This window comes from Ruditapes philippinarum, unplaced genomic scaffold (assembly GCF_026571515.1).
Source record: "Ruditapes philippinarum isolate M1 unplaced genomic scaffold, ASM2657151v2 ctg1724_1_1_1_1, whole genome shotgun sequence".
Classification (NCBI taxonomy): Eukaryota; Metazoa; Mollusca; class Bivalvia; order Venerida; family Veneridae; genus Ruditapes; species Ruditapes philippinarum.
This window is the reverse complement of record NW_026855323.1, coordinates 1-51,147: the sequence shown is the minus strand read 5'-3', so window position 1 is coordinate 51,147 and position 51,147 is coordinate 1. Positions and strand designations below refer to the sequence as shown.

General features: G+C 32.1%; 3 protein-coding genes across 3 annotated transcripts; 2 read left to right on the top strand and 1 right to left on the bottom strand.

Annotated features, from left to right (window-relative positions):
• Nucleotides 1–3,832: 3,832 nt before the first annotated feature.
• On the top strand, nt 3,833–21,873 carry LOC132742944 (uncharacterized). The gene is made up of 7 exons (XM_060731438.1): nt 3,833–3,974; nt 4,302–4,649; nt 6,241–6,311; nt 10,686–10,943; nt 11,380–11,589; nt 20,889–20,916; nt 21,668–21,873. Exons 1-7 carry the CDS (start codon nt 3,833–3,835, stop codon nt 21,871–21,873), a joined length of 1,263 nt encoding a protein of 420 aa, XP_060587421.1.
• A 5,037-nt stretch (nt 21,874–26,910) lies between these two features.
• Nucleotides 26,911–30,106, top strand: LOC132742948 (uncharacterized). Its single transcript, XM_060731443.1, has 3 exons — nt 26,911–27,036; nt 27,735–27,826; nt 28,587–30,106. Exons 1-3 carry the CDS (start codon nt 26,961–26,963, stop codon nt 29,082–29,084), a joined length of 666 nt encoding a protein of 221 aa, XP_060587426.1. The 5' UTR covers nt 26,911–26,960; the 3' UTR covers nt 29,085–30,106.
• A 4,124-nt stretch (nt 30,107–34,230) lies between these two features.
• Nucleotides 34,231–39,287, bottom strand: LOC132742949 (uncharacterized). The gene is made up of 5 exons (XM_060731444.1): nt 39,059–39,287; nt 37,045–38,361; nt 36,288–36,699; nt 35,778–35,968; nt 34,231–35,528 (listed from the first exon to the last, which is right to left on the bottom strand). The coding sequence occupies exons 2-5, from the start codon at nt 38,068–38,070 to the stop codon at nt 34,539–34,541; spliced, it is 2,619 nt and encodes an 872-aa protein (XP_060587427.1). The 5' UTR covers nt 38,071–38,361; nt 39,059–39,287; the 3' UTR covers nt 34,231–34,538.
• Between the last annotated feature and the right edge of the window lie 11,860 nt (nt 39,288–51,147).

Below are 51,147 nucleotides of genomic sequence, written 5' to 3'. Positions count from 1 at the left end.
AGAGATTTATGTTTTCGAATTGACCTCCTTGCAGTAATTTTGCCCTTTAACGCCCAAAGAGATTACATTTGTAGCACTGCCCTTTTTCTTCGCCGTCCATATCTCAGATCGGAAATCTCTCATCTGGCTCAGCTGTTTAACGATTTCCTATTGTTTTTTTTTCATCCTTTGTTTGGCCATTTGTTTGGTCCTGAAAGTTATCGTGCCTCCCATATCCTAATTACACTGATTCGATTCATCATTGGAACCACATACCAACTATTTCCTTCAAATCCTGGCTTTCATAATTCATCCGTATGATTACTTTTGTTGTAACAATCATTAAAAAAGGGACATGTGTCAACAGGGACTTTCTGCAGTTGATATTGGTGTGCTTGGAAAATGATTCAATGATTCCGGGATAATGTAAATCCTTATTTTCCAGCAAGACCTTTTTGCATCCTCCTTAATTTGAAGAATAAAACATTATACCATTTTCAAAGACATTTTATGATTTATTTTGAATAATGATTATTGATCATATATCAAGTCTTTATTCTCAAATTCACATTGATCATTTGGTTTGCAGTTCCCAAGAATGAGTATCCTAATATTCTGTAAGCTTGAACTAGGTTTACATTCCGAAGCAGCCGACATCCATTTCGTATGGCATTGGACTCTGTTGTGGTGGCTTGTTAGTATATCATAAACATTTTGTCGGAGGCAAGTATATCCCTGATAGGTTATCATTATATAGATCTGGTTGTTCCTTGTTCATGTTTCGTGCAGACAATTGTTCATTTGTTCCCATGATAAGAAATACTAAGTATGTAACGGCCTTTTGTATTTTTTAATTCTGTCAAACTTGTGCTAAGCTGGCTGCATATTCTGATACATAATACTGCCTCAAGGTAACCCCCAATATCTTCGTGTGGAAAAGACCGATACACATAATAAAGGTCTTGTCTTTCAAGAAGTCGTGTAATACTCTAAATCCAAATGAGTATTATTTGCTTCGATCAGAGAATGATTTTTATCCAGATATGCATGTGTTGCATTTTCTTCAAAGAGTTTACTTAACAGTACTCTTTGAGCTATTCCAAACTACTCTTTGGTACAAGTGCAGATAGGACAGGTCTGTCATGCGTATTTATTTCAAGTTGACTCATACAGCTCATTCCTCATCTTTCTATTTGCCATTTAAAGCCAGGCTTTTCATATTCATTTCACCATCTTTTCAGTTGTTTCATTCTCTGGTAACGAGTTAGTGTAAGGCACTTACTCTCTTCATCACAGGTTAGTAATCTCAGAGAGGATTACGTTCATCTTTTGTTCCGTGACACCCTTGTATGATCTGGTAAACCAACTAAATCAACCGTTGACGAGGGGCCCAAAATATTCGTTATGATATTTTTGACAAGGTTTCTCCTACGTCTCACCAATTCGAACATGTGCACTGCCGCTTATTGTTAATAAGTTTTACCCATTTCAAGTTTTAGACCTATGAAGTAGTAATCTTATTAGATTCATGCTTTTACCTCATTTTCATCATGTCACTGAACATTCTCAAGTCATTCAATATTTATTTAATAATGTATAATTATCTTCATTTGATTTATCTGTCTAAACATATCGTATTACCTGAAGACTCTAGGGATGTTGATCATATCCTGAGACTATTGTTATAAAAGTTTTTCCTCACACCATGATGCAAACTGGGCTGCCGACCCATGCTGTACCATTCTGAGTGTTTCCTGGTGTACGGTTGAGAGCGTCAAAGATCAGTATTTTGTCGTTTAAGATCGTCGCTTTTACATGGACTATTGCTTCCATTGACATATTCACAGAATGTATATTTCTATGGATGCTGTTTGGAAAATCTTTTTTGAACCTGGAAAAGTTTATTTTGAGTTGGGAATGGTCAGTTTGTCTTGAAGTAAACTGTGATTGCTAATTGCTATGAAGTTGAAAATGTATATGTATATATAAGTGTCACCCCTAGGACAGAATAAGTGACACAAATTGTGCCTACTGTACATAAATTATTGTGCCTTACGATAGATTTAAAAATTATATTTTATTATCTTATATACCACCCGCGCATTTTATGTTGACAAGACTTTAGCTGCATCGTACCTTTTTGGAAAAGTTCATGGTAGAGATAAGATAAAATCTTATTATTAAAAAGAATGTATTCTGCATGCCAATTTAAATGTGTGAAGAAATATCCTAGATGGTTAAGCATCACCTCTGAGAACAAGACGGCTGTTTTAGATGGTCATTAGACTTAAATCTTGAGTTGCCGCACATCGCATTTAGGACAAGCGGTTCGCGTGAGAATAATCAATATGCAATGGTTAGAAGAATGATTTCCGGAAAGAGTAGATAGAAGAAAATTGTCGAGTTTGTTCATGAGAGATTATAGAAAGTGCATCATCTCTCATATCCCCTAGCTTCAACTTAAAAATATATCAAACTTTGAGATGAATCACTGGGATATCTATATTTCCACCTAACACTTGCTGCTGTAAACGTTAAAAGAAAAAGGTTGGTTATTCTATATGTCTTATAGAAGAACATGTTACAGATTAGGTTATGACATCCACACAAGAAGAACGGAAACAACCGACCAAACATCCCTTAAAAGACGAAACTTGAACTCCGCCTTTCCTTTCATATTTTACCTAACTTTATTTCTGATGGCAACCACATAATAACAGGAGACATTTCTTGTTCCTTATACTACAAAACTATATAGATGCATGTAAGCTCCTGTAGATATTGCTTAGTGTAACCATTAAAATTTCTTCACACATAAAGCATGTGATACCGTCAAAATGTCCACAAAAACTTAAGGAATGCATCGGACGGCTTTGGATGAGAATAATTTCATTACAAACAAACTTCTCAAACAGGCCTACTGCTATTATAAATTACGGAAATATGTTACCAAATTTTATAATCGTGATTTTGGTTTAATTTATTTGAAAAGTCTTCTCTTCTGGTATTACAAACCTGATTTCTATGGAGATTCGAGTTATCAACTTTTTAAGATATTCGGTAATGGAAATTTTTCAGGAGCCTTTTCTAAAATAATTAAACGTTTTACAAAAAAGACGTTATGACCCTACTATTTCAAGACATCGGGCGTGCTTAGCGTTCAACCCTTTAACAGTTGAGTACTACGCTTTGCTCTGATAATTACATCTGACGGACCCAGTGGAAGACTATATGATAAACAGTTTTTTTTTCAATTTGGACTGAATTGTCCTAATTTTCGTCTTCTATCTTGCTTCGTTGGACCCTCGTAGGCATTGTTTTTGCAGCACGTCTTTTTAAGACATTGAGTTCTTATGTTATAGTCATTTGGCTGACATTTTATATGTGAATACATGAGTATTTCTGTGTTTAACTTATTTAACCTTTTGTAACCATAACAACTGTTTGACTTTGTCGGGGATTTATTCTATTTATACGGTCTCGATTTAAAGGAATTATGATATTAGGTATTTTTTATTTGATGAGTTTTGTTTCAAATACTTACACATGCATTCGATAGAATACTTTTGTACACAGGTTGATATTCGATACGAAACTGACACATTATCAGAAATGGAAAGAACTACAATGAAATAAAGTGTATTGATCAATATTGTTTCTGGATACATTCAGACTTTATTTCCATGAATACACATACAATGTAATTTATTCATGTATTTGTAGAATTTAAAGTAACAACAGCAAATACTTTAAAAACAGTTGGTTATGTTTGATATTTTACTTGTATTACATGTAGTTTTTATTTTCAAATGCATTTTTTGAGGTCAATTAAAGAGCAACAAACAGTGTAACAATGGCAATAGCAGGACCTGATAAAAACTATCGGACATGGCCAGTTAACGACAAGTTCAAAGTGTCTGTAAACAAGTATAATCCAGATTATACAAAAGCTGAAGTAGAGTTTCAATGCTTTGTTACAACAAAAGATAATGTTGGTAATTATGATTTTATTACATATTCCCCGTTTTGACCAAGGTAACATGAATAAGGACAAAACAGGTCACATCATTGGCAAAAGGCTCTGAGACCTGTTATAAATCTGACATTCCATTACATAAGCGGAAGAAGTTGTCTAGCTAACATGGGGTTAATTTCTTAAATACAAACAAACTGGATTTTAATATATTTTTAACTGTCTTACATGGTGATTTAGTTGTTACACTAATTATACAATGACATTTAGTATGTTTACTTAACATGCAGGGGTTTCCTTGATTTGCTTGTAATGTAAACATTTGAATAGTTGATTTTATTTTTTACAGGAATCAAAACAGAGGTTCGGTCAGAAAAGACAATTGTGCATTTTCCTGTTCCGCAAGACAATGACTCACATTATAGAAGCAAATTAAAAGAAGCGTTCAGAAAATTTATGTTAGACTTTGTTACAAAAGATAAAAGTTATGTGTTGATATCACTTGATGATATAAAATGTTTAACAAAGAGAGAATTTTGTGAAGTTATCCTAGAAGAATTCACTAAGTTGGCTGAAAACCAAAAAGCAAAACTGAATCATCCTGTAAAGTTAGAATTTTGTACCATGATGGACCGCAACTTTGGAGAAGCTGTCAAAGCATGTGAAGCTAAAATTAAAGAATTCAAGAGTGAACCAGGTAATGAATGTAAAAGTATAATTTTTAATATCTAATCTTATTTACTAGATGCCATGGTTTATAAGTTACTAATTGGTAAAAGGCTTATAAGATGTATTTTTACACATTCTATGTACTTTAAGCGAAATAAAGAGCCTTGTAATTACTTCATTAACATCATATGCTTATATGACATTACATGTACATTTGTCTATGAATTATATATGCAGATTTCAATCTTACTTAGTACAGATCGTTTGATGTTTTATATGTAGATCTAAGCGTCGTCAACTCTGATTCGCCTCCTAACACGGTTCAGTTCTTATATTTGGATAGATATAATCATGTTAATTAAGTAATGTGGCCTTTGCCCATTCCATCACTTCTACTATACTAGTGATGTCTTTCAGGGATCCTTATAAGGCCCGTTTTATTTCTAATTTTTGACGTCATGCATTTAGACATAAACAGTAAGCTTCTGCTCAATGCTGATGTTTCTTGTATCTGGCGAAAATAAATTTGAAAATAGATTGGAACTATATATATATATAATCTTAATGTGGACATGAAATGAATTTTAAGGATAGTTCTAAAATAAAATATATAGAATAGTTCTTTAAATTTCTAGTTAAATCCTTGAGAAACTTAAGTTTTGTTTAAACATGCTTGCTTCTACAAAACATTTTATAACACGTTCATGATCCTGTAAGTTTACTCATGCACATCAAAATAACGAAACGCACAAGTACCCTCAGTTTATGATGTTTAATAAGTGTTCAATATATCATATGATCATTTATGTGTTCATTGGTATATATATTATTGCACAATAATCAAGTATTTATAGATAAAATTGTCTACCGAGTGCGTAGATGTTGGTGTTAGAAATGTTGAAATTTATTTCATTTAACGAAACACAACATATTCAATTAGGAACACACAAATCTTAATGTTACATTTTTCACGATAAATAACCCATTGTTTATTCTGTCAAATAAATATGTATAAAAATTTGAAATAAGGTGAACATATTTCTTGTAAGCAGGTTACTTTGCATGACTAATCACTTCACAATTCTATATATTGTAGTTTATCATATTTTCTGTGATAATTGTCATCAAAATAGCGGTATTGTCATCGCCTCTCTATGTCATGCCCCACCACTCAGGGACTATAAGTGTAAAAATGGTTTACCCTTTTTTGTTAGTATGCTGGCGATGGGAATTGTGCTATTGTTTTTTTCACTGCATGTTCATATATTACCATGGACGTACATTGTCCCAAAATCAGTCTCATTGTTACATGTATTTTTCAATTTGAACGTGAAATTAACTACATGATTTTACGTTTTCAAGCGGTTAAAACACAAGAACACGAAAGATGGCCATTTACTGACTGAGTAACGAGGAGAACTCGTACTAGGGTTTGTCAGATCGTAAAGCGCAGCGTTATTAGGATTCTGATTTTATATACAACACAACTTTCTAAATTGCCATGAAATTTACATACATCAATACATCAAAACTATTTTGGTTTAAGAAAGAATTTCAATGAAGCACTATTATAATTTAGTCCGATCTATTTTAATGTTAATCTAATTTGTTAATTACAGTTGTACAGAAAAACAGAATATTACTTGGTCCATCAATTTGTATTGTGAAGGACAGTATTGCAAATGTTAAGGTAGTGTATGATTTACATTTCCTTATTCTGCCGTTGAAATGTTATTTTGTCTGAAGTGATCCTTCCGTTTTCAAATATTTTGATACATTTACATGTAATGTAGTTATTCTGTACCTTTCAATACTTACATAATTATCACCATAATTATCATCATAAGTGTATATAAATACAATTATAACAACATAATTGTTTACTTGATTTTACGAATCAAAATAAATCTAATTCACACAACATGACATCAACTGTTAATAATAACAGCTCCTTCCATAGGCCAAAATAAACAGCATTCCATAAGAAACGACGCCGCTCACCGGCGTCGCCAATAAAAATATTTCATCGATTTTTTAAAAGTGCATAATAAACAAATATTTCACCGAATTTTTTAAAAGTATATATTATGACAAATATTTCACCGAATTTTTAAGTGTATGATAAAGACATATTTTACCAAATAAGTGCAAAACATATTTCGTGAGTACCGTACTGCAATATCTCTGTAAACAAGAATACGAGTATATATTCGTCTTGCACTAAAATATGTTTTGTATATTTCTTGTTGCGTGAACAAAATTATTCCAGGGCGTTTATTAGATTTACAAGCTATTAGTCTGAAAATATCTTTTATGGTTAATAGCGAAACACGTTCTTTCAACTTATATTATTCACTTTATTCCTGGAACTAACCAGTACTGGTGTCGAATAAGGAATAGTCGTGGCCCAAGTTGGGCTCGAACCCACAATCCTGGGATTGAAAGGCAAATATGTTAGACATTAGCCACCAGTACCCCTCATCATTGTATCATCCATATTTTTTTCATCAGGAAAAATCACATTTTGTTAGTGCTTTAATGACACATATGCTGCAAACATCGTAAAAAGCAAACGTATAATGCATGTTAAAATATGTCAAACAGTTTGTTTGAAACAACTTAAACGCGTAAAATCGTCATTTTGAAAATGACCATGGTGGTTTTCGGCATAACATAATGTTTAAGGAGCAAGTAAGAACGCCATTCATACTATCTCCTCTAGTGCGCACCACTGTAAAATTAAACATCTGGTTTGCGTCATGATAAAAAAAAGATTTATGAAAATGTTCAAAGGTCGTTTTCTAATGATTAAAAAAGTTTTGACTTTGCTTATATCTAAGTAACGGTGTAAAAATTATTTAGTGGTATAACGTCATTAAATTTTGTAAAGTGCATGTCAAATCACGCTTTGTATGCGTAAGATAAACTTACAAGTTTCATGACCATGCCCCTTGTTCAAATACTGTTGATGCTACACGGGACACAAGTTGGCAATTTTCGATTTTACTAAGTCAATGGCAATAACTCTGGCATGACTGCTCTAACCGACAAACGAAATACCAGGTGCAAAAACCATAATGCTGACCAACTTTCATGTAAAATTTCATGACCCTAACTACTAAACTATTTATGGAACAACACTAAAGATTCCGGTAGGAACAGACGTACGTACTCAGGCACAGGCGCACGGACAAGTAAAAAAGTTTAAATCCCGAAATGGTGCATAAAAAGTCGATATTTCAACTTCAAGCCAATAAATGTTAATGTCCAAAAAGTAATTAGCACATACTTTCGACTGTCACTGTTTTCACACAGTAGTAATCTTACTGGTAAAGGCGGCGTGGACATAAATATATTGCTGATTTATGACGATGTATCATTGATGATATGATATACATTGTATTATTAACGGTGATGAAGTAGGTTAAAACGATGATGATAATTTTAATAACCTGTGTAAAATGAGTGACATATGCGGTAAGGCATTTACTACCAAATTGTATATGGCACATAAAGCACGCGTGTGACATAAACGTTCCGTGACATATACGGTCAGACATACCGTACCGCGACTCTACCGACTAAGCGATGCTGCCGCTTACACACTATCTGCCCTAAGAAGTGAACAGTTTTGAACCTAATGTGGTCTTATAACTGACTTTTTATATTTATATTGTATCTCAGGTGAGCGATTCGGGTCCATCATGACCCTCTTGTTTATTTAAAAGTTTAGCAAATAATCTTTTCCAAATGAATAGTAAGAAGTACATACTATTACTATGATTACAGAGTTGTCTTTTGATATGGACTTTGCTTGCAAAGTTCAAGAATAGCTACAAAGTGCGCCTTGCTAAAATTAAACCAATTTTGATAAAGATGATATTATTGCGACGGACGCGCCCTTAGGCGCCTTCAGAGCTATGTCATCTTCACATGGGATTTCGTCGGCTACAATCGCGCAAGTGTCCTCAACCGAATAACAGCACAAGAAATAGTACATGAATTTAATCCTATGAAACTAACATACATGTACTTTGTCGGTATATCTTAAAAACTTCCATGTTTAGCCTTTTCAATTTCAAATCATGTTATCCAAGTTAAAATATGAACGTATTTGATTGATAAAACTGCTGTAGCCCCGTAGTATTATTGCGCAATTTGCAAATAACTGCTGAAACGATTTACCGCTGTCGAAAAAGTAAGACAGCAAATTATGCTATAATTAAGGAGTAAGCTCAATAATTCCTAGAAATCATAAGTAGGAAATAAATATTTTTCCATTATACAAAACATTTTTATTAACAGATCCAAGAGAAATAAAAATACAAATGACTTATATTTTATTGTCTATATGCCCACTATGATATAACACGAAGCAATTCTAATTAACATTCTCACATGTATTATGTATTATGCTTGAAGTTTATTTGCATGGTTTCATTTTAGAAATATTTCGTTGACATTTTTTTTCTATTTACATATCATTTCTTGGAATAAATCGATAAGGACACTGATCTACAAGTTTGATCAGAGTTTTTGGGCATAAATTTCATTCTGTATTTAAAAAATTGGACTTGTTCTGCTTGAATGTAGAAAATCTGAATTATATCAGATTGGGACACATAAAATATATTCTCTACAAATCTTAAACTTATATAAAACAAATTTTGTCTGTTATATCTTTTGTGTTTTTTTTCTAAAAAAGCCTTAATGTCTCTCCGGTTGCATGTCCGTCGCATTTAGTGCATTAAGCACCTTGATATTTTATTTGGATTTTTGAGTGAAAAGTGTGGATATATAAACTACCTACCAAGATTTTATTTCATCGGAACCGTTAGGCAAGGGTGATATTTTATCTTGGCAGGTAATATATCCAGATTTATCAAACCAAAATCAAAATAATAATTTTATTACCCTTCCACTGCCGAGTAAGATGATTTTAAGATAAATCATTGCTGTTTCAAATGAAACGTCGAAAAAAAAAAGATTCCATTTACCCCTTCACCGTAAAATGACGTCATCGGTACCTAACGAACGTAAAAAAGAGAAAAATAAGTAGTCTTTTGAAGACACTTTTGGTAGTTAATATCAAGCTTTAACGAGGTCATATTTGTTTTAAATACTGATGAGAAATAAATCATTACTCTATTATGGTAAATATTTTTATTTGACGGTTAAAATGTGCATGTATATCGGAATTTATACTGCGCAATATCGAACCGTACGCGCATCGTCACAACACAAAGAAGGGTACCCAAAGGGGAAATTTTATGTGTATTTTACCTGTCTGGTCCGGTTAAATGAATTTCTTTCGGCGAATCAAAATCGGCGGAAAAGCGCGCGCGTGTGTGTGTGTTTTGGTGTGTGTGCGTGTGCGTGTCATTCTGTCCGTCCGTCATTCAGTTTGTCTGATAATCTTGTTCGCGTTTCATCACCAAAACTGATTGGGGATTTCTGTGAAATTTCACAGGTTTGTTTGTCACAAAAGCTAGTTGTGCTTACGCTTTTGATATTCTGCTTCATTTTTTGCACAGTTATGACCCCTTAATGGTTTATTTCCGAACAAAATAAGCTTGTCCACACTACACCTCCAAAACCGCTGGGAGAATTTCAGTAAAACTTAACAGGATTTTATTTTTGTCACCAAGCCTAGTTGAGCCTAGTGTAAATTAACTTTGTCCATCTTTTATGTGCATAACCACTAGGAAAATTTCAGTGAACATTTATAAAATTGTTTGGATGGTGTCATGATTTCAAAGTCTAGTTGTGCATTGTGCCATGATTTTGTGCATGATTTTTTTTTTCACACAATTATGGGCCCTTGATGATGATTTTTTAAATGAAATTTGTTGAGACTATGTCGTCTACACTTCTAATAGAATTTCAATAAAATATAAGGAATGATATTTATCAAAGGCGGTCAGGCGTATATCCAGTATTTTCACTATTTTGGCATATATTGCGGATTTTATGTCAAAGCTTCCTGAAAACTCGTTAGGATCCTTCCGATTCGATAATCAATATTGATTTCAATTTAATTATCCAAAACGTTTTGTCTTCTTAGGTAGATGCAATAGCATGCACGACATCAATAGATTTTAATTTATCAATTGGTTTAGTCTCAAGTGCCCTGTTAAAACAAGGTGGCAATGAATTACAGAGAGAATTGAACAACAAATGTAGTGGAGCTCCTTATTATGGTGAAGTTATACCTGTTTCTGGACACAAGCTTGATTGTAGAGTGGTTTTCTTTGGTGCAATGTGCCCATATTACCCTGATTATGAAAAGGGAAATAAGACGGTAGAGGAATGTAATCGTTATGTGAGTACATAGATGTAGTGTTACTGAAGTAAGGTATATTTTCCATATACACTGTATATTCCCATTCCAACCCATTTTGCTAACAGGTTATTTGAGAATATTATCGAGTATTTTACAAAAACACATCCTTCCCAAATTATACGTTCGATCACAGTGTAATGAATGTAGAGTGTATTACTTTCTGCCAAAATAATGTGTAAAGAAGTTAACCAAGTCAGTCTGCTGAAAAAAATAACAAGTCTGCTTATATTTACAATATATAGTAGTCTACTCAAAAGATGATTAATACAAGTCATGTATACATTCGTTTCCTTCATTTTCCGAATTTTAAATTCTCAACATTTGCCAACTTATATGTTAAGACCTCATCTATAGGTGTGAAGTAGGTCCAAAGGAAGTCAATTAAATTGATATTTTGTATTGTATTCTTTGACAGAGTATTTATGACTTGGTGAAGAGATGTCTAAATGGGGCTGAGAAGAAGCAGTTAAAATCAATAGCTTTCCCTGCTATTGGAGCCGGAAACTTGAAATATCCATTACATATTGTAGCTGATGAAATGTTTAGGGCGGTTGGTGAATGGCATGGAACCTTCGTCAAAGAAGTCAAATTTGTAATACCTCCAAAAGACACATGTGTTTTACAGGCAAGTATACGTGTATATAATAATATGTGGCCAAAACATGAGAAGAAATGTTCTTAAAATGCATGCATGAAGTTTGAGAGTAATAAAGATGATATTTGTTTTCAGTGAATATGATTTAAGTATCACCCTGTGTGAAAAATCAGTTTAGTGTGTGTGTTATTTATTGCATATTTACAATAAGCAAACAAAATTTCCCTTTATGTTATGCTTTTAAAGTGTAGTGGCGAGAATTCTGAACTGTTAACATTAAAAATGAAAAAAGACACATTTTGTCGTCAGTCAGACATTCTACGTTCATGCAAATGTTGCAAACACAAAAGTAATTCGAGATTGTAGTCATTATCGAGGAGTGACTGTTCACAATTGTGAAATAACGACAGAAAAAATGCAATTGTGGATAAAACCCAGTATCTCACTTATAAAAAAAGAGAATTTATTCCAAATTCAATGGTCATGATAAATAAAGTGTATGATATTTTTCTTAACGCCCCAGAAATGCTTCTAATTATTTTAAAGAATCTTTTTATAATGTTGTACTTTTAAATTTTCCAAAAAAGTAACTTATTGACCAATTACCCGAGCCATCGCTTTTTTTCTGTTGCTTTATGGCAATAATTACAATTGTGGCGTCAAAAGAAAAGAAAGTCAAAATACTTCGTTATTTACATCGTGTAACTTTTTTGATACATATAGTTGACATTAAGTGATAAAGTGTGTGTGTGTGTGTGTGTGTGTGTGTGTGTGTGTGCGTGTGTGCGTGCGTGTGCATGCGCGTGCGTGTGTGTGTTGGGGGGGGGGTGGTAAATTGGCCCTTGTAACAGTGCTTGGGCTAGGATCAACAAACTTTACAAATGTGAAGTTATGCACGTAGATTCATTCAGTTTTATCAGAGTTATTTCCCTTGACTAAATAAAAATTAGCAATTTTCAATTTGTGATGCCCGTAGCTCAAAAGTATTTGGTCTGGCGTCATGTGCATGTGCAGTTTTAATGTGCACCTGTGGGTTAACTTTAAGTATTGCTCTTGACTTAGTAAAAAATGCAATTTAAACTTGAGTCGCACATAGCCCAAAAGAGTCACAAAACGTTACAGAAATGTGAGTCAGCATGTTGAGTTGTGCACATGGGAATGTGCTTTTGGATTTATTCAGTATTTGCAGAGTTATTGCCATTGACTTAATAAAAATTGGCAATTCTCATCTTGTGTTGCGCGGACCGCAAAAAGTATTTGATCTAGAGTCATGAAAGTTGACAGAAATGTTGGTCAGCATGTATAGAAGTGCCCCAGGGGTTTGCTTGTGCATTTATTCAGTATTTGTAGAGTTATTACCTTTGATTTAATAAAGATTTGCACTTTTCAACGTAGCCCAAAAGAACTGAAGATGGATTCATTTAACTTTACAGAAATGTTTGTTTTGTTTTCTTTTCTTTTCAGTTTCAGGTCCACAAAACCCCATTTATTGATAAATCTAGATCGTACAATTATGCATAACTTTACAAATACAAATCATACAATAAATCATTAAACATTAAAAAAGGAGACATAAGATTTTCACATTACATTTTATAGTATACATTTTGAAATTGCTGAGATAATAAAAAAACATCAGAGGAAAACAATGGTTTATAATTGCATTATAACATATTTATAAAAAGATGCTTTTTGAGATAATTTTACTTTCATTTATATACAATTTACTATTTTTTTCTTTTTTTAGCTCACCAGAGCCGAAGGCTCAGGGTGAGCTATTAGTATTAAGAGGGGATGCTCCGGCGTCCGTCGTCCGTCGTCATCCGTCAACAATCGTCTTCTTCTTTGAAACTACTAGGCAGATATACTTCAAATTTGGTCTGTAGCATCCTTGTGACAGTCACACTTGAATTTGCTCATGTCATTTCAATTGGCCCCTTTTAGTGGTCCGCAGAATTAAAATAGAAATACCTTTAAACATCTTCTTCTACTGAACTAATGGATGGATAATCACCAAACTTTGTCTGTAGCATTCTTTGGTAGTCTTTTATCAAGTTTGCTCATATTAATTTGATTGGCCCCTTTAAGGGGTCTCTAGGGCTAAAAATAGAAAAACCTTTAAAAATCTTCTTCTACAGAACTAGGGGATGGATGATCACCAAACCTTGTCTGTAGCATTCTTGAGTAGTCTTTTATCAAGTTTGCTCATATGAATTTGATTGGCCCCTTTTAGGGGCCGCTATAGCTAAAATAGAAATACCTTTAAACGTCTGTTTCTATAGAACTTATTGATGGATGATCACCAAACTTTTTCTGTAGCATTCTTAGGTAGTTTTTTATCAAGTTTGCTCATATTAATTTGATTGACCCCTTTTAGGGGTCTCTAGAGCTAAAAATAGAAAAACCTTTAAACATGTTCTTCTACAGAAGTAATAGATGGATGATCACTAAACTTTGTCTGTAGCATACTTGGATAGTCTTTTATCAAGTTTGCTCACATTAATTTGATTGGCCCCTTTTAGGGGCCGCTAATGCTAAAAATAAAAATACCTTTAAACGTCTGTTTCTATACAACTAATTGATTGATGATTACCAAACTTTGTCTGTGGCATTCTTAGGTAGTCTTTTATCAAGTTTGCTTATATTAAGTTGATTGGCCCCTTTAAGGGATCTCTAAAGCTAAAATTAGAAATACCTTTAAATGTCTTCTTCTACAGCACTAATTGGTGGATGATCACCAAACTTTGTCTGTAACATTCTTAGGTAGTCTTTTATCAAGTTTGCTCATATTAACTTGATTTGCCCCTTTTAGGGGCTGCTTAAGCTAAAAATAGAAAAACCTCTTAACATCTCCTACAGAACTTATCAATGGATGATCAGCAAACTTTGTCTGTAAAATTCTTTGGTAGTCTTTTATCATGTTTTGCACATATTAATTTGATTTTAGGGGCCTCCAAAGCTAAAAATAGAAAAACCTTTGAACATCATTTCCTACTGAAATCCCCATTAAATGTTTGCCTGTAGCACTCTGAGGTAGTCTTTTATCAAGTTTGTTCATATTTATTTGATTGGCCCCTTTTAGGGGCAGCTAAAGTTGAAAATAGAAATACCATTGAACGTCTCCTTCTACAGAAGTAATGGATGGATGATCACCAAATTTTGTTTGTATCATTCTTAGGTAGTCTTTTATCAAGTTTGTTCATATTAATTTGATAAGGCCCCTTTAAGGGGCCGCTAAAGCTAAATATAGAAAAACCTTTGAACATCATCTCCTACTGAAATATTTGATGGATGATCACCAAACTTTGTCTAGAGCATTATTAGGTAGTCTTATATCAAGTTTGCTCATTAGTCATATTAATTTGATTGACCCTGTTTAAGCTAAAGGTTTAATTCCCCAGGTCATGGCATTTCTTCAAATTATAGTTTAAAAATATTCTATGCTCAAATTTAATATTAAAAATATTGACAATGGATACACAGTCTTTTTATAAATATAAAATAAACGTGCTTTGATTTCACACAAAAAAGATATGTTATGTTTTAAACTCTTAACACTATAGAAGGTCACAATATAAATATAATGATTATAAGTGTCATTAAAAAAACTCTTCCAAAAGAGGTTCAATGGCTTGGAGAAAGTTTTAATGTCATGATCTGTTTATGATTCAGCACTAGAAATCGGAAATCATATTGCATCATTCGTAAGGTCATTTGTAGGTCATTAACCAGGAAAAACATAGGCCTAAAGAAACATTAAATTTGTTTCTCCTGTACCTGACTAACAAAGATGAGTTTGTATGCTCAATTTTGTTATTGAATTTTGTTAAAAATTGTATTTTTTTTTTTTTTCATTTTTTTTAAAATTGGATTTAAACTTGGAAAAAGCACATTTCAATAAATTTTGGGACAGACTGTTGAAGCTGAGTTTCATTTACATAATTGAATTTTGGTATCAGTGGAACTGTTTTTGATATTTTTGAAACCATTGCACATACTTTCTTGTTTTTGATGTACAGAGACTTGAAATTTGGAATGATGTACAGAGACTTGAAATTTGGACCAGGAATGTAATTTCTGATGCGGAATGAATTAAGATATCAACTGACTACTTTTGATATTATTATTTGATATTGTTTGACCTAGTTTGTCGTTTTTTTGATGTACCTGCTGGAAATTTGGACAAGGGGTTTAATTTCTGATCCTGAAATGAATTTTGATATGAACTGGCCTACTTTTGATATATTTGATATCGCTTTACCTACTTTTTTGTCTTTTATGTACAGACTTGAAATTTTAACCAGGGGTGTAATTTGTGTAATTTTTGATGTTGAATTCAATTTTGATACCAGCTGACCTACTTTAGGTATTATTGACACCATTTGACCTACTTTCTTGTATTTTGACATTCAGATTTTAAATTTGGACCAGGTTTGTATATTCTGATGCCGAAATGAATATTGATATCAACTGACCTACTTTTGATATTTTTTATATAATTTGACCTCAATTCTTGTGTTTCTTTAACATACAGACTTGTAATTTGAACTAGGGTTGTAATTTCTGATGCTGAATTGAATTTTGATATCAACTGGCCTACTTTTCATATTTTTTACAATGTTTGACCTATTGTCTTTTTTGAGGTACAGTTATGTTACCATACAGAATGTATTAAAAATTTGTTGTCCTCAAACATCTACACCTTACATGTTTTACATGTGACATTTTGTGTTTTCATTCAAAAAGGTTATAAAAAAATTGTTTAGTCAAAATTAATCCTGCTCCAGTGGTCATTTATTCTGCATTTATTCTACATAGTCTCATAGGAACACACTTGCAACATACATATTTTTAACAAAGCCTTTCCAAAATATTAGGGCAAAATATTTCAATTTATATTGTGAATAATGAAATGATGGGTTAGATGAGTGATCTAGGGCCATTTTAGTGGCCCTATGTTTTATTATGAAGAAAAAAAAAACAAAACAAAAAATGTTGTGAAAGTATATTACTAGAGGGGCAAGTTAAAGTTGAGCTGAATTTGCCGAAAGACCTGCACCTGCCTTTCAGCAAATTCTTTTAAAAAATAATCTCCAACTCTGTAAAGCCGTTGTTTCTGGTGAGCGACGCAGGGCCATCATGGCCCTCTTGTTTTTCATCCTGTCCTCCACAGTGTCCTAAGCAAGATAACCTACACGAAAAGGGTATACTAAAAACAAATATCTTCTCGTGGATTATTATTGAAAAAAGAATGAAAAAGTATTATATGAAAGTATTATCACATAATATTATATGGTAGGTAGCCTTATAAACACCATGGACAAGGATTATCTCAATTTAAATAAATCACATTTCATGTCTTATAACGAGATCGAAATACTACTCTCATCACAGGATTTTCATATGTATAATTGGAGTACCTTAAATTTGTGTATAAATGCAAAGAAAATCATGTAAAAAATGCAAAGAAAATCATGTAAAAGAAAAAAATGAAAATAATTCCACATACATTAGCATAACTATGCTTCTAAAAAGTCGTATCTCAATAAAGAAGGATAACAACCATAATTTTCCTAACATATGTTAACTCATTTACTTCCCTTTATTAGAACAGCTAATTTCTTCTTGAATAAAGATTTTTCAAAGTTCCAAATTACATAAAACATATTAAGAAGATTCAAATAATATTAAAATCAGCCGGAACTGATAGTCTCTGCCCACTGTATCGTGGACCTGAACTCAACCAGAGTTCGACCTGGGGCCAAGAAGCTCCAAAACGGTCTTCCTGCGACAACGCGCGCCTCAGGCCGTGCCAGTTGCACTTCGGACCCTCGACCTCCTAAGGTTGTCGGGAGTCAGGAGTACCCCTGACTTCACGATGAGCCAACATACAGTTGGCACAAGCCACGGTTCCAACAATCTTAATATCTATAAGATTCTGTATATTGATCATATCAGCATTAGAAGTGTAAAATATGTATGTATAATATACTAGTGGCCCGAAGCTTTTTTATGAAGTGTCACCAAAAATATATTAATTACTAAGAAAACACTCTATATTGATATGGCACATCTCTGACTTTGGATGGTTATATAGTTTATGATTGATCTTTTTACCAGGTAATTTCCTTGTGTTTTAATATAAGGTGAAATGTCGACAAGAACTTGATAGGGAGACCATCTACTATTAAATTTATCCCAGTTTCAAGAAGAATATTGGATATACTTTTCTACATTATATGAAAACGAACGTATTTTGAAAAGTTTGTATATTAAAATTTTGGTAAGAAAAATAAAATTTAATGTTTCATCCGTTTTCTTAGGATCCGTTATCCCAGAAAGTATTTCTTCTTTTGGGAGTTCATAATCAGTAATATTCGGCCATTTACTTTTAATGAAAATTAAAACTAAATTGACTAACATGCCGACATTCATAAAACAAGCGTAAAAGTGTTTCGTTACTTTTCTGGCAAAAAGTGCATGTATTGTCATCTTTTATTTCAATCTGTTAAAAATTTAAAAAGTATTTATTGCTAAGATTCTATTTATTAATTTGTATTGGAAGTATCTTAAATTTGTTTCTGATGTAATGTTGTTAACAATAGTATAGACTTTATTCCATTCGAAAGTTTCTGGTAATAATAGTTCATGTTTCCATTTATCTTGAGATTTCGGAACTTTTTTATTTTTTACAAGTCGTTCAAAAAAGGAATCGCATCCCTTTATATTTTGCGTGATAACTTGAATTTGCTTAGGAATTATTGGTTTAAAAGTGTAAGAAGGTTCAGAATTGATTTCAAGTTTAACTCTTAGATTTATTAGCGATCTTAAAAGTCCTTCATATCGTAGAAAATTTATGTTAATTTGTAAAATATTTTGTATAGATTAAAAACATAAGAATAGACCATATTGTCAATTATATTGTCAATTAAATCAGCGGCAAAACATTAACAATTTTGAAATAGGTTATTGTAAAAATTGCTGTGCCTCCGACCTTCATTGTTTGATTGAAACAAATTGGTTGCCTGAGATATTCATTCTAATTTATTATTTATACTTTCGAATAAAACGTTATCCATTATGCCTCACCGCTGTGGGTTCGAATCCCGACAGGGACTTTGGATTCTTTAATGTGAGGAAGCTATCCAGCTAGCTTACGGAACGTCGGTGGTTCTACTCAGGTGCCCGTTCGTGCCTGAAGTGATGCACGGAAGGGCACCTGAGGTCTTCCTCCAACGTCGCGATATGACCTATACTGTGTCGATGTGACGTAAAACCCAAAAACACAAAAAACACATTATCCATTATGCAAAGGCTTTCGTTCCAGAAGGGGTTGTCGATTCTTGATAATTGATTTTTTATAACATCTGGTCCGAATTTTGAAAAATTACATATATCAGGAAAAGAATTTCCAAAGCAAAGATATTTTCCATTTTTATTTACAGAAATGTTGATCAGCATGTGAAGTTGTGCATAGGGTGGTTTATTTGTGGAATAATTCAGTATTTGTATAGTTATTGCCCTTAACTTGGATAAAATGGTTGTCGTCTTTATGCACCAGCCACTTAGGGGAATGGAGAGTCATGTAGAATTTTCTCTGACTGTCCCTTTGTCATTCTGTTTTGCTTGATGTCAGTAGACGGACAAAACAGAGGAATATGGGGGCACCAGTGTCCTAAGGACACATTTCTAATTAATAACAAATATCTAACATGCTCTAATACTTTTATTCAAATGTTATTAAACTCATGTTTGCCTTTACTAATCTAAAACTATTCATGTATTAGGCATAATGTAAATGATATATTACATGTTTGATAAAAAACATGAAATAAAAACAATAATTGATTTATTCAGGAAGTCTTGTTTTAAAGTTATACACGTGAAAAATCTTTCTGTCCCACAGCAATTTCCCCTAATAATTAATAAATATGTATAATAACTTGATAAGGACTTAATTCATGTAAAGTAATCTTTCCCAAGATCATGAATAGATATGTATTTGATTCCAACTTTGTGTCATCTATTATAACGTTTGCTACAATTGTTTTCTATATGAAAGCGTATTGGAAGTTTTTGGTTGATCTTTTGATTATATCATAATTTATTTTTTCTGGCTCTGCCAGACATTATCAATAATAATAATAATAATAATAATAATAATAATAACAATGATAATAATAATAATAATAAACTCTTTATTTAACGAAGGTAACTTATTAGACAATACATCACATTAGATACAACACATATAATGCAAAATCTTATTTTCAACGAGGCCTTCAATAAAACATAAACATAACAATGGACATATTCAACCAATTGTAAAGATTACAACATTCAGTAAATCTTAATCAACAAAGAAAACAGACATAATATTATATTATAGTATAGGTAAATTTTCTTTAATTCATCTCTAGATAATAATAAATGTTTGAAATGTGATTTAAACAATTTAAGACTTGAAAGTTTTCTTATTTTTAAAGGAATAGTGTTCTATAACTCCATACTAGAATAATAAAAAGTACGTTTCAAATAATTTGTTTTAGGTCGTTTATGCATAATATCTTTTTTATGTGTTGATCTTAGTAAGTAAGTTTTATTTTGAGATAACGGAATTAGATTAGAAATATATGCTGGTGTTTATTTATTCATCGCTTTATATACCATAATTCCCTGAAAAGTATTTACTTCTAGATGGAAAAGATAACCATTTCATATTTTGAAACATATCAAGAGAATTTTTTTACGGGTTTATTTAAAATAATTCTGGCGGTTCTTTTTTGTAATTTTGTTATTCTATTTAGATCTGATTTGTTACATTGGGACCAAATAATACATCCATAATCAAAAGTAGGGGCAATGTAAGCGTTATAAAATGATTGTTTCATTTCAGGTGTAAGAAATATTTGAATTCTTTTCAGCAGAGATATTTTAGAAGCAAGCTTAGAACACGTTTTGTCAATATGTGTTTTCCAAGATAGACAGTTATTAATATGCAATCCAAGTATCAATCAAAGTTTTGTGTTTGTATTAAAGTACTTAACATTAGGAATTTGTTATTTTATAAGCTGTATGGTGTGATGAATAGATTAGAATGTTAATTTGTAACCGATTGTCAAATTTATGATATTGTTCCTATAAATATACTATGGATACTATGATTAAAGCAAACTAGCAACACAAAAGCTTATCTTTAATTCAATTGTCTTATTTAATTCAATTGTCTGGTCAATAGTGATAATATTATCATAAAACATATCATTTCAAAATAATTAAAGAACATGTTATAATATGTAACAAAAAATAGTGTATATTCACTGTTTCAGGAATTCGAGAGAGCAGAAAAGAAATATGGTACGTTCTTTTGTTTATTAAAGGGTATATTTTATCAAGCGCTTTAAATATAAAGTCTAATGAAAGACAATGAATGGGGATTGTTTTTATTATTTTGAAAAATAGCTTAATAACAGACGAGTGAAGGAATTATTCTTGCATACCTTTTGCCTTTTGGTTTTCCGTTATCTGTTCTCTTTTAAAATAATGTCCAATCGCAACTTTACGGCCCTTTAAGTCAGTCATCTGATAAGGACATCTACAATAATAGTATGAATACACAGAACGGATGTCATATAAAATTTATGCATTTGTTTTACATTATGGAAGATTACACTCTCTGCTTCTGATTATATTTGAAACCACTAGCGGGGGATATTCCGATTCAATTTAACAATGACGTCATTCTGACGCCTTTATATAAATGAGATGCATTCTTATGATGACGTCAATATGCTGCTTAAGAATTGCTGTAGTTTTTTCTAATATAAAATATATATCAACTGAAATTGATAAAAACTGTAGCGTCAGAGTATCTGAAATCCAAGAAAACGAAACAGAATACGAACGGAAAATATCATTTTTGCCTAAAAGGGATTTGTTTATTCCTGTTATCGGAGGGAGAACAATAATAAGCAAAGAACATCCACATACACAACCTAACCCAGTGTTTATTGACATTAAACAGCGATTTTTTTTATTTGTGTAAAGTGACAGAAATACGAGACATGTTATAATATCATAATATATAATAAATATTTGTTTCATTTAGATCAATCACCATTGTTTTACGGTTCGGCAAATGAAACAGGACAAACATGGAATTCACGGGTTTTGACTTGTAGCATCAACCCATCTGCGGGACAAACAGAGGTAGATTATGATATTTCTGTGATATTTACTGGTACACAGAAATCTCAGATATCTGGTGCTAAAATATCCTGCTGTTTATGTGAAACCTCATGGACAAACGTTTGATTAAAGAAAGCTTGAGAAATGGGTATTTAAATTAGTCTGAATATGCAAAGACGCTCTTGGGGGTCAGATCCTGCCCCCAACGTAATACGCCCCTGAAAACACCTTATCAAAAATACTGTAATATTTAAACACGAATTGGACATCTCTTACAACGATAAAACTGGTTTTCAAAACAATTTTTACATAAGTATACATATGAAAATATACCGTATACCATCAAGGCTGACTTCAAACGATATGACAGTAAACTAATTCTGATCCAGCTGAATGTTTTCAATTCAGTCTTTCAATATATAAAAATTCAGTAATGCTCACCTCCGCTGATCAAACCTTCATTTCTCCTGGTCTCGCGTTTACTAATAAAAGATCAGGATCAAATGATCCTGGTTTTATTTTCCTTATCTTTTTAAACATAAATTGATTTTATTTTGCTAGAATTAAATTGTACATATTAAAAGATACAAAGGATATAATAACACTTAAGTGTTATTTTATATCTGTATATAATTATTCTTCTAAAACATTTTCCAAACATCAAAATTATGTTAAATATGTACTGCAAATGTTATTCGCAATATAAGTAATCACTAAAATCTATGCATTCATTCCTTTTTAAAAATTTGGCGAGACTTTGTCGAAGATATATTTCTAACAACCTCTCTTTATCACTGTTGTACAGCGTCCACCGGATATAACCCCTCAAAACTCCGAAAACGAAAGTCAAAATGTTTACGTCGAGTTCACCCACGGTTATGTTTCAACTTATTTCTCCATCATATCTTCATCGATTTTTCCAAACTTTACAATTTTGTGAAGCTAAATATGTCAGAGTTTAGAGCAGTATTTGTTTTTTTTTTGTTTTTTTTTGCACATTGAATACTTTTTGTTAAATTAGCGATAAATTGTGCCGTATGTGTTGGCATTTGCGAACAATGTTGATATTAACTTGTAAATCAGGTCCAAAATGCATTTGTTGTATCAAAATCCGTATTGAATATAAAATATAGACTTCCTTCTACTTCTATTTGAATGAGTGGCCAAATAAACAATTTGCGAATTTCCAAAGATATTTTCTTATTGTTTATCAGCGTGTGAAGTTGTACAAAGGGTGTTTATTTGGTCATTGAGTGTTTATTTTTGTGTGGATATGTTTAGTATTTTTAGAGTTATTGCCCTTGAAATAGTTTCAACTTGTGTCGCATGTAACAAAATGTATTTGACCTAGAGTCATGAAACCTTACAGGAATGCTGATCAGCATGTGTAGTTGTGCACCTTGGTATTTTTGTGTGGATATATTTAGTATTTTTAGAATTATTGCCCTTGAATTAGTAAAAATTTCCAATTTTCAACTTGTGTCGCACGAAACCAAAAAAGTATTTGACCTAGAGTCATGAAAATTTACAAGAATATTGGTCAGCATGTGTCTTTGTGCACATGGGTATTTTTGTGTGGATATTTTCAGTATTTGTAGAGCAATTGCCCTTGACTTAGTAAAAATTTACAATATTCAACTTGTGTTGCACGTAACTCAAAAAGTATTTGACCTGTAGGCCTGAAAGTTTAAAAGAATATTGATCAGCATGTGCATTTATGCACCTTGGGGGTTTCGTGTGGATTTATTCAGTATTCCTTTACTTAATAAAAGATTTTTAGTTTCCAACTTGGGCACATGTAGCCAAAAATAATTTGACCTAGAGACATAAGATTGACAAATCGGTGGAGTGTGGGGGCACCTGTGTCCTATGGACACATTTCTTGTTCTTTTTACGTATATTGTTTTTGTGTGTGGAGGCTAGCAAATAACTTGAGATTAGACCCACAATAACATGCTTACACACTAAGCGCATGAATATAATGCATATAGTCTCATATGGTCTCATTGGCCTCCCGTTTATTATCTCAATTAAAATTTGAAAATGATTGCATATTCTTTGGTATCATTCATTGAATTACTGAACCCAAAAAAGTTACCATAATATTTAAGGGCGTGACTGGTGGCATGGTCGGCGTCCGTACTCTCAGAGCCCGAAATGGCGGATTGGCCCTCATTAAGCATAGAAAAAAGAATACAGGTCGATAATTGATCAAGCACTTGAAAGATAATGCACGGGCGTCATTTTCTACAAAACGGCATTAGCACGTGTCTTCCATAAAACCATTTTAGCCACATTGAATAATCAAGGTGTCGCCTTAGGATTGAAACACTTGAGAAAAAATGTGTTTCACGATTTAATTTGACAGACCATTCAGTGGCGTAGCTACTATTAGGCCATGTAGGTCTGGGCCAAGTTGTTCAAGAAATTGACATTTTCATAAGTCTTATAAATACAATAAAACAGGCGTGCGTGGGATTGGTAGTGTGTTCAAGCCGTATGGTCAGATCAAGTGTGTGTTTTAGGCTTATGGCATGATTTACTGTCCTCAGTTTGCATCTAATCAAATTCATAGTTTACATTTATTGTTTTGATAATTTTCCTTTAAAAAACTTTGGAACGCGCATTTGCTCTTTTTAATCTGAACTTGTTTTTGGTCCTAGACCACTTTTTATGAGCCAACAAGTTGAAAAAAAAGCTGGCTACACCCCTGTCAATAAAATTTATATTCACGTTTATGATAAAACATATGTATACTTCCTTGATGTTGCGTGACCTCACTGCATAGTAATGTGTGGTCAGATGTTATCTTACAGGGAAGGGCCCATGATAATATTGCAAACAACTCTTGGCCAAACCCTTTTGTATGTTGTGTAATTATGTTGATGTAAAAGAATTGATGAATTATATTAAATATGGAATAAAATATTATAAAACAAATTGTTCACAATACATAACTTGAACATGATTTGATATTGTTAAGACAAATTATAGTATTCTACTGTAAAGTTCTTCCAATCTCAATCTATGATGATTCAGTCTACTGAGTTTTACATTTTTCCTCAAAATCGCGCATAAAAAGTGGTCTAGCGCAGGACGGAAACGGTTTACTATCATTGATATTCATGGTACGTATAATGTTTCTCATTTATATCTTCGTTATTCCTTCATCAGCGTATGTGTATGCTCTGGTAATTTATTTAATTTATTTTTTGCAGAAAATAGAGCATTCGTTTTCTTACTGCACCCCGTGCACTTGCTAACAGTCCATCTACAGCCCGTACAAAACCGTGCTAGACTCTGTACACAATGCAATGTCGATTTTCGCGAATTTTGCTAAAAGCAGTTGCATTTGATGGATGACCACTCACATACAAGTAGAAGGAAGTCTATAATTTATGTTAAATACGGATTTTGAAACAACAAATGCATTTTGAACCCGAATTACAGGTAAATACCAATATCGTTCGCAAATGTCAACAAAAACGGTATAATCGATTTAACAAAAAGTATTCAATTCGCAGAAAAAAAAAACAAATACTGCTTTAAACCCTGACATATTTAGTTTCAAAAAATTGTTTAGTTTGGAAAAATCGACGAAGTTATGATGGAGAAATAAGTTGAAACATAACCGTGGGTGAACTCGACGTAAACACTTTTACTTTCGTTTTCGGAGTTTTGATGGGCTCTATCCGGTGGAGGCTGTACAACAGTGATTATCAACATGAAATGTACATCCTGTATAATCTTTGCAATGAATGCTTTTTTTAAACTTACAATATTGATGAATCTTCATTTGAGCATCAGATTTATGATGTAAAACCATATAATAATTTGAGTTACAGGATCTTTTAAAATGTTAACAAATGCTGATTTTAAAAGAAGCACTCGAATAACAAAACATATAAAAAAAAGTCAGATCAAAATAAGGATCAATTTTATGATCAAGATCAATGTTTGTTGTTTCAGCTGTAAAACATCCATATCTTGTAAAAGCAACAACAAATTTATTCTAAAACTTCACAAACATGTTATTCAAAGTCTAGTTTTATCAAGTAAATATTAAATCTATGAAGATGTACATTGGCGAATGTTTTAAAATTTGATCCTGATCTTGATATTGCTCCTTAAATCTCTGTGAACACGGGCCTGGAGTTTTGAACGTAAGTCTACTGGAGTTTTTGATAGAAGTGTTTTTTTTTTTTTTTTTTTTTTTTTTTTTTTTTTTTAAAGCCTAATCTTTAACACATTTCAAATACTGTTCATAATGATCCACTATGTCTTGTTGATTGTTGTAGTGACAATAGCTTGAAACTTTATCCATTTCATAAATATTTCTTGTCGAAGGAACTGCGAATTTATGGTATATTCTTAAAACGAATCAAGCAACATGTATACTTTCTCGAAGTTATACAAATAGTCCATAGTGTCCGCTTTATACATATTTTTTTACATTATCGTAGGTGTACAAATTTGTCGCCAGTTCAGTGTTAAAGTCATTTCAATTGCATGAAATGGTTGATTGAAACAAAAATATAACAAATCGCTACATAGGTTTGACAGACTTGTTACTATCCCTCCATTATTTCATTCTTTCCCGTCTTCCTAAAATCAGGTACATTTAGCAGAAATGTATGTCTATGTACTGGTCAAAAGAGTCATTCTTACAAATCCATACACATGTTGAATATCATTGTACAGTAGCTACCATTTACTGAATTTGATATGCCTCTTCTCAGTCTTTTTCATCGCATAAAATGATGTGCGTTTGTCCTTTTGTGTGTGCTTCTCCTTCGGGATCCTGTGCTGCAGGATATTAAGGGGGCTACAGTCTATGAACGTGACTCAAACTACTCTCTAAATCTTAATTAATGTTCCCTTTCTGTTCAGTAGTTGCTAGTGAATTCATACATGTGTACACTATGCTGAGAGGATTGAACAATTAAACAAGTGTTTTACGAGAAGTTGAAATATATCCTATGAAAACCGGTGACACAGGCATAATACAAGCTTTTTATTTTAGTCATTGACGATGGCAAATGACTTTACCCCTTGCCGAATAATATGCTTTGAATGAATATTTGTCTAAGAATGAATATGTTTATATCATTTGAATTAGTAAAATGTTATCCCTTTTTTGTCGTTATGAAAAATTTTAGGGGACCACGAAATATAAGGAACAATTTCAAACTTCCAGTGATGATAAAACCGGCATGAAACAGAAGAAACAATACTTGGAAAAGGAAAATGAAGAGAAAACTGCTCAAACTCTGGGTACTGTCCGAGAAGGTAGAATCATTTTGTCTTCCGTTGAGATTAATTGTAATTTGTCCTAGAGGTCAGAAACTTATGTGTTGAATTTCTTTAAAATGTATGACTCAAAACAAAAAATGTTGTGTAGTCTAATGTGGTAAATAGAATTGTCTATTGGACTTTTATCGTGTTCGAAAAAAAATACCAATCTTTTTGTCAAAAACCTGAGTTTAGATTTTTATATTGTTACGTAAGATATTGGTCCCAACAGAATTTGTTAAAATTATGGCCCTGTGATATAGTAGATATGTATATAGATTTTTCAATGTCTACATGTTACAAAGATCATTGGCATCGATACCAAAATAGATCTTGTTGCTTTTCCCTATAGAATATTTCAAATATAGTGCGACGTCTTTTGAAGGTCAGTACCTGAATGTATATAATTAATTTTCGATGAGAAAAGACATGAGTACTTTTAAGGTCTCATTTAAGATGACAAGGCAATGTTTTATCACTAGAAAGTTTTAGTTGCGTTTATAATTTCGTTTCAAACAGTACCAATCTTTTATCATACAATTTAAGTGAGTCTTATCATTTTTACTAGGTTCAAGTGTTAAACTAATGTTAAATCCAAATTTTCTGCAGTCCATTTTATAACATTTTCATCATTATGCAAGATAATCATAGCATTAATGTATATATAATATATTGTTGAGAGTTTATTTTTACAGATTATTTACCAATAGAGATTTACAGTAGGTCAAATCAAGCATGGCCAAAGTGTGACACCCAAAGCCCCGAGCAGAATATTGGACAAAAAAGGGTAAGGTGTGATATTTTGGCAATAAGGATAATGCTTTCTTTAGTATGTACTTCATAAGTGCAAAATGATAGCATTTTGTTTAAGCACGTTCAGTCTGTATTCATTCTGCAATTATCAAGTGTTAAATCATCGAAAGACGCACGGAACCCAATTTAAGTCGCTGATCCCGAAGAAGTCACTGTTACAAGTCATATGCTTGAACAAACATTTTTGTATCCATTTTTAAAAGTCAACTAATGAAGTTATTTCATTTTATAGTAAATATAGGTGTTTTTTTTTAATTCCTTTGCGTTTTGATCACCTTATTGAACACAGTATGCAGAATCTAATTTTCAAGGACCTCTTGTCCTGAAGTCTATGTCACATTTTACAGCCAGAAAATTTTAACATACTTTGAAACTTGAAAGATTCTCACAATAATTTGATCAAATATAAGCCAGAACTCACGTTTTAAGTTAAGGTCACAGATAAGGGTAAAATATATTTATGTTCGATTGTTATTTCTAGAATTCTTTTCTGATATTGTCTTACCGTCATTGTCTTATAGCAACATTGCTCTCTATCCATTTTTGAAATGTGTTTCTAATAACTGATTCAGTATTGCAATATTTAAACAACTCATCTTATCGTTTCTTGTAATGGGTTATTTAACACATTCATTTCTCAGAAATTTAAGTTAGAATGACTTATTTAATCTTTTCTCTAAAAAGTGTACAGTCTTTGAAATATCTATAATATGGTTTTTGTATTGAAATTACAGAGCTCTTATATGTCTGAAACTTCAAAGGAGAAGTTGTACGAAGTAAAAAAAGTTGGAAAATCTTGGCTTCTTGGTAAACCCGGAGGAAAATTATATGTCTGCCCACTATTATCGAATGCAACAGAAGTAGAAATTTCAGACAACTTCATTGAAGCTGATGATAAAGTTTATGAAATTAAAGAAGACGAATTTGAACAAGTGTGTCTTGTAAGTGTTGAAGAAATACCTATTTATAATCAGCACAATAGTAACAGAGAGCCCATGGAGTCTCGACAGAGGGAATCAAGTTCCCCTAGTTTAATATCTCAAAGAAGAAGCAGAGGATGGTTCCAATCACACCAACAAGAAACACTGCCTCAATATGCAGAAAACCTAAATGAAATGACAATTACAGATGGATCAGAGATCGGGAAGAATGAGGACCAGTACTACTTATTAGAGGCAGGTCAAACAGAAGACTCAAGTTTGATAGAAGTTGCTTTTCCTGCAAAACAGTGAAAATTTTTAAAACTTGAGACATCAAATTGTTATTTTTATGAATTTTCTTTACGACTGAACGGATTTAAGTAAGACTTCAAATAGATGTTTCTGATGAGCACTCATGGTTTTCATGAAATAATTGTTGCACTTATATTTAAAGAAATATCTTATCAGGATTTCGTTTAAAATTATCATTTTGTACTCTACCCTCTTTCTATCGCGTGCATCTTCCTTTCCAATATATTAAGTTTGTTATTTATTATCATAACTCTCTAGAAACTTACAGTTAAGGAATTGTTTTAAACTATAACTGAGGATTTGTCTAAAAAATATCAGTTAAGCTTACATAAGTATGACATGATTTTACTTTTTACTTATTTTTTTATTCGTTACAACAAATAGACTGTTACAATTTGATATTTCACATTAGTTTATATCAATGTTAAGTTGTGCGATAGTTTCGTTTTTTTATTCAGTAAGACATGAATATACTGTAATTTGCAAACAACCGTTTTTTACGGCCAAATAACCTGTCTTAATAGTATATTTCATTCATAAACATGATTTTACCAGACAGTCTACGGAGTAACATGGGAAGTCAATGGCAGTTGTGGGATAGAGGAATTTCTGACCATCCATTATGAAAGTGAAAAGGGAAACTTTGGATTATTTATTTATTCATACAGCCATATATTAAAGTTTATCTGCCAGGACTTATAAAGAAAATAAATATACTTGCTCTCAGCTTACAACATATCCTTAAAAAGTATTCTTTCATGAATGATTGGAAAAGATAATATCATATCATGATCGAATGTAATACATGTATTTCTACTTGCTAATCTAAAGGATATTTAGAAAATTCTATCAAAACAGTCGGTAATGAATTTTATAACTTTACCGGATATAAAACTGTGAACCAAATTTAAGCTTGGTTTCTTTTGTCAACCTACAAAAACTCATTTCATTTAAGATGAAAGGGAGTGCAAATTGATGTAATCAACATATGGTTCCTTCATTAAAGGTACGTATTGCAGTTCAATAACTCTGTCAATGGTAGGAACCGGAAGAATAAAACATTTTTAAACTTAAATGTTGGAAACGAGTTGAAAGTGAACAAATATAATGATTTGCAGTTTATACAGAATTAGTGCATAAACATCTGCAGAAGCACGAAGATGCATCTATGGCCAAACCCCGCAGGGCAAAGGAATTGATAGATCCAATGGCTTCTGCACGAAAGAAAATGTGCATTAACGCAATTCTTGCATGAAAGGATACATTTGATTCTTTTATATTTAAGTGTGTAAAGAACTCGGATTGCTATGCTTTTCACTTGCTTGTGTGATGTCATTTGACATTTATGTTTTGATAATGAAACTACTAGGGTATCGTTGCAGTAAGTTATTTTGATATGACATACTGAGTTACTGACCCATATTGAAAAACATGCAACAACGGCGCGGCTCTTGTGATTATATCCGTGAATTCAACGTTTTCTTGTCCGTTAATGTTTACATGCATGAGCAGGTTTTATACAAGAATTGATATATATTCTTGCATAAAAAGCTGCATACACGGGACCTGAAAAGTCCAAACATGCATATTTTGTCCCTTTGAAATGAGAACAGTTTTGTTTAACAATTATTTAGTCATACTTCCACTGAACTTCTATAAACTTTAAACAAAATATCATTTTTACAGGAACAAACGGATGCATTACGATAAGACCCGGTCTGTTTGTATTGAAATATTGATATTTAGATTGCTTTGGGAACGGTTGTTAACAGTAAATTCATTCCTTACGCAAGACGTGATAAGGTTAAATTTCTATGCTAAATGACGAACATGCTTGTCAAATAAGTATTCATTTATGATAACGTCCATTTCTCCGTCCATTTATATAAAGAATACATAAGATAAGTGTAGATAAGTTTATCTGGCAAGGCTTTATCCAGTTGTTGATATAGACAGTAGCAAGATTTGCAAAATAATTTTTGATCCCCTTGATGTATATTTTCATTAAAATTGGGTCATTTATGCCATGTAGACAAGCTGCTTATTAGTTATTTTTCCCCTTTAAAACCATTTTATGTGTTAGAATTTGACTTTGCGAAGAACGTTTCTGCTTTTGTTTGTCTGGTATTCAAGGCATATGAGGGTAGGGGTTTGGTACATAATTAACTTATTTATTTTTTTAAGTATATTGTGCTCCTTTTTGACACTTATGTGTCCGTTTTTTCGTTGTTAGTAGCTAAGTAGCTTAGGGCTTTCTTTTTTTTTTGTTATTAGTTCACAATGGTATTCAACACTATTACTATTTCTACCCGGTTTCCTATAAAGTGATTATTTTTCTACATACCTTCATATTTTAGAAAGTAGAAAGACAACTAATATAAGTTAGATATACATTTCTGAATTTTTCCTTAATTTTTCAATCGTAGATATCAGCCAGTATGATAAACATATATCCACCATGCGCCATCCATTTTTTATTATTATCATTTTTGTTATTCTTGTTGTTTTTCATTTTTTTCTACAATATTATTATTAATAACAACTACATGTACAATATTTCTAACAAACTTGCAAATTTTGAATGAAGTATGTTCCTTTCAGCCTTTAAATAATTGTCATTTTAATTTGTCATTGACATTTTTAATGCACATAATTACAATTATTCAAATGATTTATGCTTGAAAGAAGTATTCACTTCTTAGTTGTTGTTTGTATTGTTTTCCTCAAAAGAAAATGTGTCGATCATTGTTTGTTAGTTCAACCGATGTATAGGAAAACATATTGAATATGTCTTAGTTTTTCTTCTTCTTTTTTTTTTTTTTTGCTAATTGCTTTCCTTATTTCTTATTTTATTGTTGCTGTTGTTGTTGTTTATTTTTTCATTTTTTACATTTTTGTTTGAAGGAGGAAATAATATCAAATTTTATATAGAGGCACGTTATGTGTTATTCCCTAGTCTTCCATTCGTTAGCCATTTCTTATCCGGTTATTATTTTATGGAACAAAGGTTAGATGTTAATCTCAATGTGCCTAACCTGTAACAAGTTGTTTAAAATCTTCAATAAAGTCAAAAAGTTATGGAGAAAATTTAACCTTGACCTTGAGGTAGCAACCTGGATATTGTGCGCTGAAGATTGTGTCATGATGGGATAATTTGTGTCAAGTAATTTTAATACCTTTGAATTGTCAATAAGTTATAGAGCGTACATGAAAAATAGATATTAACATTAGACCTTTGAGTGTAACCCTGACCTTGAGGGTTATTACTTGCGCATTGTGCTCTGCCAATGGTGTCATAATGGTGATCATTTCTGCCAAGTAATCTATTAGCATTGCAGTGGTTTAAATATTACGGACACGATATGTAGACTTTTTAACACTTGACATTTAAATGTCACTTTGACTTTAGGATTAGCAACCCAATTATTGCGCTCTGCTCATCGACTCATAATTTATAGTGAGCACTTCTGCCAAGTTATTTTAAAAACTTTTGGCGGTTTAAAAGTTAAGGAGCGGGCACAGATAATAGATTTGAGAAAAGAACATATTTGACGCTCACTAGCTTTTCAGGCATGCTTATATTGCACTATTTAACATTTTTCCGACTTTATTTGAAATCTTATTTGATTCTTAAACAAATTTGCATGTGATGCATACTACGTTATTTAACAGCTAAACAAAACGAAGTATCCATCATACAATTATAAACGTCACGGAAATTAAGATTAGTTTTAGTAAACTTTAGTTACTCCATTAAAATTATGAAATAACTGCATGGATGTACAATTTGTTTCCTCATGAAATACTAAAATAAAGATGTTCATAAGAAGCAGTTCATAAGTTTCCAACATACCACTTGAAAACTAATAAATGATTAACCAGTCAATTAAAATGATATAGCTGTCATATATCACTTGTTAGGCAATCCGTTGCACAATATAATATGTGTGTGATGCAATAAAATAATCTAATACAGTTTGTTTTTTGTTTTTAATTAAATGATCATATATTTGTGTTGTCAATGTACATTGTTATAGCACTGGCAAAATGGTTTCAACTATTCTGACATGCATAATTTCTACTGTGTACTTTAAATGATGTACCTGCCAAACTATTTCAAATTGTTATTAATGAAAACTTGGGGTTGTTTTTACTTTACCGATAACAATTTAAAGATAAAAACAGTACATTTTCATTTGATTTTGTATATCACCATGGAGTTACTAGACTAAACTTAGTTTAAACATATTTTATTTAGAAAATGTACAAGCGTGTATCATATTACATCACAATATATATATGAATTTTAAAGAAGCATAACACTCATATTAATTAATTCCTTGTGGAGTTTCGTCTTTATTTTCTTACTTTATATAATCAGTGCATGTTTAATATTTCCATATTAATCTAAATTAACAAATATTCGTACAATATAATTTTGTTTTCACTTTTGATTCATTTTGCTTTCTAATAAAAAAGAGTAGAAGATAATAATTATAATAATAATAATAAAAGACAGTTGCGTCATACAATTTACATAGACTTATCTTCTAACGAAAAACTCGGAATAACGACAATTCAAAATGAAAAAATAATTTACTTGCTGATTGTTATGATATCATATTTTGTTGCGTCGTTATCTTCTTTCTTGATTGTGTTTGTAAAGAATGTTTAAGTTGTCTGGGTCGGATATTTTACTCCAATGAATACTCTTTTTTGTGTGTGAAAATATAAATAAAAATAAGATTATTTAACAAATAAAAACTGTTAATGTAATGTATCAATTATAAATGTATCTTCACTTTTCTGGTGTTACTCAGTTTTACCAGAAAATTTTATGCTTTGATGTTTCCTACATTAATTGTCCATGTTTTGAGCTATGTTATTAATTGATGAGACAAATTTCTGTTATACGGGCATGTTTACAAAAGAGATGACTTAAACCTTTACAAAACATTTTTTCCGTATGTATAGATACTTCTAATTGCTAATTTTGTAAAGTCATTACGTTAATAATAATATTTTTCTCACAATAAGATTTTTACCCCAAAATTGGCATTTCCAGTGTTTACAGATTTATGCAAACACTTGGATTCTTCATAGTCACTGGTTGACCAGATTAACAGAAAAAACACATGTTCTGTTCGTCAGCAATTAACCTCTAGCATTGAATAGAAAAAGGTGGGACTAAGGTTTTCTCTGCTATAAACTGGCAAAGCCATGTTCTTATATGTTGATGATTGACCGAGTGACCAAGTAGCATGACCAGTTTACATTTTCTTAAACAAATATACATGTATATACAAGTCACACATAAAATACCGGAAATACCACTTTCAACACAATACTTAAAACCATATTTTTGTTTATTCGCATAATGAAGGACGAAGTGAGATAATTGAAATTCATGTTATTTCATATAAACAGTTCTCCATGACAACGGTTTGATAATTATCAAGTAAAACCCGCTTTACGGCTCATTTCTTTAAGTATTTTAATTCCTTCAAATCCTCTCTCAGATTTTTCAAGTTCTTCATTTTGAATAAGCAAGTCAAGATATTCAGAAAATGACCTGCATAAAAGAGCTTTCTCTTTTAATCTATCTTGGGCTGATTTTAATATAGAAATACACCTTTCAATTTCTTCTGATTGTGTTTTTATTTTATGTCCTAAATGTTCAATATTTCTCTCGTTCGCCGAGATCCTTTCAAGAGTTTCAGCGTTGATATTGCTTTGGACCATGTTTCCATTATCGATTGTTTGACTGTTATCAACAACTGACCTATCTTTGTCTAATTCCTTTTGAACTTCCTCTGAATTGCTTTTACATTCCATTAAAACGTTTATATGGCACAAAACAAATTTAGAAGTTTCTCGTAAACTTAACTGATGCCGAAGAACCATTTTTGTCATATGTAAACTTTTGGCCTCAATCGTCTCTATATGACTAAAGAAAGAATGTAAACTTTTAATTCCCATCTGCCAAAACATCTTTTTCATTCTACAATTACTTGTTGCGGCTGTTTTACAACACAAACTAGCATTGTTAAATGAAAACATTGGCCCAAATGGAAACTTATATTCCTTAAGTGTGTCTATGACAGAAGGCTCTGTGCAATCTGAAAATGTCATAAACGAACATATATGGTGTCCAATGTCTTTTCCGAATAATGTCAGGACTGACTGGAAAATGTAGGTTTGAAAAGATGTAAGGCGACATTCATGGGCTTTGATTACAAAGCATACCACATCAATCAATGCCAGACCGTATGGCTGCTTATCGGAAAGTATCTCCCGTAACTGGTCAACAATTTCTTGGTCTCTCTTATAGCCACGTGTATTTCCGAATCCTGGAGTATCTATAATATTAAGCTGATAGCATAACCGGCTTCCATTTATGTTATTTATCGTGTAACAGGTGATCCATTCTGTGAGAGAGGCTGCCTGTTATATGAAAATCAAAGAGATATTTACAAAGTGAATTACCTACACAATGACGGAAAGCAAATATGTAAGCAATGAGAATAATATATAAGTATTGATAAAAGTACAGGGACATGTGTGACATTTTAAAGCTTTTAAAAGATTAACATCATTCAAAGCCAGATGGTATTCTATTATAAGCAAAAAGCATGCATAACTGTTATGTTAAGATTTATATGATTTACTTTATTATGTATTTTAATTTCTTACACTGAAACAGCCTCTGTCTTTGCTTTTGTTATTTAAATCTGTTACTTTAAATCTGAACGGATCATTCCAGTTGACACCGAGTATGTAATTGACAATCAAATCGATCATAGTACTTTTCCCACTGCCAGTTCCACCAAGAATCAAAATGGTTTTGGTCTTTTTAGAGGTTTGCTGCGTTGTTTCGGTTGATCCTTAATAAATAGATATACATAGCGGATAGTTCTATTATGTTTGGGTTATTCTGACATGTATGCATTTGTGCGTACAATTAATTACTAGTAAATAATTCGAAAATGAAGATAATGTATTACATATTCAAACAATTTAATATGCTTAAATAGTTTACAAAGCAATTTACAAGTACGGATATACATTAAAACTTCATGTTATGTTTTTTTCGAGAACATGGATTATTTTGTGTTTTCAGTTTAACTGAAAACTTATGAAACCGTTAAACGTTTAAAAACTTGAAATTCTACTATTCAAAAAGTATTGAATTAATAGACTTACCAAACTCAAGTTTGCTTATTTTTAACGTTTCGTGTCGCATAATTTCATTCATTGGTAAACCATATACTGGCGATGAGAAATTGCCCTTGACCAATGATACTGATTGCTGGGAGACTTGACAGGCCGACGACAAAGACGTCTTGATTTCGTTACTTTCTTCACTAAACGGCCCTTCTCTGTCCTCGTATAGCACGCGAACACGAAACACAAATACTGTATTTGCCCGCAAGTCATTCAGTTCAGCGGTTGCATCTTGAAAGACTTCATCATAAAGAGCCCATTTCCCGTCGTGTTCCAACTCTTTGTAACTTATCTGGTAATAGTAGCCATCTTTTATGTCTGACGGAGGATCCCATGTCAGTGAAACAACTTCCAAAATATCATTCAACCTTCTTGGTTTGCCAGGTCTATCCTGAAATTCAATTTCATTTAAAATTGTTAAAATTGGAAACGAATGTGCATCTAGGATGAGTTTTGTGATACCACAAAAGGAAAATTCAGTAAAATATATTGCGATAATTGACAGCCTTAGTTTCAATAAAGTAACATCATGTTTTTTGCAATATAAGTGTATCGATATGTTTAATTCATGTATTACTATATAAATAAAGACAGGATAATGTGGGACGGTCATCAATTAGTGTAATACATATTCGCGTGTTGTCTGATCCAATATGGTAATTTGATTTTTTTTCGGGTTTTTTTTAAGTAAAAGTAAAATCAAGAACAAAATTAAAAGTAGTATTTTCAAGCTAACCTCTTTGCTCCTCATAGTGTCTGTGTCATTATTATCACCACACGTCATCATAGTGCTTCTGATATCCACGTCACTTTGTTTAACTTCATCTATATCTAGTAGTGAATGGTCCTTTGACAGTTTGAAACGTTTGTGAATTTTGCAACAGTTTACACACAAATAATCTTTGCAATCCGAGCATAATTTCACAGCCTTTTCAAAAACACCCTCTTCCTTACACTGACCACACCATACGTTATCTTGTTTAAAGACCTCACTTATATCGTTAATTTGATGGCCCTTCATCATTTTCATCGATGTATGCTCCTCTGCACATTTATCACAGAGATGTTCTTCACACTGAGCACAAACACGTGTGGCGTTAACTGACATACCATCCCCGCTGCAAGGTTCGCAACATGGGAAACGGGGCGATATTTCAGAAGAGAGACTTTTGAGTTTGTGTTCCTTTGTGGCCTTTAGCGCTCTATGGTAACGTGTACATATATCACACAAATGTTCCTCGCACTGTGCACAAAAAGTTTCCGCAGTTTTAACCTCTTCATTTTGCTTACACGGATCACAAACTGATATTTCCTTTCGTGCTTTGCTGTCGGACATAACAAGTTTATGATGTTTGAAAACATTCTTGTTGCTATGCTTTTGTGCACAACGTGAACACAATGTTTCCTCACAATCATTGCAGTACATGCATGAACCCTGATCTGTTTTATTCTCACAAAGTCCACATTCGACCATAACTGGTATACTTTCAAGACTTTTAACTTCATGCGATTTTGTGAGTTTTCTTGTTCTATGTTGATTAGTACAGTAAGCACAAAGACGTTCTTCACATTCAAGACAAAGAGAGGTTGCGACTTCTTGCTTTTCTAAGACCAGGCACGGATCACAAAGACTTTGATCCGATTTGTTTTCATTGTTTCCATAGAAACTGCACGGTGCTTTTGATGATACGGATGCATTCTTTGTTGAATTATTTTCACATGAGACATGCTGTGGTAAGCCTATATCTGTCTTTTCCATCATAAAAATTGTTTTCAGTAAAAACAAATTTTAGCAAGCATTTTTTATAGTTTACTATGAAATTGAATACAACTTAACAGCTTTTGTATACTTTTTGTTCGTGGAGAAAGCAGGAAGCATTAGATTCCAAACAAATTTTCTAATTCCGTTTAGAAAAACTGATACTTTTCTTTGCAACTGTAACGGAGTCGTTCTATAAACGATAACAGTCGCATGAAGAGACATTTACCTATGTCTATAGCAGTCATTTTAGAATACCCCGTATTACTTCATTTGTGGAAGCCAAATTTATTCCTGAAATAGAAATTTATTTATATATAAATTAATATATAAAAGGCGTATATAAATCAATATATAAAGACAAGGTTGTCAATACTTTGGTGTAAAAGTAGATTATACTAGAGTTTAAGAGTTCAATTGATAATGTACTAATGCACAGAGTTTCATATTGAATTTATTGTCGGATTAAAACATCGTTTTATCTTGAAACAAAGTGCCATAGATAATTAGTTGATACGAAGAGCTCTTCCTATTCAGAACACCTCGTCAATTATTCATAATCGTCCATATCCGAAGTCTGACGGGAAAGGCTGAAAAGTTGCGGATTTCTCCCCGAGTGTTTTACACCCTTTCCGTCAATTTCCGGATAAATTCGATTGTGAATAGATGGCGGTGTTCCGAATGCGTGAACTATTTAAGAATTTAAGAATGACGGCCAAAATATAGATTGGTTTTCAGTTAATAAGAAAAACGTTATAGTGGTGTTATTGTCCGCAGTAAAAGTGTGAGCATGTACATAAACTGAAAACAAAATCGTTTAGATTTTCTAAATCAACTTTTATAATATTTAGGATATGTGTATTGTCACATAGATTTATCAAATTTAAATTAAAAATGAGGTCAAAACTATGAATGTACATCTGCATTACAAATGAATGCACTTGTCATTTATATATGTGAGATATAAACGGGTTAAAACCAATAATTTTACCTGGCAAACATGTCGTAACATCTTAAATATCAGTTCTGATATCCCACAAGTCCTTGAATATATCCTGTCAGTAACTTATTAAATCAGTAGCTACACAAATTACAATGAACCTTGGTCTCGTCACTATTAAATGGAATTTCATACCGATTTAAACTTCCCATTTAGAAACGTAATTGTTAGTGCCCATAGAAGTGCCCATTTTTAATAATTATAATATTATGTAAACACAGTTCAACGTCATATTTAAAAACGAAAGTAGATTGATTATATATGCACTTTGGTAAGTCTGGAGTTCCTTCCCCTTCCATAGTAAATGTAGGCAGAGAATCAGACGACACTTTGGTTGGACTTGTTTTTTAATACAGGACATGTTAATGTTATGAAATGCATCTTATATGTGTGTTATAAAACTTGTAATATCACACAAGTGTTTACAAAGTATAATATTAATATTTCTTTCTACATAAACACACAGGTAAACGTTGCGTGGCCATGACTTATACTATACCCCCGTTCCCCCTATACAACCCAAAACCCTAAAAAAAAATTATGAAAAAAAAAATTTTTTTTATGACTAAAATATTATAAAGGTATTTTACTCTACTTTCATTTTGCATAGAAATATCACTAGCATCTCAATTATCAGCGCATATATTCATCAATTTTTCACCAATCTTAATAATCTTGGTCTCAAATCTTAGATAAATAAATACTCTTTAAGAAAACAACACTGGCACCTTCGCTGATTATACGTAGCAAGAAATATCCAAGCCCAAACTGTCAACAAATGAAACTCGGAAGAGATCTGATTGCACCGTTTCGGTAAAACTCTCACGAGTAAAACACACTAAATTCACCGTGAAAGAATATTTCTTTGTATTGCGTATTTAAATATGATAAAATTAAGTTATTATTTATAATAATTGTTCAATCAAAGCATCTTATGAAACTATAACGCACCTTTTTGCCTATATGTCAAATTCTCATTCCAAAATGAAAGTAACATGGGCCTGCAGATTGTTTTCAAATGGAGTATTTTCATTGGTCACAGGAAAACCTCGGACCAATGAAAATACTTAAAGGGAAACAACTCTGCTGTGCCAATTTACTTTCATTTTGGATTGAGAATTTGACATATAGGAAAAAAGGTGCGTTATAGTTTCATATGATGCTTTGATTGAACAATTATTACAAATAATAACTTAATTTTATCATATTTAAATACGCAATACAAAGAAATATTCTTTCACGGTGAATTTAGTGTGTTTTACTCGTGAGAGTTTTACCGAAACGGTGCAATCAGATCTCTTCCGAGTTTCATTTGTTGACAGTTTGGGCTTGGATATTTCTTGCTACGTATAATCAGCGAAGGTGCCAGTGTTGTGTTTTCTTAAAGAGTATTTATTTATCTAAGATTTGAGACCAAGATTATTAAGATTGGTGAAAAATTAATGAATATATGCGCTGATAATTGAGATGCTAGTGATATTTCTATGCAAAATGAAAGTAGAGTAAAATACCTTTATAATATTTTAGTCATAAAAAAAATATTTTTTTTCATAATTTTTTTTTAGGGTTTTGGGTTGTAGAGGGGGAACGGGGGTATAGTGTAAGTCATGGCCACGCAACGTTTACCTGTGCATAAACAAGTTCGCGCTTAGCTTGACTTTGAACCACAATCGCAACTTTTCGGCCCTTTCCGTCAGTCTTCGGATAAGGACCTCGAACACAATAGTATGAATACACAGAACGGATGCGGTATTTCGGTCTAACTTACGCTAAGAAACTTAACATGCAAACAAATAGTAATTTAATGCTTAGAGTTGGTGACAAGTTTATTTCCAATATATGTGGTAAAAGTCATAGATACAAAAACAAACGATACATTATTTCTATATTTATTATTATGGTTGTAGAAACCGAAAGTACACAAAACCAAACTGTTAACATTTAGTCGGATTTGTTTAAGATCATCAGTTCACAGATACTTGGGGTTTGGAGCTCAAAACGCCTTTAAAATCCAAATAAAATGCATATTTGTCAATCCCAGGACATGTACTGATCATATATATCAAAAAATCTTAATATATGCCGTTTTGAAAAAAAAATCATATTTCAACAACTATAATAATACACAAGATAAAAATGTTCGCCGGAAAAAATCCGCACCCCTACCTTCATAATCACCATGTATTTTATTCCATTTCCAATATTTTCACATAATCCTTTGGTCCATCGACACAGAAGATATAATTCTTCACGATGATGGTCAATTTTAAACTTCAACGGTAATATAAACAACGCAACAGCCGAAATAAACATCAATATTATCGCCGTTTTTTTTCAACGACAAAATCTTTCGATAAATTCAATGGACCAGACGGCTATGAACGAAGCTATCCGATTATGTGGTTCCCAAACTTAAAAGCGCTGCGCATTTTGCACACGGCAAAGCTGGGGCCACATAATCGGATAGCTTCGTTCATAGCCGTCTGGTCCATTGAATTTATCGAAAGATTTTGTCGTTGAAAACAAACGGCGATAATATTGATGTTTATTTCGGCTGTTGCGTTGTTTATATTACCGTTGAAGTTTAAAATTGACCATCATCGTGAAGAATTATATCTTCTGTGTCGATGGACCAAAGGATTATGTGAAAATATTGGAAATGGAATAAAATACATGGTGATTATGAAGGTAGGGGTGCGGATTTTTTCCGGCGAACATTTTTATCTTGTGTATTATTATAGTTGTTGAAATATGATTTTTTTTTCAAAACGGCATATATTAAGATTTTTTGATATATATGATCAGTACATGTCCTGGGATTGACAAATATGCATTTTATTTGGATTTTAAAGGCGTTTTGAGCTCCAAACCCCAAGTATCTGTGCATCAGTTGGCATATTTAAATTACATTTTCAATCATAAGTGTACCGAAACAGACATTAATTTTCTTTTGGATGTCAAATATTCGTTTAACATTATCTCTGTCTCTGTTTACATCTGAAACCACGTGCTAAAACTACTTTCAATCCGTATTGTTTCCGAGGTTATTATAGATAATAGCCGAGAACGTTCCATTCAAATTTTATCTCCGTAATATGATAACGGAATTAAATGCATTTCATTGGTGTTAAAAAACTGTTTCGGTTCATTAATTTACCCTTTATCTATGATTTCTGTACGTAGACTAATAATATATGTCATATGTTGCGGTTCGGATCGGAATATCCGTCCTGAGGAGACGAGCGGTGTACACAATGCGGGTTCCCGAGGGACGGATATTCCGACACATGTCAGATTTTTTTCTTGCATATTCTACCATATTCCATTATGTTTTAAATTCTTTACTTTAATAAAACAATTTTCCATGAAAATTTAGGTCATTACACCCGTAACTACTTTCTTACAACAGTGTATGAAATTATAACTTCATTCATAACTGTAAAATTACGTCATTCTAAGCATGCCATTGTATAGCACGCAACTCATCTGGCAACCCAATGCCAGATGAACTTTTGGAACTGATTTATGTCTAGTTTAAATGTTTTATGCGAGTAGTACCATGTATATTACTTGCATTGTCATAAATAACATGCTAGTGGCCACAAAGCCGCCTCCGTGGTCGAGGGGTTAGAGTCGATGACTTCTAATCCAGTTACCTCTCTGGTGTGGGTTCGATCCCCGGGAGATGATTTGGTAGTTTAGCGCGGAGGAAGGTAGTCTAGTACTGGTGTAACTCTCCAGGAACGATGGTTAGGAAACTAACCGCCTAAATGACTGAAATACTGTTCGGAAAAAAGCGTAAAATGAAACAAACAAACAAACAAACAAAAGTGGCCACTAAATCTACCTATGCGATCATTGTTGACCAAGATCAGCTGACACACCCGTGTAGTCTCGTGCAGTCTAGTGCCGGATAATCAAAGTCTGCACTGTTCGCTATTCAATGTGTGTTTTCTTTGTTATATTCCCTAAAAAAGGACTAGTGGTTTTGTCTAAATTGAAAAATGGACAAGTGCGTTCATGAAATTCAGGTGGCTAATGGCCGTCAAATGAAAGTCAAAATAACGATTCAGTTGTAATTCATCACAATATTCTGTATAAATGATGACCAACTTACAGAGATCTTTGGCATATTAACATATTTTAATTTGTCCTGTAATCTGATGTTTTTAAAGGAACTCCACTGCTCAAGGTCCACAAGCCTAAAAACATGAAGTTTGAATTTCTTACATAGATCGGCTGAGGCACTTTAAACAAAAAGATATGTAACGATAAATTAATTCAAAAATGTTCTCAGAAATTAAAGGAAAATCATATGTTTGTGCTATTTTTTAGCCAAATATGAGTGAAAAGCGTTGCAACGCTTTTCAATGAATTTTAAATAGTCATTTTTTGCTAAACAATACATATAATTATTCTGGAAAAAACGGAGAAAGCGAATGATAAAAATTGCACACAAGTTACTGGTCTAGACCTACACCAAATAGAATATTAATCTCGAAAAGTTATTGCTAGTCCCGTTATCTAAAAAAAACTCAGTGGAGTCCCTTTAAGATATTCAATTACCAATTACTATTTCAAAATGAAAGTATCAGTTCAATGAACGTAATAAAACCGAGTTTCCAGATATGTTTTTAAAAAAATATGTATTTTGTTTTCATTTTAAGAATTGAACGTTAAAGATTCATTCTCAATGATATTTAAAAATATAACCTCCGTTGGTTACATGGAATATTTAAACAAAAAGATTCATATAAAAATGAAAACTGAACACGATTATGAAAAAAAAACGTCAAATTATTTTATTCTTTTATCTGTTCACCTAACTCTTTAGTTTATATAAATTTGATTTGGCTTAAGAAGCTATAAGCTTTTTGTACCCTCGAATACGTTCCTGGAACCAACTACATGTAGTACTAAGCAACAGATGTAAAGTTTCTTGCTCAAGGAAACAACGCCTTGCCTCTGACAGGGTTTGAACCCACGCGGTCAGTAATCCTTAAATCCGCGCAGTCTGATCAGGATCCATGCTGTTTCGCTTTACAAAACTCTATAACAAGCAGAGAAACTGATAGCAAACAGCATGGATCCTGATCAGACTGCACGGGATGCGCAGGCTGGTCTGGATTCCATGCTGGTCGCAAACCCATTATGTTGGTTTGGCCGTGACGCGGCGGCAAATTACTAGTCTGACGCGTTAACCAATGCTTTTCATAGAGATAATGATACTCTAAGGTTTGGAAAATACATCAAGACTTCCATAAAAAAAAGAATATTTGATTTTTAACAAAATAAAATGAATGAAGACAATTTATGTAGGCAAATAAAACAAATATCAATGAAAACCGAAAAAAATAGTAGAAAAAAATGCAAATGAATGTACAAAACATTGCTATACTTTGTCTTATTTCACAGATACATGTATTTAGATTATTGCGTTTTGCTGTTTCTTTCACAACCACGGAATCATTTGTCTTTAATATACACAGAAACAAGTACTATCTTATCCCCATATTCCCAATTTACTTAGTGAGACACTAAGTGACCTTACATGTCTATGTTGTAATTAATTAAACAGGCAACACCAGCTTTGACAAATAAATTTGTATATAATATTACGTTTTTAATGGTTTAAAAATGCATGCGTGCGTGATTCGTGAAAAACTAGTGTAGCTCTTTAATTCCATTGGAATAACAGTTTCTCAACACCGGCTGTATTCTATTTTCTGGCACTCATTCCGTCTATGCGTTATAAAAACTTTTTTTTTCCGTAAAATGTTTTATTAGCCTGGCGTTGTCCTCTGTTCGTATCAACTCATTGCTATCATAAACTACCGTTAAGCATCAGCATAATCTATATTTTCAAATTCCGTATCGCTTTGTGCTCGTTCATGAGGTCTATTGTAAACTTTACGCCTGGTTTCCAGTCTTCTGGTTAGTAGAGCTTCCTCGTGTTTATCGTCTGATGCAACGCCACTGTCGTCTGGTAGTCTGTTATTTATTTTCCAGTAACCCTTGATTAGAACTAATGTGAAACAAAGAAGCTCCCATCATTCCTAATGTTACTTCCCAACTTCACGCTTTTTCTTACGTAACTTCCGTTTCTGCCTTCCTTCCGAATATTTTTCTTTCGAAAAGTCAGACGACAACTCGTTCTCAAGACGGAACAACATTTGCTTTTCTTCAAATGCTCTCACTTTTTCCGCTATAATTTCACATTCATAAACAACAGTTTACTTTTCCTTCCGTCTATTTTCAGCGTTTTCTCGTTTTTTTAAATACCTTTGGATGCTTTCGTCCTGAAGGAAATTCTGATGGCCGCGTCCTCCGAGTCGTCTGATTCTATTTATAAGCACACAGAATACACCAAGAATAGAATATACAAAAACTGTAGCTACAATGAAATGCATAGCACCAGTTTGGTCATATTCTTCATCACTGTCGTCTGCATTTGTTGTTTGTGTTGTATCCGGTACTAAAATAACCCTAACTAATGTCCCGTTCACGTTTGTACAGTTAAGATTCATTTTGTCATTAATTATTGAAACTTGGTCTAATAAATCTCATACACAAAAGTTTCCCTTCGCACTTTTTTGATTTAGTCACTTCATGTACACAGCCGATATTTCAGATTTCATTTAGCTTTGTACTATTGTACATGATTTATTTTATTTTCCTGTCAATCATTAAACAAACTTTAATACGGTACCATAATCAGCTTAAAATAACTATAGATAATCCAATAGCATATATAAAACATACTATAAATGTACAAGTTTATATTTGAAATTAAATCACAGATATTGTTTACATATTTTCTATTGAACGCAGCCAAGCATTTCATTTTGAAATTTATAAAGCAAAGCTTTGAAAAAAGGGGTGTTTAAAAATATCTATAAACTTTTATATATTGCTAAACATGCCATGTTATAAAAAACGTTATCCGATATATTATTAAGACTTTCTTTAAATACTTACCGTCATTGGGTCAAGATTATATACTTTAACTTTGAACACCTTTTTTAAAGTTGAACGCCTGTTTGAACAGTAGATAAATTCAATCAAAATTTTAGTGCGAACTTATTATTATATTCTATAGAGAGGTTGGTATATCGAAGTCGCATACATTAAAGTCAGTGGTCTACTTTTAACGGGGTTGTCAGAAAAAAAAAAACGTTTAATTATGAAAAACATAGATTATATTGAAATATTTCGAAAAGAAATTCGTGATTTAAACAACAACTTGTTTATGCTTTAAATACGATGTGCATTCTTGTATCAAGTTAAAGATGATTGGTCTACAATGGGCATAATTTCAATAAGTATTTCAAATATTGTTTAAAGCAATAAGAATGTATCATTTAGGTATACTTATACAAAATTCCTTGAAGGAAAAATGATAAAATTCTTAGTAATTAAGTATGAACATTTCTATGATGAAATAAAATATTTTTTCTAGAACAATTAGTTACTTTATAATTGTCATATCGGGCCATGTATCCCACACTTACCAACAACATGCATATTTATTACATGCTTTTCGCTGGTTTATAGAAATATATCAGTGATATAAAACTAGTAATTTCACTGTTTGAAACAGTGAAATTACCACTTTGATAATTTCACTGTTTTGAATTTAAGCCCCTTACGTTGTTTCAGTGAAATACCAGCGTGCACAGTACTGGGTACCAACTTAATGACGTGACGTCGTAAATGACGTCACGTTGTATTATTATTTGGCGCGCTTTTCATTCAGTATTAGGTTTAATGTCTTTTTAAAACGTTTCTTTGCATATAATAAAAAGAAAATTTGTTTAATTTAGTGTAAGATCGAAATATATTTCACCTTGTGAACACCAAAAGTTCATATTTCACTCGTGGCGCAATATACCTTTTGGTGCTCACTCGGTGAAATATATTCCGATCTTACACTGAACTAAACAAATATCCTATATATAATTCTTTTGTGTTTTGTTACTACATATGATACTAAATACTATCAACATAATTATTAATGCTATCACAGACTTTCCATTAAGGACCAATTCACTTTAAAGTAAATAAAATTGTTGTAATTGTTAGCACAATGTTACAATTAACACGCATGACATTTTCCCCTTTGTAAACATTTTGAACTTAATTTGCGAACTATAATTTGTATCATTACATGCATAAACAGAATATTTTTCATTTCATTTCATACGTTCGTTTGTTCGTTCATCTGTCCGCCCGGTCCTTCTATCGTCGTTCGTTCGTTAATTCATACGTTTGTCTGTCCGTACCGTTCCTATCTTTTAGTTCGTTCGTCCATTCTTTTTTCCGTGTCCATGTGGTTTTCCTTGTGGTTACGGGCAATTTGACCATTCGTTCGTTCGTTCATTCCTTTAACCAGGTTATTATGCTTTTGTATCGAAATGGAAAGTATTTTTTTAGTTTTAAAAGTAAATTATGATCTCTACTAAAAGAACGATAATAAATTTAGTTAGAAACCTTCTGTTTTTGTTCGTTTTCGTTGTTTCTGTAAGTGATACACTTTTTTTCAGCTGCAGATTGTTATGCTGGCAGACCCGCTATTCTTCGTCAAGAAACAACTTAGCATAGCACTAAAAGGATAAGTTACTTCTTGAGATAGAGAGAGACCATTTATAGTCGTGGGCACCAACTTCTTAATCTCGGCTATAGAGACATATTTAAAATCAGACTATAAGTTTTTTTTTTCTGAATTTTCTTAAGTTTGCTGGTAATGGTCAAATATTATTAAAAAAAAATAGTTACCAAGGGAAAATAATCTCACCGGTTTGAAAGAATCAAATTATTTAAAAAGATTTTTTTCTTTATATAATTTTCCTGTTACAAAAATTATTCGTAATTTCCTACCTCGATGCGGATGGTGCATAATGTCTTTGATTTGCTTCAAGAAGCATGCGTTTAGGGTTCAGGCTAAAGTTCATGAAAGTTAAGAAAATGATTTTAAAAGTAAAAAAATATGTGAAGTGAACGAAGAAATAATTTGTGCATAGCAAACACCACTAACAGTCCATGCAAAAGTAGCTCTTATTGCGTTAGTCACGCAGTAGAAATATGGTGATTAATACATCTGGATCAGTCATTAATCAACACATAACATGTAAATAATTACTTGCGTCTTGAATCTTTTTTACTTTTCTGAAAATGTTAGTTCATTTTTCACAAATTTCATTTTCTTGAAATATTTGGCTATCTGGGAAGGCATGCAGCTTTAATAAACACTCTTGAATCTTTTTACTTGTTCTAAAATCTTGAATATGGTGGCATGTTCTGGGCCCAACAATAACCATATAACTAATAGTTAAAAAGCGGTTTAACAAGTTAGTAACAGTTAACCACTTAATTAATTAGTTAACCTCTTAATTAACTAGATAATTAAGAGGTTAACTAATCTCGTAACTAGTAAACGTTTTAACTAACTAGTTAGTTTAAGTGATTAAGCTAGTTACGTAAACTAGTTAATTAAGAGGTTAACTAGTTACGTAACTTAGTTAACCCTCTTAACATTAAGCTGGTAAAATAATAAAAAAGCAGGCATGGCAGTGTGTAGGGGACTAAACGTGCATTTTCCTTTGATTTCCCGTTGTGATCTTTTATTTATTGAAAAAATTAAACGTAGTTACGTAAACTAGTTAACCACATTACTAACTAGTTATTTTTAAGAGGTTAACTAGTTACGTAACTAGTTAACCTTCTAATTAACCTAGTTAGTTATATGGTTATCTGTGGTGGCAGAAAATATGCCACCATAATCTTGGTATATTTTTCTTAAGTTGAAATTTTTCTTGAAAATGTATGTTGGCTTATCTAGAGGCATGCAGCTTTAATATAACATTCTATAAACTTTAAGGTAATCGGACGTCCTCGGCATTTTATACATAAACCGATGCAGACGGAAAGGCCCGAAAAAGTTGCGATTGGTTTTTTCTCTATAGTAACGAAGATTTACGGAAAAGGCCGAAAAGTTGACGAATTGGTTTTAGTTCTGCTGACTTGCAAAAATAGATCATTTTACAGTTCTTGCCAAACTTTTTTTACGTATAACTCGCCTGTTTTAAACTGTTGGCGTAGTGCAGACAATTGCAAGACATGTGCAATTTTTATTGATATATGCAGGTGTGAATTCAATGAAAAAGATCATATTTAAAGGCTTAAATAGGATTTAAAACCTTTTAAATAGGAATATTTTGGAGGGTCCAAAAAAGACTTTGAATAATTGTACATTAAAGTATTTTTAGAGTTTTTCTTTTTTTTGGAATAATTGGGTAAATTTCTGTTAGGCTTTATATCAGTATTTTCTCTGGGATTCTTTCAGGGAAATTTTTCCCTTTTTTTAAACATCTTTACGCAATGATTTTAAATATTTAGAATATGAACCAAATATTTTAACATGTAGAAAATAAAGCAGTCATGGCTAAAAAACGGAATCTTTTTAGATAAACGTGATCTTAAGCATACAGGTGCTTGTTAAAATAATAAGAAATTTTTAAAAATTTATTTTTTTTTTTAAACATTATTTTAGTGCAATATAGTTCACAAATATAACTTGAAAAAAAGGACACAAGGAGATAAAACCCTTTTTAGGGGATCAATACCCTTTGGGGAATACGGTTTTTTTCCTTACATACAAAGTTTAGCTTTGAAAGGTTTATTTTCATGATTATTTTCAGAAAAGCTAAAGTCATATGAACTTTTGTTACCAACCAAAAAAATTTGACAAAATATTTAAAAGACAAATATATATTTGATATGCAACAACACACTCTAGATACAAATATAATATAATATACGTAATACAATTCCTGGGATAGAGGGGGATTTTAAACCAACTTACCCCTTCCATTAGTATTTTTTAAACCCAATAGCACTACGTCGATTTAAAAATTTTTGGTAACTTTCTTGTAATTAGTTTTAAAATATTTTTTTAAACTCGGTTGAAATACAAGTTCTTGCAAGTTATACTTATCATTCTTGATCGCTTCCTGGAACCAACCCAGTATACTATGCCATATGAAAAACAAGTCGTGACCTCAAGTTAAGGCCTAACCCATGATCCATGGGTTGAGAAGAGACCATTTTTACCACTAGGCCACCACTCCCGTTATATATTTTAAATTTTTATATATGCTCGCAATCAAAAAAATTTTAACCGTATTTTTTTCTTTTCGTAAGCTTCATTGCTGAATTTTTTTTAAATCTCATAAATTATATTATAATTTTTCTGTTATTTCATTCGTTCAATAAAAACATTCAAAATTGCAAACTTCATACAAAAAAATTTAACCCCAAGAGAAAATCATTTTAACTTTTCGGCCCTTTTCCCCAATCTCCCGGGTTTCGTTTAAAGCGTAATCGATATAGAACTTATAAAAAAATAAAAATGAAATTATTTTTAATTACATTAATGTTCATGGGGGAATTTTTTTAACTAAAATATTTGTTACAAAAGTCGTCTAATTTTAAAAAATTAAAAATAACGGAATAAAAAATTTGTCAAATAAAGCCCCCCTCTTGGGGGGGGAGAAAGGGGTTTCGTTTTAAAAAGCGTGTTTTGTTCTCTTATTAAATAACATTAGCGAAGAAAAACAAATACACCTAGGCCGTAAATTTTACATAATGACTTGATTTGATATTGATAACATCAGTTAATGGGTGCAAAAACGATATATAACGGATATTATTGTTCTCATGTCATTCTAGTCCTCAAGAAAATGAGCCAGCACATTTTTTCACATACAATTTTTTATTCGATCAATTTTTAACGAAAAATATTTAAGCTAATTGGGTGAACGGGGGTAGCAGGGATAGAAATTGTATTTGCGTTACGTAACGATGTTGAAATACAGTAATAATTTGGTAAAAATGTATTTAGAGTGAAATAAACAGACACAAAAATATTTTTATAAATACTTTGAACACTATTGAAATAAATAAATTCGGTACATGTCTCTAGTTGCTTGCATTTGTGATTACAATAAATGAAATGGCATAGTGTATAATTTACTAAGTCTACACTAAATTTGTCGATTTGGGCCTTACAAAATCAGATTTTT

Coding starts and splice junctions, on each gene's coding strand:
- LOC132742944 (XM_060731438.1), top strand. CDS start 3,833: ATGGCAATAGCAGGACCTGATAAAAACTATCGGACATGGCCAGTTAAC. Junction 10,944..11,379: donor TAGAGGAATGTAATCGTTAT/GTGAGTACATAG, acceptor ATTCTTTGACAG/AGTATTTATGACTTGGTGAA. Junction 11,590..20,888: donor AAGACACATGTGTTTTACAG/GCAAGTATACGT, acceptor TCACTGTTTCAG/GAATTCGAGAGAGCAGAAAA.
- LOC132742948 (XM_060731443.1), top strand. CDS start 26,961: ATGAAACAGAAGAAACAATACTTGGAAAAGGAAAATGAAGAGAAAACT. Junction 27,037..27,734: donor TCTGGGTACTGTCCGAGAAG/GTAGAATCATTT, acceptor TTATTTTTACAG/ATTATTTACCAATAGAGATT. Junction 27,827..28,586: donor AGAATATTGGACAAAAAAGG/GTAAGGTGTGAT, acceptor TTGAAATTACAG/AGCTCTTATATGTCTGAAAC.
- LOC132742949 (XM_060731444.1), bottom strand. CDS start 38,070: ATGATGGAAAAGACAGATATAGGCTTACCACAGCATGTCTCATGTGAA. Junction 35,969..36,287: donor AATAAGCAAACTTGAGTTTG/GTAAGTCTATTA, acceptor CTATTTATTAAG/GATCAACCGAAACAACGCAG. Junction 35,529..35,777: donor AAGACAGAGGCTGTTTCAGT/GTAAGAAATTAA, acceptor TTCATATAACAG/GCAGCCTCTCTCACAGAATG.